Here is a 72,089-nt window from a genome sequence, read left to right as displayed (position 1 = left end):
AGAAAGTCCAGCAGAGTTTATTTCTGTCTCCTTGGTGGAGGCTGAGAGAAAGGTTCCCAACATATTTATCACTTCACCTGATTAAGATGGCTTTTAATACAGCATTGAAGAATTGGAGAAACTCTCAGAAATTTTATGTTGACTACTCAAAGTCTGAATTTTGAGAGTAAAATAAAGCCAGAGCCACTGAGAAGTCATGAAATGTTCCCAATGTTTTCTCTTTCTCTGTTTGACCTTGTCAATGTAGAAGGCCTTCAATAAACCACAGAACTCAAAACATGAGCTTTTGGGGACTAATTCTTAATTACTTAGCACTTAGAGCCTGAATTATTGTCTTTCTTGAAAAACCTCAAAAATGTCAAGTTTTAAAAAGGAGAGTACATGGTGAACATTTGAGGGTGATACCGCATGCTTTGCATGTTAAACAACATGATAAAACATAATGCAGATTAGCTATGGCACAGCAACAGGTCTTCCAAAAATAACTGTGCTGGTTGCAGATGAGTATCACCAATTTGTTCCAAACTAGGCTGGGACACCAAAGTATTTTAAACAAAGTCTAGAGAAGAAAACAATCCTTGGATGAGTTAGAAATATACAAGAAAAATACAGGATGATAGGAGGGGTTGGTTTTAGTTAAACTTTTTCAGAATATTTCTTCTCTCAAGCTATTAACAACAGTGTGATTGGTTAGATGCAGATTTAATCATCCTAGAGGTCTTTTCCAACCTCAGTGATAGTATGATTGTATGATTCTGTGACTTGGTCTTGTCAGAGGCATCTTCCCTGTCACAAATGCCATTTCATAAGCAGTGCCAAAGAGCTGCAGAGCACTGCCATTATTCAAATGCCCATGAAAACAACCTGGTTGTGGAAGTGAATATAGAGAATCCTGGAGATGAAAAATGAATTGGAGAGTGACTAAGCAAATTCAAAGTCAAATGGATCTTTTTGGTGCAGAACCATCTTGTTAATGTCTCTTATTTAGATAAAATCTTCTGCACTTATGGATCAATGCTGTGTGTTTGTAGGGCTGCAATAGCAATGGTGCTGCCACAGGGATGAGCAGCACAGGCAGCCCCAAGCATTTCATGGTACCAGTGTTTCCTATAAATTAAGTGTGCTGCATTATATTTTATTGACAGGAAACGGCTAATTTGTCTCAAGGCATCTGTCTCTTGATTTCATTAATCTGCAGGATGCCTAAACAAAGAAGCATATATATAACATTATGTCAAAAGGATAATTATTTCTGGAAGGGTATTGCTTGCATATGAGACACACTGGTGCTTCATATAACAAGCATTGGAATAATTGTCAAGGCTGTACATAATCAGAAAGTATTTCAGAAGGGGAAAAAAAGTCAATAACTTTTTATTGGCTTCTTGAGAAAAAACATAATGCATATATATATATATATATATATAATTGTTACATATCTGTACATGTGCACTTCATCTTATCTTTAGTTATTTCTGTGCATTTAATAATAGCATTTCATATTCTGTCAAATTCCATCCAAGCAGTTAACAGACATTAATTGAGATCCATGGTCTCACACCTGTCACTTTGATGAGAGATGGTGGAGTGGAAATGGAAGAGAAACACAGGGTGTGACAGCCAGAGAGGAGGGTGTCCCTGTGTAAGCTGAGTCTGCCTTCCTGGTGCTGCCAGCTCTGAGAGCTCTGCTGCAGCTTTTGGAGTTTTCCTTGAAGCTTCCCTGTCTGAAGTCACATTACTGATCTGCATTATGAGGAGGCTTTCATTGTCAAAGAGACCAGCCTGGATAAGGGCACTCCAAAGGCTCAGAGTGTAAAAGAAATATCCTTTCTATTTAAAATTTAGAAGGATATTTCATAGATTTCATAGAATCACAGAAAGGCTTGAGCTGGAAGGGACCTTAAAGATCATCTAATTCCCATCCCCAGTGATTTTTGCAAGTGCAGGGCTGTTGGGATGTTTCCCAGAGCCAGTCAGTCATGAACCTTAGGAAAGCATGAACAATTTGGTCCCCTGAATCCAGGAACAGGCTCCAGACCCCACCTTTTCTTTCCCAAGACTTTCAGTCCAAGCCTGTGGTTCTCAGCTGGATGATGATGCCTTCAAGCTCTTGCTGGATCAGTTCTGCTGGTGACACACAGGGAGCTTGGAATTGGTCCTTTAAATCTGTGCCTGTGGTGCTGGGGCACTGAGTGCCTGGGGTGAAGCTGCCCAGGGCACTGAGTGCCCGTGTGAAGCTGCCCAGGGCACTGAGTGCCCATGTGAAGCTGCCCAGGGCAGTGAGTGCCCATGTGAAGCTGCCCAGGGCACTGAGTGCCCATGTGAAGCTGCCCAGGGCAGTGAGTGCCAGGGTGAAGCAGCCCAGGGCAGTGAGTGCCAGTGTGAAACAGCCCAGAGCACTGAGTGCCCGTGTGAAGCTGCCCAGGGCACTGAGTGCCAGGGTGAAGCTGCCCAGGGCACTGAGTGCCCATGTGAAGCTGCCCAGGGCACTGAGTGCCAGGGTGAAGCTGCCCAGGGCACTGAGTGCCCATGTGAAGCTGCCCAGGGCACTGGCACTGGCCCTAGGAAGAGCTCAGAGCTGTTTAAGGAGTTTGAGCTCCTTCAGCAGAGGTTGTGGCACCAGCTCAGTGACAGTGAGCTCCCTGCTGAGACAGCAGCTCCTCAAACTTCTTGCACATTACTTTGCAAATGAATGTATGTTCCACTTGAACCGTGTTCCAAAGTTCCCCTTGTCCTCTTGGAGCAACCTGGAGCTACAGGTGAGAGGGGTCCAGCCAGAGCACCACGGTGCTCTGTATTTCAGGTGTTTTCTGATGGGTTTGTCACAGTGGTGAGGCCGGCTGGGAGCCTTGCCAGGCTGGATTCTCATCCCAGAGCTCAGGGTTAGGCCTAAATGGCAAGACAGATGTGTCATGGAAAGCCAGGCCTTTGGCATTTTCTGGGGTCCCTCGTGGCAGGAAGGAATGAATCTGACTCCATGTTCTTAGAAGGCTAATTTATTATTTTATGGTATTATATTATATTAAAGAATGCTATACTAAAATTATACTAAAGAATAGAGAAAAGGGTACTTACAGAAGGTTAGAAAGATAATAATGAAAACTTGCGACTCCTTCCAGAGTCCTGACACAGCTGATGGTAATTAGTCATTAAGTCAAAACAATTCACATGAAACCAATCAAACAAGCACCTGTTGGATAAACAGTGCCCAAACCACATTCCAAAGCAGCAAAACACAGGAGAAACAAATGAGATAATATTGTTTTCCTTTTTCTCTGTGGCTTCTAGCTTCTCAGGAGAGAAATCCTGGCAAAGGGATTTTTCCAGAAAATATGACAGTGACACAGGCCTGTGTGTGTTTGGAAGGTGATGCTGCCACCCAGCTGGTGTGGGACACTGAGCTGTGAGCAGGCACTTTGACCACCCAGCATCTTGCATCCAGCTGCAGTGATGGGATCACTTGGAATCAGTATAACATCCTTTCTTCTTTGACAGATTTGAGAAAACTCCTAAAAATACACACAGCACTCTCACAGGAGCCTCCTCCCCCTGCTAAGGCTGTCCATGATCTCTGTACCCACTACATGTGGCAGATGACTCCAGAGAGCCTATAGCTGTCCCAAACTTCTATCTGCACCTAAAGATGTATTTGGGCTAACAGATTATAAATTAGTTATCTGAACAAAACAAACAAACAATTGTGTAATTTATAATTGCATTATATTATTCTAATATATAATTTATTAATAGTAATAAATAAACACATACCTATAAAACAGACTATATAAATGAATACTATCCAGCTGGGCTAATGTCACAAGAGTAATGCTTGGCAGACAGCCAAAAGCACTTTTAGGTGTGGATAGCAGGTATGATGTTTGCAGAGCAGATGCTGCTTATGTTGAGTGAAGCTGTCTCCAAGTGCCTCTACAGTACAGACAGGCACAATCATCTGATTCACTTGGGATTAGGACTGTGTAATTTAGTACTGTAGAGAGATCAAAAGATTTTTAAGAGGATGCTGCCTGTTAGTGGAAGGGATAAATTGGAAGTTCTGCTAAAAAGCTTTGGATTTTGCTTCCAGATATAAAGAAAGGACTCTACAGAGAGAATTCACTTCCTAATCTCTGAGTAGTAGAGACCTGGTCACCTGACAGAGAGAATTAAACTGAGTCCTGTGGTCATTTAGTTACTGTTTTGTCAGCTGAGGTTGATTATCCAGAGATCACATGCACATTCTTTCTGTTTGAAAAAGCTGTCCTTAAAAAATGCAGGCAGGTAATCAAGCCTCGCTCCAGGCTACAAAAATATTTATAATTGTTTTTCTATGTTTCATAACTTTGCTACAATTTAAGAGTTTATTTTTAAAACTTTCACTGCCAAAACATGTGCACAATTTCTGTTCTCTGAAACAATTTTCCTGTTTGCAAGAAAGAGGGGACAGCCTTGCCCAGGCAGAGCTTTAGGGCAGGGCTGGAAAGCTGGGTGAGCAGCAGGGCTGGTGTCAGGATCTGTCCCTTACTCTCTCCATGAAAACACCCCTGAAAGAGGGAAGTTTCTGCTGACTGATTTCATTCTGTGTGCAGAATGGTCCCTCTGTGTGTGTGTGTGTGCTGTAGAGGGACATGGGAGTGGGAGGTTGGGAAGGTTGGGGATGAGGAAGGGGGGCAGGATGGGGCCCTGTGGGATGAGGTGGGGCTCAGGTGGCACCAACCCGAGGCATTGGGAGTCACAAGGGGTCAGGAGGGCTGAACCTGGCCTGAGGGATAGAACAGCTCAGGTGCAAGGGCAAAAATTCTCTCACTGCCATTGTGGAGTGCAGTTCCTTTTGCTGAGGAGCCAGAGTGGCCATTGCCATCATCATCTTTGTGACGCCTCTGCAGAGGATTATTCCTGCCTCAGAGTTGCTTCATGCAAGCAGGAAACCTGGGAACTTCCTGGCCCCTTCTGCACTTGTCCTAAGGGCTTTCTTACAGCACCAGAAGAGGGCATGGAACTAGAAAAAAGATCAGTTTTCAAGTTGCCTGTGCAAAGCTGACTTTACAATCTTGAATGGTAATAAGTGCAATTTTGGGTTACTTGCTCACCCTTCACACCACACACAGAGCTTTCCCCAGTGCTGTAAATAGTTCAGGGTACATGGGCTGGGGATGTGTCACAGCCATGGGAGAAATTGTCACCTCCAGGACCTCTGCATCATCTGCTGTGGGAACTGGGAGTCTGTGCAGTGAATAAGATGGAACAAGAGGAATTCTTCTGGGATGGGCTGTTAAATGCTGCCCTGGAGAACTTACTTTTCTTCCCGACTTGCCAGAATTCCACTGGGATTTAAATCACATCACTTCACTGATATTTCTCACAGGTGATGCCTGTGTGTTCTTCAGTTTCTGGATTTCTTATCTGAGCCCTTCTGTCTGACTTGTTGAATTGAAATGAGGAATGCTTGGAGTTTCTAATGGAAACTGCATTGCTGTGGAGAAACCCAGTGCAATAAAATGCCTGGTTCCCCAAGAAAGCCAAACTATAAACTTTCAAAGTGACTTAGCCCTGTTGACATTAATATCTCTGTGCCTCAAGCCTCTATTTGTAAAATGGGAGTTTCCTTATTTCACAGGACATTTGGGAGAACAAAGTCTTTGTTCTTGGGAAAATGCTCCTATGCTGAGAAGTGGTAGGCAGGTGAATAATTCTGTCTTACAATGGAATTTGAGTGACTTGTAATAAGGGTGGCATTGGTGGAGAACTGAACAAAGATGGAAATAATACAGGGACTTAACAATGAACTTTGTCATTTCCCCAGTGGGGAGTATCAGGGGAGCAGTGCTGCCCTGTCTATTCTGTGTAGAAGGACAGGAGCACGGTAGGGAGGATGGTTTGTGCAGTTAAAAGATACCACAGCACACGTGATGGATCCAAGCCAGGTTTGCAGGAGCACAGCCCTGCCTCAGCAGCTCCGTGCTTGGACTGTCCCTGGGCTCTGGATGTGCTGCACAGCACAGCTCCCACTAAAAGGCACCAAAAGGAAGTGCAAGGAGGGTGACAACAAGACCTTGTGCAGCAAAGCCAAGTGTCCCCACGCTGGGTGCTCTCTGCACTGAAATGCTGCTGCCCAAAGGGGCTCCTGCACTCAGAGCCTGCGGCTGTGGGAGCTCAGGTACCAGTGGAGACACTCACATGAGGCCGGGCTGAGGTGGAGAATTAATTTGCAATTCAAATATAGCTACTGAGGTAGATAAATTTAATTATTTAGAGACATCCAAGCCAGATTTCTGAGTGCCACACTCATGTGTATTTGTCAAAAACGAACATTTGCTTCATTTACTCTGCAATGATTTTCATATTTTGAATTGTCACCTCAGCTCTTAAAGTTGTGATGTATGGCTGGCACTGAAATATCTGAGGAACTCCAGACAAAGAGTGAGTGCTTGGGAACGTGGCCGAGGCTGTTCCTGCTCCAGAGTGGTGATGAGCAGGCTGCATTGCTGAGAGCAGAGCTAACACACAGCACCATCTGCCAGGTGTGCACGGGCAGAAAGCCACGTCACCATCGTGCCTGGGTGCCCAACTGTGTGCAGGGGGCCAGGAACAAAAGCCATACATTACAGAAAGTGAAGCCTGGGCAGATGAATTCCCTGTGAGGTAGTGGGAAAACCTTGCTGGCCTTATTTACCTCGGTGATTTCATTGAGGTGGACTCAATTGCATGAGAAAGGCAGGAGGAAGCTCTGTTGGTCTGATGAAAGACAGAAGGAGCATGCTTAAGACAGAGATGGAAATTGGGCAGAAATGGGAAGAAATTGGGAATAGATGTGCAGCAAGTTTTCTGAGAGCATACATTTAATTTTACTCCTTTCAGATGCATCATTGTGAGCAGTACACAGCTTTCAGCCCAGGCAGATCTGGCACTAGCATGTTTTAGAGGCTTTTCAAGTGGAGTGGCACACTGCAGCTTCAGGCCCTCTGTTCCTCATGATTAATGCATCCTGCTTGCTGTGTACGAGGAACCTGGAGCTGCACAGGTACATCACATAAATGGCAAGGATTCAGACAGGATTTTTCTCACAACCCTGCTGGCTGAAAAATACAGAAAATTTTCCTTCTTTTCACATGACCTCATATCTTTGGTGAGCTCCATTTGTCCCAAAATAAGAAACCTGCTTGTTTTGCATTTTGATGGATGATTCTGCTTTACAACATGACATTTTACAACTAATAGTGAGTATTTCTGGAAAGAATCTTATTGTGCAAATCAAAAATATGCTTTTGCATCATAACCAAAAATATTGTGTGACACTGTCCTTAAAAATAATATTTTTTCCTGTATTTTTATTTTATCAAATTTGTTTTCTACCTTCTGTAAACATTGTGACACATTCTTTTGTTAAAAGACCTCTTGAGGTAAATACTAAGTTTTCTTTCCTTCTATATTATGTACTTAGATACCTCGACTTTTAAAAGGGAGACAAATCCTCTCCCTGTTTTAGGGCCTAGATATAGATATTTTTTATTATATAGGCCACTCAGGAATATATCTGAATTTGTTCTGTTGCTTAGGTGTACAAAGCACTCAGTACACGAAGCTGTAAGTCACTCCCTCTGGCTAATCAACCTGATTGTCTATTATCTGTCTTCCCATCCCAAATGAGACACATAGAGAGATCTAGAGGCCTGACAGCTCCCCCTGGATCACCATGGCTCTGCTTTCTAGACTGGTGCCCAAATGAAGAATCATTAGGTTTTTGCACAGGCAAAATGGTCTTGAGGACCTGAGCCTGTTGGATTTTAGGATGTGCTTTCCAGCATTAGTGCTCCTGACTCAGGCTGAGGCACGGGGCCATGTGCTCCTCCTGTGTCCCAGCAGGCAGGCAGGGGGCTGGCACTGCTGGGAGCTGTGCCTGCACTGTCCCTGCTGTCCCCTGCAGGTGTGATTCCTGCGGGGAATCACCTGTCTGGGAACTGGGGAGGGTCCCCTGGGGCGGGACAGGGCAGGGACAGCCTGGCAGCCTGACCGGAGGGCATGGGCTGGGTCTGGTGCTGTGCTGTGCCCCTGTTACAGACCAAAGCCCACCAGAGAGAAAAGAAATAAACTGGGAGATCTATGGAAAGGTAGGAAAGAGGCATCCCCAAAAACTCCAGAAACCCTCTGACCACCTGCCACCCCTTCTGGATTGTCATGGCCCCTGTGAAAAATGCCAATCAACTTGTTTTTAAAAGTTTAATAGTAATAAAATGGTTATAAAAATAGTAATACAATTAGAGTAATAATAATTTGGACAATAATTTGAATTAGGACAATATGAGTTAGGACGATCTAAGACAATAGAAACAGAGTTATGGACGTCCAGGTACCTTTTTCTGGGTGGCATAAGCCCAAAAAAGGACTCATGTTTACAGAGGATTAACCCTTAAAAATAATAGCCTGTTGCATATTCATACACATCATACATGATGCATAAATTCCATTCAAATACAGGATTCTGTCTGATCAGTGTTAACTTCTTCCTCATAATCCTAACAGCATCACCCTGCCCAAGTGAGGTGGGAAGAAGTTCATTTCTCCTGATAAGGGAGCAATAAATTCCCTTTCTCTGAAAGATTTAGGTGTCCTGTGGCTGCTATCTCAGTGTAAGTCCTTTCTTTAGAAAAAAGTATCCTACATAGCATAGTTTCTATTTTAACATTTTGTTATAACCTAAAACTATATTTAACACACTACTTAAGAGAATTAATACAGCATTACTTTCTTACACAACACATACAATATTCATTTTAATATCTGCGAAAAGCCAATCATAAAATACACATTTTTCACAGCCCCCATCAGCTCCCTGCCCCTCCTGGTGACACTGTGTGCCCTGTGCTCATCCACAGCTCTCCACCACCACGGTCACCTGAGCTTCAGGTCTGAAAGGAGACCTACTCACTCATTTGCTCCTGTGCTTACAACATTCAGGATTTGTCTAAACTGCCAAGAAATCTTTGAACTGCTTCCACTAGTGAAGCATTTATCTAACTCTTATGTGACACTATTACTTCCTTGTCTGGCCCCTGTTTGCAGGAGTCTCATCAGACCCAGCGGGTGGATGGATGGAAACAACACTGGTCCAAGAAACGTGGCCTCAGTGTGATGATTTAAGCATTTGAGCATTCACTTTATGTGATAGGTTGTAAGTCTGAGATATTGAAATGATTGAGGAAGTTTGGGCTGCTCATAAATTTTTCAGTGTCGTTTGCAGAGGATGGGTGAGAGGCCAGGCAGGCCTGAGTTGCAGTTAAAGGAAACAGAAAATACCACTATTAATAGGTAGTGGAGAGATGCTGGTTTACTAATTTATTTGGTTTTCCTGTACCTCCAGTTCGCATTAGGTCCAATGAATTAATGAAATTTGAATGAATTTACAATATTTTTCAGATAAGACCAGTCCTTGCACAGATAAAAAAAAAAAGAAATGTAAGATGTAGTATTCAATTATTCAAGAATAGGGAGAAAGTACAGAGCAGCTGACTCAAGGCAAATAGATTCTGAGTGTTGGACAATGCTGTGGTGCTGCCAATCTATCCTTTAATGATTGATTATTTATTAAGAACAGACAATATATGAGCTCTCCCTCACTGGCTTCTCTTCAGCTGGATGCCATCAATTCAGGAAGGCTAACAACAGTGGCTTTGGGATAGACATGTTAGGAAGTGTATTAGAGGCTACAAAAGATGGAGAAATGGTGCAGGTATGGAAAGAATATTGTATTTACCTTTTCTACAATGAAAACAGTATGGATTTGAATGCTGCAGTTGCTATTGATTCCTGTTGACTTCATTGAGAAATACATGCAGTCAGGGATGTGGAGTTTGATTTTATGTGGCTAAACATTTAAGCAAAGCTGTCAGTGGCTTTTCAAGGCAAAAATTCAATTACTGGGGTTTTGACATTACTGTTTTCTTATAATTATTTTAAGAGCTGGTATAACCCCTGCCTTTTCCCAATATCCTTGTTTTTCTTCACTGTTTCTTCCTTTGTACTGATGGCATCTCTATATTTTGCCTTCCTTTTCTGCTTCTGTCCCATTCCACTTATTTCTTTGACTTTTCCCCCCTCTTCTTTTAATCTTTTTTTTCTCCCTGCCTGCTTTCTGTTCTTTCCTTTGCCCCTTTTTATCTCCTCCATGCATGCTCTCTCACTTTTACATTGATAGGCTAGCCACAAGCAGTCAGCAGTTTAAGCTGGCTTTTTATGGCAGTAAAGAGAATGAGCCTTTCCATTTGTGAACAAAAATATTCTTGATAACTTTGAATGACTTCTTCTGGCAGTCTGAGATGGTGAAAGAGGAGGTCTGAGGTGAGCTTCTGAGGAAGACGAAACTTCAAAGGCAAATGCTGCAGTGTAGTTGGCATTCTGCATTCTGAAAGCATTAAAGAAGGAATTTGAAGGAGCTGGACACACTGGACTTCTAATAGAGTGTGTCCCCTTGTCAAGTGCCTCTAGCAACACAAATATTTCATTGTGTTCCGTTACCAAACCCCTTAACTGTCTGCACTGAAGTCATGAGAAAATTTATAGAAATGTGATTATCAAAAGATCTGACTGCATCTGGAAAAACAACTGCAGTTCAAGTTTTTCTTCCTATTCAAAATTTGCTTGCTGAAGGACCTTGCCAGTTCTTGGTCACATTTGGCATTCTCAGTGTTTTACAGGACAGGATCAATGCCTGTTGTGTTAGCTGCCCTGTCTGGCATCCCTAAGCTTCATGACAGAGGGGAATTGAAAGTTCTCCACACAAGCATTTAATTCTCTGTTCCAAGGAGCAGAAGGAGTTTCATGGACTGTACCCAAAAGGGTGAAGGCTTCAAGTACGGTGGCAATTTCCTTCACATAGGAATTATTAAAGTGAGATCCAAAACTAAGGTCATAATCCTTTGCCTACCTCTTGTGGGCAAACCATACATCTAAAACACAGTTGGACTGATTGCCCCTAAAGTATTTTACAACTTAAAATATTCCATGATTCTATGATGTTGTTGACTGAGATCAGCCAATGGAAGAGATAGGGAGGAGCATTAATGGCAGAAATGGGATGCCTGGAAGAGTGCTGCTTTTCTTTTCCTGGGTAATCTTGCTTCTCTTCAGCCAGTTATTTTAGAAAGTGGGAGCTCAAAAGGGTCCTTAATTTAGCACTGGTAGTGATTCCGGATCCTTAATTTAGCACTGGCAGTAGTTCCCACCAGCCAGCCTAATCCAGATGCCCACATGAGATCCAGATGCTCAGATTAAGAGGTTAACCCCTTCCATGGCATCAGTGGACAGAGACATCCTGCAGAGCCTGGTGAGAGTGGGACCTTAACACATCTTGAAGAAATCTTTCCCCTGAGGACAAGATAAATTTGGTGGGACCCTCGCCACCAAATAGGTGGTATGAAAACTGAATTGTGGAGCAAAGCAACTGCAGTGAAAACACATTCACCCAAGGCTGTATTAATATAATTTTGAATAATGAATATGTGAGAGGAAACCAATTTGCTTTTAAATATCCCACAAACAGAAAAAATATCAGATAAATTATTCATTGTGAATTATTTGCATAGACCGATAGGAACTCATTAAACACCCAAAGACTGATTTGCAAGAAAGAAATGGGGAAAGTATTTAATCTGGTATTTCTTGTCTCCTAAGCTTCCAATAATTGTTGATTGAAAAAATTAATTTGTCTCTTTCTTCTGCTGTTATTCTGTACTTCATGGACCCTTCTGACTGTATGTTTTACAGCAGAGATTTTCTGTGGGCTCAAGAGCTTGAATTTCACAGATACATATTAAAGTGCATCAGGAAACAGTAGAAGACACCACATTTTCTCCACTTATTGTGGCTGAATTGCTACAAATTTTAAATTGCCGTACTTAAAAGTATTAGTTACAGACACATAAATCTCCTGTTTTTTTGAACACATCCCAGCCTCTACAGGCCACGAATCCAGCTTTTATGCTAAGAGACATGACAAGCAATTCAAGGTGCCTCTGTTTCTGAGTACATAATTTGAGCCAATTTAAGGGACGTAGCTTGGGGCAACCTAAATTGCTATACCATACTTGAGATGGAAAACACTGGATTTTTGTTAAAAAGGGGACTGAATCAGTATCTAGGTTGTTTCAAGCAGTTTTTTGTGTAACCTCTTCTTTAAACCCTGCTAAACATGGTCCCACAGCCAGCCTAGGCATATTCCCAGTGCATGCCTATTCTTGGAATTAGGATATACAAATTGACTTATATTTGCTGCAAATTAAAATGATTGTATCTGGTCCCACCTTCAGGGGACACAAGAAACATTTGATACCAGTTCTTATATATCCTTTTCATACATAAAAGGATATGTGGTTTTCAAATTCATCTCTCATAGAGTAAGCAGACTCTCCTGAAGAAAGTGCATTTTTCTGATTCCTCATTCTCATTTAATTCCATACTCTTTCCAAGGGTCATGCCCACAGTGTTCCGTTGAAGATTCATCTCCTCTAAGGAGAACAGAAAAAAAATGTTTTCCATGTCTTCTGTATGTGATTCTTTTAATAAATTGGATAAGGATTAGATGTGGTGGCTTTGTAGCATTGCCACAGTTTTTATTCACTGTGAAGCAGTGACCAAGTGCAATCTCTGATACTCTTCTGCAAAACTGCTGGGTAATCAGTTTTTCCATACTTTGTGTTTGCACTACGCTTTCCCCCATGGACTTCGCTTTTCTGAATTTCTTACAGTGGATTTCACATCATTCTTTCTTTCGATGGTCTGAGTGTGTTTTGACTCTGTTCTTGGCCTTCAGAATTATGCAGTTCTTCCCAACTTAGGCAGACAATGCTTTATTAATATCTTATATTGTGCACTATCCACGCTGGTAGTAGTGAAAGCATTAAATGGAGCTGGCCCTGAAGGGCCCATGTGGGATCTCCCCCTTGTGTGTCTGCTAAGGGTACCACTGAGTACACCAAATGTGAGCATGGAATCATACAAATGTAGAGATAGATTTGAAATTTGACCTGGTAATTCCCATTGTACCACAATTACTCTGGGATTTGAACACAATTAAATTTCAGAAACACTTCTCTTTTTTCAAAATGGTGCCATTTGACATTGTAATTGCTTTGTATTCAAAGCACAGACCAAAACTGCTACCACAAAACTGCTTCTGTAACCGTTGTAGAAAATAATGATATTCCCTCTCCATTCTTTGTACTTAAACTAAACTCACAGCACATATTTTGTAAAAATTAGTAGCATTCTTGGCTTTTGTTCCCTCTGCATTATTTTGAATATCCATCATTAGATCATTCTCTGTTTCTTGTGGTGTATTGAGGAAAGGAGAAAAACGATGATTTTGCCAAAATTGTGGATTGCTTTCCTTTGCCAATAGCTAAGGCCATAGGGGCATGGACTGAGATCAGCCTTTTGCATAGCAATCTCTTATGTGTGTGTCTGTGAGATAAATGAGGATGAGAGCAAGCAAGGAGAGAGAAGGAGGATGGCATTGCAGGAGGGCAAGGTGCCAGAGAGCCTTCCTCTGAAGAAAGACAGAGATCTTGAAATGTGCATTGTCACTCCTAGAGGAGAGGGGCAGTGCTGCTGGAGGTCTGCAAAGCAGAGTCTTTGTGTGTTACAGAGACTTGGTGGTGGCATAAACCATGGGTCCTTGGGCAAACTGGCAGGACCTGGCTCCCTGGCGTCACCTCCCTGCTTTGAGTGCATGCCAGAGATTTATCAGTTCTCCAGCTGTAAGTGGAAGACCTTTTTCCCTTTCCTTTTTCCCCTTTCCTTTTTCCTCCAGATTTTGTAGCCAAGGGAGGAGCCCAGGAATTAGAAACCCTTTGGTGTTTCATTACTGGCACACTGCTGGAAAAATGCAGTCCTTTAGGCAGTGACCTAGTTAAGGCTACTACTTCTGCAGAAATTTGGTGTTCCCACCTAGGCAGCTCCTAGCAAATGCCTGGTGAGCCGTTCCTTTTCTCTCCCACACTCTCTGGAAGGCTGTCTCCCTCTCTTTGCAGGTATAATTCAATTCAAACAAGAGCTGCACATTCCTTGCTAGTCACTCCTGCCTAGTTCCCCAGGCACTGGCCGAGTCATTGCCTTCCCATCAGCCTCAACGGGAAGCTGCATAATGCTGCAGAGACACAATGGAGAAAGGGATATTTTTAAATGTGTGCTTTATTTTTTATTTTTTGTTAAACCTGTATAAATAAATACAAAATGACAAAGAGGTTCATGTTTACTAAACATTGCATTTGATTGTATGAGGTTACACAGTGTGTGTCACAATAGTTCACTTTTAATTGTGTCCTTTTAGCTGTTGGTGCATAATTCTATAACTCATAGGATACAATTAGTCCTGAAGCTGCATCCAGACACCCCTTTAGTGGAACCCCTGAGTACTTACAATTGCAAGAGTGCATTAGGGGAGCTCTTGGGTCAACTGGCCAAAATTGGGGAATTTCATCAGAGAGGTTTGGCATAGCAAAAGGAGATGGTAATGGGAAGTGTAGGATACATTCTTGAGAAAAGAAATAGCAATAGAGATTTGGAGGATTTTTGTTTCTGTGTTTTGTCCCCTTAGTGGTTAACAGAAACACACTGGAATTAACCAAAGCCAGCAGAAACCACAGGCTCATTTAGGAATATGATTTTTTTCATGCTCACTGAGAGCAGGCAAATGGACAAACCTTGCATGACCAGTTTTTACCTGATGAGCTGGTTCATATTTGAAAAGGGTAAAAATATACTCAACCACTTGATGAAATGCTGATTCTCCAAACCACTTACCATCCTCACCCATTGAAGGTCAACTGCCAAGGTTTTATAGACATTCTCTGGTCATGATTCGCTTGCTTGCTTCTTCAAATTGCACTCCATGTGCTTTTTCACATTCATTCTCTCATTCATTCTCTTCAAAAGGTTTGAATAGAGCTACTTTACCTTCACATTTTGAGCTTTTAAAAGTATTTGCTGCAAACAATTTTTAAATTCTGTTTGGCTTGTTTAAAGCAAATTGCTTCCAGGTAGGTTAGAATTTTGTATAGTTTTTCCCATTATTCTGTGAAATACACACACTTGATATGTATTTTAGGAGTGGGGGTAGCTGTAAAGGATGACCTTTGATTATTTGAGATCTATGGCTGGCCAGCTAAGTATGGTTTATATTTGGTCAATGGCTGAATGTATATTAATGATAACTATGTTTAAAGAAACTGATTACAGATTTCAATGGAGTGTAAAAGACCCAGATGATCCATAACAAGAAGTTAAAAACCATGGAAAGTTTTTTGACAATCTTTCCCTGACTTTATTTTTCCTGCATCAGGAGATTTTTGGTAACATTCAGCCAATTATGCATTCAAATCTGTGTTTCCATAGAAGTGCAATGTTTGCTATTGTTTGCATTTGCTACTGCCTTGATATCTTTGCTCAGCTCACATCTGGACTCTCCTCTCCTGAACAGAAGGTTTTGTATATGAATTAATGTGCTTTGAGTTTATCAGACTTAAAGACTTCTCCTTTCAGAACAAAGGTAGAAATGTGAACTTTCTTTAAAAAGAAGAAAACCCAGTCTTTTCTGCAGAAAATTTCAAATCCAGCAACTCTATTAATCTCTCCTCTCCTTCCCAATGCTTTATTTCCACTGGACAAAATGGTTTCAATAGAGCAGTTATATTCTGCTTCGAGTATTCTGAAAATCTGTAGTTCTTCCTGGCTTGGGAGTGGAATAGTGAGCACCTTTTAAAAATTTGGTACTGGAAAATGAGGGTCACAAAATTTCTGGTAATTGGGCCTCACAAAACTAGCTGCCACTGAACTGAAATGATGGGACTTTTATTTGCTTTCCAGCTCTCTCCTTCCCACCGTGGCCACCTTCATTTCCAGATGTACTGACAGAGAATAGAGATGGCAGGTGTGGGAGCCTGGGGCAAATAGAAGAGTTCATATTTAAACAGATTTGTTTGTTGTGAAAGAAGTAATTTTCACCAAAAAGGTATCTCAATGAAACCTGCAATATGAGTGTCAGAGGGACTGTGTGGCATGGAGCCAAGCTGAGGGCTGCTAAGATTTGGGAAAGCACAAGCATAAGGATGCCTGGACAGCATCCACAGCACATCTACTGCCTAGGGAAACCACAGTGATCCACAGAGGCCAATTTTTCTTATAAGCTTTTAAAGCACATTAGAAATTGGAATGCCCTCTTTTGCACAGCTGTCTGATAAAGGAGGAACAAGGCTTTGCCTTGCCATGGCTCTGGTGTTTCCTGTGCTGCTCTGTGCTCACCTCTGTGTCTCAGGTCCTTTGTCACTCAGACACTGTCAGAGGGATCATCTGCCTTGGAAGCAGACTCACAAAATGAAACTCAGCCTCAGGCTTCCAGGGGAAGGGGAGAGCTGGGGTCTGGGATGTGCTGGGTAGTGCTTTAAACAAAAGCTATTAGCTGTAACTCCTGAGAAATCTGCGGAGAGGTGCTGATGAACACAAGGAGTAAGAAATTCAGTATTTTTCCCATAATTTTTCCATTTCTCCCTTACCCAAGTTCTACGCTTTAAAGCTCTGTTGGTTTTAGTTGTCAATAATTTAAAACTTACCTTATTTTTGATCTGGTGCTGGAACAGACCACCTGAAGAGCTCTCCAGGACTGTGAGTACATTTAGGAGGTTTTCTGTCCAGGTTTTCATGGAGTTCTCTACAATAAATCTAAGCATTTCTCATCTGAGTTGATTTTTTTGTCTCCCTTGACTTTATAGTTTCTAATATGTATTTGTCATTTCTACCTGTGAAATGTTCTCCATGAATTTATTATTTGCTTCTTACTTCAAATATTTTGTATTCTGAGATTCTGGCTTTGAGGGATATACTTGGCAAAAAAAAAAAAAAAAAGAAAAAAAGAAAATAAAAGAAAGAACTCACTGATGTTAGCAATCTTATCCATAATTCTGGTCACATATCTCTGCTCCACATTTCCCCTTTCTAAGCCAAATCCTTTTAATATTTTTCTGTAAAATAGATTCTTAATGTTTGGTATCACCACTGACTGTGAGGCAAGAACTCTTCCTTTGATGGAGACATATGGAAAGTGCTGAATAAGGAGTTTAATTGATGTTCTATCTCTCTTTTCCCTATTTCTGCAAATTCCATATAGTAAGTCTGCTGTGTAAACATCCTCACAGGTGATATTAAATATCCTGGTGTCCTGATAGTGAGCTTTGGACACTTCTCCTTGCTAGATCTGAAACTGCTGTGTCACTTGCATATATCAGAGGCATGGCAGGTCAGCAAATTGCTGTTGGTTGTCCTGTGACAGCCATTGTAGCCACCCTTCCAGCAAGATCCAAGATATTGACAGAAAGGCTCCCATGAGGGGGGCTAGAATAATCCTGAAATATAATGTGGCCACAGCCTCTGGAGCCAGCATCAGGGGATGCTTGGCCGAACCCCACCTCTCTCGCAAAGAAGGGTACCATGCACTGATTGGTCAGACTGTCAATAAACAGGTGTGGAACTGCCTGCAATAGTATGCAGAGAGGAGAGAAAAGAGAAATGCAATTGCAGATGGATGTCCTTGAATCAGGAATCACCTTAAGAGAGGAATTTCCCACCTCTTGCTGTGGGTTTTGTGCCTGAGGACTCACTTTGTCCAGAGAGAAAATTGATCACATCTTCAAAAGAAAAGAAAGCAATCCTTCCAGCGCACAAGTCTTTTGTCAGGAAGGCATGACTGTTTCAGAACATTAAAGTCAGCTGCTCTTCTCTAAATAAGAGCTGCAGTAAAATAGTGAGGGTCAATTTGTCATTTTTAAGTAAGTTATGAGCCAGAATCCACGACCAATCTCTTTTTCTGTATGATACCGTTTATAGATCATGTCAAATCCTTCAGCTCTGGGCCCAGATTAGATTAGGAATGATATCCTCCTTTTATTCCAAAACAATGAGGTACTGAATCTATATTTGAAATCATATAATTAGGCAGCTGTGATTTTTTTATTTTCCTTGTATAGACAGATCCTGTCTTTTGTTAAACAGCCTTAATATACCTTACAGCTGCTAGTCTTACATATGTTCATATGATTTTTCTCAGTCTCATACTAGCTTAGACCTTCCTTCCCTTTGCAACTCAGAGGGTTTTTATATAATTTCTTTCTCATCCTCCTGACACAATAAAACCTGAGTTCCAAACTTCTCTGTTGCTCCTCCCCTGCTGATCCATTACTAATCTCAGTGCAGATAAACTATTCTTCCTACCAGCTTTCAACTACATCTCTAGGTTGGCTTTTCCTCCTCTTTATACAGAGCCAACTTGTGCTGGGCGTATAAGAAATACATAATTGCTATGGGGGTGTATGCACTATATATACATTAGTGGGGCATCTCATTTTCCTGAATATAGCTGACAAATAAAAAATCAGTTTTTACTTGTAGCATCAGGGAACAGATTGCTTATTATGAAATATAATCAGTATGTGAAGGCATAATTTTTACAAATTGTGTTTTCTGGCATCAGTTTGTTTGTATACATTTAAAATTTTGTTTCCAGCAAACTTCACCTGTGCAAATTGGTAATTTCTAAGAAGATAAATGTCAGTTTTGCTCAAAAGTATGCCTCCTCACAGAACAGAGGATATTTCAAAGGATTCAATGTGGCCAAAAAGAATAGAGTATTCTGCATTCATATATAACATATGCTATGTATAGTCTGGATATCCAGCTAAGGCCTTTAACATGATTCATACATTTCTCATATGTATAAATTTTCAAGTGGATGATTGGATGGACTTTTGGATGTCTTATTCCCTGGTTCTTTCTAGCTAGTGCTTGGCTAGTGCTTATATTTGTTATTTTTGGCCAGTAAACTGGAGTCAGCAAAAAAATCATGTTCTTCTCAATGAGTTGTATATAGCCACTAACCTTTAAAAGTTTAAGTGATGTATACAGGATGAATGTAAACATGAGCATGCTTCACTGTTTTGGGTCCACAATCCTGCCTAGTTTCTGTGTGCACATTAGTTGTATAAATAAGGAGATGTGGCATTTGGGAGTGAAAATATTCTGACTTGTATGCAGCAATGTAAGAATTGCATGTGGGATTCAGACATGCTGCTCATGAACATTTGTTGGGCTGAACTATATCCCTTGATAAGTTAAAAATCAGATTTAACATGCTTTTATTTTGAAGGTACAGGTACAGATGAACTTTCAGAATGAAACGTGCTGATTATACATTTGGAAAGGCTGAATTTTGTAAATTAGATCAGTGGAGATTTGCACGAAGGAGCTCCTGCTAATACAAATGAGGAACACCAGCCTGGTATGGGGGTTTTGCTTTTGAGTTCCTGTGTGATGCTTAGACATAGCCTCTCTTACATCACACTAGCAATTAGAAAAATTGATATCATTTGAGTTTCAGTTTCAGACAGAATTTTTGGCAACAGTGCTTCTGGATTCTGAATTTAAGGCAATGAGAGAAAGAATGACTGAAAGGGACAAGGCCCAGAGCCATAACAGGTGACAGGAATCACCTTTAAATTGCAGACCCAAACTTCCCATTAAACTAAAGTGCCTGAAAGCCCTTGGTAGCCAAAACACCAAACTCCTGCTATTTGTTGCAGTGACTTGGGATTGGATCTGGCTCACCTGCTTTTTACAGTAAAGTGATGCACATCTCATTTCTGCAGTCACATGTGACATAGCACCTATAGCTGTCACCTGCATCCCCTGGTGGAGTGGTTTGCTTCTGCTTTGAAGCAGTTGGTCCAAATGGGCCTTATGGATGCTGATCCCCTTCTCCAAAACATTAGGAAAGAAGGGTAAATGGGTTATCTGCTTGGGCATGGGAAGAAGATGATTGAGCACAGTCATCAGAAGATCCTAGAGCAGGCAGCTGTGGTTGTGCTGGTGAGAGAGGTGGTCTCTCAGTGATGATGGGGCTTCTGAGTTTGTGAATGGTAAGGTCTTGGTAAGAAAAATTTTAATAGCAATAAGTCTGTTCAATCACAATACTTCTGTTAAACAGTAATACTTCAGGCCTACCTACCAGATCTCAGAAGGTCCAGGTCTTGTTTGAGGAAATAAAATGTAGTTTTTGATCAAATCAGTTTCAGATTTTTGCCTTAGCTGTTGGTTTGCCAGCTGAGGCTGGAGTTCTGCTGGTGGATTATATAAAACACTCCCAAAAAGCACTTAGATCCCAATAACATGGGAATGAATGGATGTGGTTTTCCCTGTGCTTGCAGTGTGCAGCCTGGAACAAGAGGCGCTCCTGCAGAAGCAGCATGCCCATCATCCTGGGGACGTTGCTGGCTCTGTGCTGAGCAGGTGCCCCTGAACTCCTCCACCACCCCTCTCTGTGGGGACTTGGAGACCACGCTCACCCTGATTATTTGGGTTAGGCCAGGAAAATCAGCTTGTTGCATTGGTGATGGCATGGGATTTCTGTAGCAGTTTGGGAGCACAGGAAGCAAAGAGAGAGACAGCCATTTTATTTTAGGCTTATGCTATACATTGAGATTCATTATACAATTTTCCCCCTAAATTAATACAAAAATAGTAAAAATAGGTTAAAAAAAGCCTAAAGGAAAACCCCTGACATCTTGCAAGCCATTTATTTGATGCACAGATTAAGACTTCTTGGAGCTTAAATAATCTAGAATTGTTTCTGCCGATCTTTTTTTGTTTTGTTTTTCCCCAAAAATTAAAAAAAGGTAATGACTTGCAGAATGCCAACGACATCAGAACAATTTGTGCCTGAGAAGCGGCTGCCCCAGGCAGGCGCACGTGATGCTGAGGTGCCCTCTCTCCAGGCAGAAAGCTGTGCCAGGACAACAGGGCAAGGGGTGGCATGGCAGGGCATGCCATTCTGCTCCAACCCACGCACCATGGACAGGAATTCGTGTTCAAATGCCCTCCTGGGATCCTTTTGCCATCTCTTTCTCAAAAAACCCAACCAAACAAGAAGTTTCCCACTGCGCTTTTCTGGCAGTGGAAGAGTTGCACAAGGGCTTCCTTGGGGCCCATCTCCCCCCAAAATTTGGAGTTAAAGGTTCTCCCTGCTCTCTAATAAAATTAGGCAGGGGGGATAAGGTTGTCCTCCCCACTGCACTGAGCTGGGGTCACTGGAGTGCCCTGCAGTAGTGCCTGGCATGGGTGGAAGATGCTTCCTACCTTTGGGAAAGGGAAGGGGCTCTCCCCCCTCCCCACCTCCTTCTCATCAGACTTGTGTGTTCCCCAGAAAGGCTTAGTTATTTCACAATGTTGATAAGAAAATAAATGACAGGTACTTTTAGTGATAAATGTAGGGATAAAGCCATGGAAGAAATACTTTGTCCCTACAGAGCTAAATTGTACAATCTGATTTTTATGGATCAGGATTTTAACGTGTGCAAAGGCAGGAGAGGAAAAGGCTCTGGGTAATTCTTTCCAACCAAGAGCTTCTAGAAAGTGGTTTCCTACAGGGTTTGTGCCTTACCATGACAGCACTGGTTCAGCAAAACCCCCCAGCAGTGCTGCCACAGGGTGAGAATGGTGAGGAGCTGTTCCTGCAGGGCAGCTGATGCTCTCTGCAGGCTGCACACCCCGGGAACCCCTGGCAGGGCTGTGGGATGGGGACAAGGGAAATGGCACCACCACAGCCCTGGTCTGGCATCCCCAGTGCCCACAGCAGTGCCAGCCCTGCCCTGCCCAATTCCCATCCTGCTGACAGCTCCCAACCATGCCAGAGGAGCTGCTGTAACTGGAGAGCACAGCAAACCCAGAGCTGATGCCCACTAACTCAGCTTCCCTTCCCGTGTCACCCTGAAGATGATATTTGCTTTCTGAGTTAACAAAGTAGGAAAAACCACCACTTTGCTAAGTTTTGAAGTCACCAGGTCTTCTCCCACAACCCATTTGCTTTGCTGGCTCTCTCTGTTTTTCAGAGAAGCCAGTCTTCCTTCTGGACTCCCCTGATCTCTGCCCAGTTGTGCCACCACTTAGTTTTGCTTTCCCTTTGAATAAAAATAAAGGTGTTGGCTGATGTGGGATTTCATGGCTCACAGGAGGACAGTCAGCCTAGAAATAAACATTTAAAAGTACACCTTTCAATTTCCAGTACATGTTTTACCTGAATTCAGCGCTGGCTCAGCAAACTTCTGAGAGCAGATGTGAATCCTCTTGTGACTCAACATAACCTCAGGCCACTTTGGTACTGAATTCCCTCCAGGTCCATGCAGTTGACCATAATAAGTGTATTTGCTTGTCTTTGGAAAAGAAGCTATTTTTCTTTCACAGACAGGTTTTTCTCAACAATTCCAGCTCTAATTTTAATCTAACTAGAACACTTCCACATTTCTGCTTTGGGCAGAAAATTCTGTCTTCATCAATTAATGTTTATGGCATAGTTATTCCAGCTATAACAAATTTTCTTTATTTTTTTTTTCTCCATTTAGAGTAATTGTAAATTGAAAGTGGACTTGTGCTAACACAATATCAGAAGTTATATTACAAGAAAACTGGATTGATCTTGAGGGCCATATGCAGGTAGGTTGGCTCTTTTCCCCCATGCTTACCCTGTAATAAAAATATCCTGTACACCATACCTTACTGTATGGGAATTTTCATGTTTGTAGAAGATATATGTGCTCAGTGAGCCATAGTCCTACATAGTCTTGTTAGCCTTAGCTAAAATTTTCAGTTAGATTTTAGTCAGTGCCTGACAGTGTATAATACTCTGCTCTACTCACTGCATTTATAAAAAATTGGATCATCTATATTGCAAACAAAACCACAGTGATACCTGGGCTGAAAAGCCACTTAAGAGTATGACAAAAATCTGCTTAAGCCTAGGTAGTCTTCCAAACTGGAGGTTCACCAGTAAGGGTAAAATCTCATGCACAGTTAGCCACTGGGAGTGCTTTGGACTGAGAACAGAGCACTGCATCTGCACCTAATAATCAATCAGTGCAGGGAGGTCCATTGACTTTGGTGAAGATAATTGCTCCAGAGGAAAAGGTTGAAGGGGAGGAAGGCCAAAGTGGCTTAGCATAGTCTGAAACCTTGAGAATGTGGTTCACGTTGAGGTATTCAAGCTACCTGCAGAGAAGGAGCATTTGGTGCATCCCTCAGACGCATCAGGATTCAGGCCGAGTCTCGCGGACCTGGGCTGAGTGCACCTTGGACACTTCCATGGCTGTACCCTGCTAGTGCTGGGGAACAGAATGGCAGCTTGATGTGAAACACAGTGAAAAATGTATGCAAGTTGGTTCTGGCTCTGTTCTGGGTTTTCTCTCTTTTGGGGATGCTCCAGTCTCCTGCCTGTCCTATCCCTGTGTAGAAAGGGGCACAGCTCCTCTTCTCCATCCCAGTCTTGGGTGGCTAGCAGGAGTTAATGGTTACTAGAGAGGGTAACATGGCACTGGGGGGAACTACTGGGAAAGGAATATGCCCTTAAAAAGACTTTTAGGAATGGGCTGGACAAACATGCTTCAGAAATTATTTAAATTTCTGTTCTGTAAATTTACATTGCTGGCTCTGCCCTGGGGGCAAGGACGTAGACCGTAGACTCCATGACTTCTCACCCTGCCTTCTGTGGACACTCAAGCCTCTTCTGCAGCACTTTGTCACAGGAATGCCTCCTCATCCTTTTTCTGACAGGTTTGGAGATAGAGAAGTAATTTTGTCCCTGGTTTTATCACCTTTCTTGAAGATCTCTGAAGGCCTCACATGGTGAGATTTAATAAGAGATCTGTGAAACTGCAAGCTTGTCTTTGGACATCTCTTTAAAGATGCTCCTGGTCTATGCACTGCAATTAGATGTGAGGAGGTTTATGGTAACTATCTTGGCATCTGGTGTTTGCAAGGGAATAGCATGAGGGATAGCAGAGGTGTAAAATCAGTGTTTGCCATGTATTCCTCTCGGCAGTGCACAAACAGCCTCTCTGATACGTGTCCCATTTCTAAGTGTCACACAAGTCAGTGGATCACTGCAGAGGAATTGCAGTTCCTCTGTAACTCTTAGCTAATTTGCTAATGCCCTCAGAAGTTTAAATGCCACTGCAGTTGCCTGTTGAACAGCCAGGGGACAGGGTGACTGGTATTTAAACAACATACTGATGATCACAGAAAATTACAGTGAAGTACATTTAAGGAATATTTTTTGGCCAGAAAACATAGCCCCAAGCCTGAGTTTAAAAAAACAGGGGAAACAGATCTTTTTCCTAGCCTTACATTCATTTGGCTGTCTTCAAGGTGTCTGCCTGTGTTCTGCCAAGGCCGAAGTTGTTGTTACAGCTTCCCAGCTGCTACTGAAGCAACTGTTGTTTACTTAAGCAAAGAGCCTGTGCATTCCTGGACACAGCTTCCTTTCTTCTGGTCAGGGAAGGGACTTATCCAGGGGAAAGTAAATGTTGCCAGCTGCTCTTCTGATTTGTTTTGCTAGTGAGAATGTAATATTTTGCTTCAGGGCAAAATATCTGGTTATCTTATTTTCTGCTAGGAAGGATGCTTCAGAAATATCTCTTTGCTGGAAAATTAATATTCAGTAGGTGGCATTTGCAGGTTTTGGACAGGGCATTTGGGGGTCACTGGGATTTGGATGCTAAAGAGATGTTTCAAGCAATGAAGCACATCCTGGTTTTGTGACCACAGACGTCCTAGTGGCTGTACAGGTACCACAGCAGCCTCCCAAGGCATGGTGCTCCCAGTGCTCCAAGCCCCAAGGCTCTTGCAATATCCCTCCCCCTCCAGATACTGACATTGAAGCAAACTTTGTGCCAAATGCTGAAAACCTTTCAAGTGCTCTTAGTTTCCAGATGAGCTGCAGAAGGGAGTCTGATTGGAATACATTCATGTTGCACCACAAAGCAACAGTCCATATGAACCCACCCGACACACACCAACCAGCTCCTGCCACTGGGGCATCACAGGCAATGTATGGTCAGAATACTCTCAGCAAAACCTACAGAATTGGCTTACATATCCCCACTGGGGTTCAACCACACGATAAAACCTTACAGCAATGAGCCTGTCGCTCTTAAGGGTGGAGGGGGTGGAGGAGGGAAGAGATGCTGCTTTATCTGTTTTACTCCACATCACAGATGCTGACAGAATTATTGATTTAGAACTCCTGGCTCCAAAAAGACTTGGTATGTAATCTTTTTAAGTTGGTTTTTTTGGGTGTTTTTTATTCCCTCTTACATGTGATGTTTTCAATAGGCCCCTAAGACATGGGCTCTTTGGGGACGTTGTTGAATTTGCTGTTGCTAAACCACAGACCCAACCTTCAGTTTGTTCCACTCAAATCTTACTGTCTACTGTCTCCTGGAAGAGCCCATAGCTGCAAGGTCTATTGCTTTACAGGTACTCTAGGAAGATTGAGGGATTAAGTTATACATTATGTAAAACTACCCACTAATCCTCTTAGTGTGCATTACCAGTGAATGGCCTGAAATAGGCTCTCACTAAAAGAGCCCTAACATTCACTTTCTCGATGACATTTTAGTATTTGAGGTTTGTATCATGGATTTTGGTGCTGAAATATTCAGTACACCATCTTCTGTCTGCTGCTAGATCCACTCACATGTCTTAGTAGAGTGCTAACAAAATTACAGTTGGTAAAGCAGATTACATGTTTAACTAGTAGCGAGATATGTATAAAATAGAATTATATATTTTCTAGAGTGACAGAGTCACATGGATTTTTTGTTCCTTTTTTTTTTGTTCTTTTTTGTTTTTATAAGAAAAAGAAACAGCTATAAAACCATGATTAAAAATGTTACAAGGGATGATTTCAATTTTAAAATAATGATACTTTTAGAAAAAAAAAACTGATTCATAACATAAAGGTGTTTGGAAAGCACTTGGTTGCTGTGTACTGCCTTCTTTCCCAGTACAGTTTGCTATTTTTTATATAGTCTTGCATAAATGTTTAGATTAGGGGAGAAAAGAAATATTAAATGTGATGGCAAAGACTTATAAGAGCTGACTCACTGACTTGAGTTATTGCTGTGCAGAAAGTTTGTAAAGCCTTTACATCCAGCGAACATTTAGTGCTACTTCAGCCTTGACAGTTGACCTTTCAACATGATTTGGTTTAGCCACAATAATTGCAGCATCTGCAGTACAGGCGATGCAGACGACTGCTTAAGAACCCAACTTCTTCCATTAGATCTTACTTCATGCATCTAAAATTTAACCTCTCTTTGCATGGGTGTGCAAATTCTCCCATATTACCTGTTATAGGAACTGAGCAAGGTACAATACCCCGGCTCTTGCTTTTTTTTTTTTAAATTTATTTTTAATTTCTCCCATAATTTTGAATATTCCTGGATTTAGCTTAGAGGAGGGAGGGGAAAACCTCCAATCTTCCTGTCCCCACACATTTAGTCAGTACTGGTTTCTTTTTTTTTCTCAGTAAGACCTAGTGTAAAAAAGCAACCAACAAATCAAGTTAGACTGTTGTAATTTGGTCAACCACTCGGGTGCTATCCATATCCACCATTTCAACACACTCTATTTCCTCACGGTTTTCAGGATTCTTCTTCTCTTTCCTCTTCTTCTTGGAGGGTGGCAGGAAAGTCAGTATCACAGGTAAAATGGCAAAGCAGTGAAAGAAGGTGACTAATGCTATTAAAAACAAGCACCTGAACAGTGTACGGGTCAGATTTGAAGGCACAGCTGCAAGAGGAATCAGACCAACAATATAGCAGAGGTAGCTCTGCAAAATAGCTACCCCATGCACTTCCAGGGCATTTTTCACCCATTTAGTTCTTGTGAACTCTTTGCCCAGGACAAAGGTTGATAACAGTGGAGCACAGTTGTCAATTGTATAATTAATTCCGTAAATTAAGCACAACACAGAAATACAATCTAGTTCCACTTTCCACAAGGTCATAAAACCTATAACTCCAAATTCAACCGAGGCAACAGTTAGAGTGAGCCAGACATTGATCAGAGAGTCTGCCACCAGGAATGCAGAGAAGAAGAGCAGAAATAAAGCACTAATGCAGGAGTTTTGTAAGGGGGCTCCCACTGAAGAGGCATAACGATCCATGTACACAAATGATGGATTGAAAACGATGAATTTCACCTTGGAGGTGAGAGAGAGCTTCCTCAGGGTCTCCAGGAGGTCATAAAGTTCTTCCCTCTTGGTTTCCATTGTCTTGGCCACCAAGAACATCCTGGAGGCCACAACATCAACTTCATTGTTGTACTTCTTGGAAAAGATGATATCCTCTGAAAAATGGGCAAACTGAGGGGTCTTCAGGAAGGAGTTCCTCAACATATCAGTGAAATTCTTCTTCGGCAATCCAGTAGATATGTTGAGTTTCCTAAGGTAATTTAAGTAGCTCTCAAACCAAGATATCCTCACGAAGCCCTTGGTGTACTCCAGCACATCCTCCTGGACACTGGTGTTCCAGTACTCGATGGACTCGTAGATGTAGAACCCAATGACCGGGCTGTAGTTACTGAAGTACTTCTGCTGGGCAGTCGTGTACTCGATGGTCCGAGTCGCGGTCGCTACGATGTTGCTCAGGTCTGACCCCTCACTGACCTGCAGGTAGCCCATTAAGGCAAAGGAAATATAAACAAGGTAAAAGAGAACTACAAAAGGCTTGACATAAGTGTTTGTTATCCAGTCACAATAATAGCGTTTCAGGAACCACACCAAAAGATGACTCTCGTAAGTGTTCGTTTCCTCTGAATCATCCGTGTCCTCACTGAATCTGGCTGTCAGAAGAAACCTATACCATGCAGGCTTCTCTTGCAATACCTCTGGCTTTGGTACCTTTCTGCAGAAGATACTATGCTGGTAGTTGTTTTCTATGTAGCCAGTAAACACCAGGCTGGAACCATAAAAGGAGAGTACATAGAGGTAGTTGAAGAAAATTGCAATACAGGAATTGCAGCAGAAAATCCTGGCTGCTTCAATGTTAGTGAAGGGACTGGCACCTATTCCAAAAGTGACCAGGTACATGGCAGTGGTGAGAGAAAACGAGAGCATGGAGTCTGCAAATACAGCTGCAGTCCTCTCTTTAACGTGTTGGTCTTCTCTAGTTTTTCTCCAGGAGGACAACATTTCAAAAGTCCCATACAACCCATGACCTACAATAGAGAACAAAGGTAGTGTTCAATGTATTCAAATACCAAATTACACAGAAGAAAGTAATGTCAACATGCTAAAAGGCTCAAAGGAGACACAGCTGGATGCTGCCAGTGCTTGAAGGAAATGTCCTGTAGAAGAGAGAAATGCTTAGGGAGGTGTAAACCACAGGAGCACATTTGCTACCTGCATAGCAAACCTTACTGTGAGAGCTTGAGGAGAGTTCTGCACTGCTGGCCCAGGATCCATGGGTAAAAGAAACAGGATTTTTTTACTCTGCTTGGCTGTTTCGTTTCGTTATTTCCGAGTGCCTGTGATGGAAGATGCTTTCAAATTAGTTTTTCCTGGTGATGGTATCTGACCTGTGGTGAAAACAAAGAAATACGACCTTGAAGTGCCTGTGCTGGAAGCAGAACATTAGTTGGTTGCATTGTAGAAAACCTGTAAAAAATGAAAATTCCACACAAACTGAAAATGATCAATTAAATCAGTTACTGATTTCTCCACCTCCCATACAAATTTTCCACCAGGACAAAGAAATCCTAGAAATGAAACAAACAAATAAAAGCACAAATAAATTTTAGAGAAGGAGAGTGGTAAAACTGATATGGAGCTGCTTAAGGCATTGGTCTTCTTTGTATATCTGAGAGCTTATAAAACAAATACAGCCCTATATTTCTTGGCAATGCCTACATTTTGTAATGTATTTAATTGACTCTTAAAATGGATATACCATTCACAAAAGGAATGACCTAAAATCCTGTGTTTAACCCCCAAGTGCAGGTAAATCAGGAAAAGTACATGCTTTTATTTTAATCCCTGGTTAGTCATCTTCCTCTTACAGTTTCTATGTTGTGAAGATGCATTTGGAGGACACAGACCTCTGCTCTCTGGTAGTGATCCTGGGCTGGGAATGCAGCCATTGACCATCTACCAGGTGAGAGGAGCTGAAGTAAATGTAGTTTGACAATTTACACAGAGATAAACAGAATATAGTCTTTGTATCACACCTAAAAGGTTAAATGGTAATATTTTCTCATAATAATTTATTATAACGTTTATCTTTAGTTAAGAGATCTTCTCCATATAATCCCAGCCCCTTTGCTGCCTTTTAATTCCTCCTCCTCCTCCTCATTCTTTTGCTGATTTTGCTGTCACTTGTCTGCTTCTCTGGTCTGCTCTTGGATTATCTCCAGAAATTCCCAAAAGTCAGTCCACTGTGTTTTGCTCTTATGCATCTTCTCTGATAGTAGTAGATAAAATGATCAGTGCTAAATTAGTTGCTGATAACACTGAAGTGCAATCACTGAACTTTTGAAGCTGATGCTCCAGTCAGGAAGGTCAAGGTAATTCACAGATCTCTCAGAATTTCAGGCTGTCTGCAGAGTACCAAGATTGCTGTATCAGCTCTGTTCTCTTCCCCTGTAGACAATTATCACTTTTGCTACCAGAGATATAAATACCAGCCCATAAACCCAAGGCAAATGAGGTATTTTGAAGAAGTGGAACACCACAAGATCTATTAGGCATGTTGGAACTAGATGATCTTGAAGGTCCCTTCCAGCCCAAACCATTTTGTGATGCTGTGAGTCTATAACCATGTTAATTCTTAAATGCCTCATACAGGCTAAATATTTAGTTAACTTGACTAAACAACCCTTTTGTGGTCAGCACCTTTTACTGTAGGGGAAGTTGTTGCTGATTCACTCCACCCTTCTTGAAATCTGTATTTTGACAGATGGCAGAGCTGGTCACTCCGTTATGCTGGAAAGAATAGGTATGGAGTATTTCATAAAGAAGTCACAATACAGAGCTCATAAGATGAGACAATAGGACAACTGGTATATCTCCTTATCACCTGATGTTTAGTGTAATGAAGTCCACACTCTCATGCAAATCAGATATTTTACCAATTTTGTTATTTAGAGTGGTGGCATGGACCTCAAATGTCCAATTTGTAGCAGTATTACAGACCTGGCTTTGGCATTCATCTTAATTTTCCCCAACAGTGTTTTACAGCTGCTTTCAGAGGCCAGGTCAAGACTGTCAATTTGATAACTAGCACTGTGCCCCCTCTCAGAGCTAATGGGGAATACTGGAACTCCCCAGACATAAAATCAAGCAAAAAGCACAATCAGTGACTGGCACCCCGTTGCTAATTATGCTTCAAATAGTTATGTTCTAGGCTCAGTAGGGAAAGCTATTAAGCTTGCTTTCAGTGTGTTCTTTGTAAAGACAGACTGACCTTTATTTAAATGTAACTGATCACTTGCCAAAGTAGGGAGTGAGAGGTTTAATCCATTTATGGCTCCCATGAGTCCTGCAGACAGGCTCGTCTGCGAATTTCACATGGCATCATACGCATTAGCATTGAGTGAGCAAAACAGAATAAAATGAGGTCATTGAATATTACAAATTACTTCCATCATGAGCTTTAGCTATAGCATGTTTTTGTAAAAAAAAAAACCACCCCAGCATTAATAGGCTCTTGCCTAAAAATACTCAAATAGCCATATTAATTTGGGGAACCTTTGAATGTGCAATGAGAGAAGGAAATTAGAGCTAGTTAAATATGATGCTGAACATGACATTTTAACAGGTATAAGGCTTTGGATAATGCCTGATAACATGACTTCTGATACCACATTCCTTCTTTAGGCAGGAAAGATAAAACCACAATTTGCTCTTACATAATCTTCAGGACTACCCTAAAATGGAATCTGATTTAGAGAACTGCTCAAGTAAATGCATGAAGAGGCGTCACCACATGTGCTCCACAAAGCCAAGAGAAAAATATTTGGATACTTTCCTATTTTAGGATAGGTTCCTTTTGTTGTTTGCTACACAATCTATGTACTAGGAGCTGGTATTTTCCTTCAATTGTACAGTTTGTGATTTCTCTGTCCATTTATATGACAGGTACAGAATTATCATTGAGAAGGACATGCCTAAAGTTGCAGACTTTTGCACCAGTGCCATTCCTGACCTTATCCAGTTTCTTCAGAAAAAAATTAGGCCCAAACTCAAGTACAAATTAGGCAGTCCAAAGATTAGCTGTATTTAGCTAGGATGGGATTTACCTAACCTAATTTACCTCTAAATACTGACTGCAAACCACTTGGAGAACAATCTCCATCACTCTAACTCGCTGATGTTCATATAAGTCTAGTCCACAGAGACTAGGGTAGATATCTCCATGGAAGCATTTTGAGAGAATTTCTTTCACTTCTCTGTCATTTCAGAGTTTTCATTTTTTGCACCCCTAATCAATTTGCACCAATTACCTCTATTTCTCTCACTGTTGCTACATCTTCTCCATGTAATATTAATGAGACAAAGGGAATTTTTTTCCTTGTAAGTAAATTCTGTAATTGCTTCAACTGATTTTCCCTTTTTAATAGAGATTTAGGCGCAAATCTGCAATAATTTAGAGCAACTTGTTCATTATTCACGGTCATTCAGTAAATAATAAATATGAACTCAAACAGCTAATGGGCTACTGGAGATCTTTTCCTGCTGACATTTGCTGCTATGATTCACTGGTCGTGCCCTACAGCCAGGCTGTACAATCACGAGCTAACAAGAAGTACACAGAAAGATGGGAGTTTTTTAAGGAAAAGAAGTTCAGGGTCAAAGGAAAATGTTAAAGGGAGAGGAGAAAGGTATTTTGGACAAAATGGGAATCAAACTTTTTTTCTTATTCTCTTTTTCTGCTGCTTTGTATTTAGGAGATACTCCTACCTTATGCTGGAGGACTGAGAGCAGACATTCTGAGTTATGTAGTCAAAGAAAATGAAGAAGAAAACTACTGCTAATGCTGAGGATCTCCACAGGTTTTTTAGCCTGAGGTGGGCTACCTTTAATTTTAGAGCCTGATGATAATAGTAATAATACCAGTAAACCTGATAAATTAGTCCTAGCTTAAATACAGCACTTTTATGAGTAGCCTGAAAAAGCTATAAAAAGTTTCATTTGCCTCCTTCAGAAACAAGTCTTGCAATTACACATGCTCTGCAAAATCAATGCAGAGCCTACATCAGAAAAAAAAGCATTCATAGGAAGTTGTGAAAATGAAAGAAAATTTTTATCTTCCTTAAAATTATCAAATAATTTACCTCATTTTAAAATACTACTTATGTGCAGGCACTGAAATAATTCTTTTTAGTACCATTTTCAAACCTCAAAAAAGAAATGCATCCTTTCCCCTGTTAAGTGGTTGTTCAAGCAAGGGGCCCTCATGGGTTGGCACAGGCAGCCTGGGCTTAGTGCTGGCTCTGCTCCTGACTGCAAATAGTGAGACCAAAGCAGAGGGAGGAGAAGGGATTTCACCACCCTTAGAGCCTGTGAGAGGGCAGCAAAGTGACCTGCTGGTCTCTGGAGTCACAAACCTGTTCTCTACTTGCTTGGTTTAATTGCTTACCTGAAACAATGCTGGCTGCCTGCTTTTGTAAAACAAGTGAGGGGTATCAATTTTGCACTAAAATCATGTGAAGTTTTGATCTTATTGTGGTAATATGAGGCTTGGATATCCAAATAGACTTCTTCCATCAGAGAAATTGAGAGGAATGACTGAGAAAGAGGTTTTTGGTACTTCTTTTTGCACTTTTACCCATCTATGAAAGTAGAGAACAATAGTACACTGTGGGTCTCATCTTTTTTGTCCTTACTGTTTTGAAGGTTGTATGTCTCTGTATGTGTTTGATACTTGAGTAAAATTCCCTTTACAAGTTGTGAAGTTCCAACCTTCTGTGTGGAAGGTGGCATTTCAGGGCAAATAGATTTTATTAATCCCATTTTAATGCAGAGGCACACAAAACACTAACAACACCAGATCTGCCCCTCAGGGAGGCTGAGTACTGCACCAGGGTATATGGTGCCCATTCACTGCCACAATTAACACCAATAAAGCATCAAAGTCTTCCAGAAGGAGCAGACTTCCCTAGCGGCAAAGTTGGGCTATGGGTGTTTCTCACTTTTCTCTCTTCTCAGGCCTTACTTCTGCTCTCCTACTGAAGTTTTCTGCTCCCACATGGCTACTGATTCACCTGTTTTAGTCCACACTGGACTAAAGGAATGGTGGGGATCAGAAAGTAGCTTTTTTTTTTTTTTTTTTTGAAGGCCACTTTTGAAACAAAATTTTTTCCTGATGCTGATGGCACAAAAGACTGTCTGAAATGGGTAATGACTCATGGTAGGATATATGGGGGCCTTGTAAACTGGGTGGCTGAAAATTTGATGTGGAAGCATGCTCTGATGGAATATCTGAGGTTAAGTGTGGATTTTGATTTAAGGTTTTTGCTTGCACTGCAATGGCTGCATCCCTGTAATCAGCTCAGCTGGACCAGTGTTGTCCCACTCAGGTTGACTTAAGCCTGAAATCACTCCTCTAAATTGGAGCACTTGTCTGCAAGAGGAATTTAGTGTCCTGTGAAAAAGGGTGTGAATGTACAGAGGGCAAACTATGTTGCACCAGCTTTCTTTGTGGGTCTCTGTGAAGCACAGCTTGATTCACATTCAAAGTGGAGTGAAATATCATCTGCAGAGACAAACACCAGATGAATTAACATCAAATAACTAGGATGCTGTAAATGCATATCCTAGCTTGCTGCCAATGCAGGCAAGGTCTCAAGAACTGCTCTTGTGCAAAAATAGTACATAGGAGATCAGAATCCCATCACAGGAATTGCCCTTTCCAAAATGGTACCTGCAATAACATATGATATAATGAAGGTGCAATGAATTTTCCTAGCTGACAGTATTAAAAATAACAATGGACACTGCTCAGCTCTAGAACTGCTTTCTACAGTAACGTCAACAAAGAGGCTGAGATAATTTCCCCCTGCTGACATATTTTTTTCCAGCTAGATCAGTGATCTCATCAGCTCCCATCTTCTGACAAGCCAAGTGAAACCACTAATCCAGACTCCCTTTGTCACAGGAGTTGCAATGAACCAGTTGTTGACTGAAGACCTGGCCTGCTTCACGTGGCCTCTCCCAGCAGGCAGGATTTCAGCCCAGAACATACAGCAGGCTCAAACTGCTACTGAAGGTGACAGGCAGAGCAAGAATACTTGCATCCAGCTGAAGCAAACATCTGGCTCCACAGCCTGTTCTCACTGAAATAATGCAATACTGCAGCTAAACGAGATCCTTCAGCATGCAGACAGAATCAGCCTAATTTATACAACACTTTTTCACTGAGTGGATAACGATTTACTGGCAAGGGTTGAGCTGACCAGCTATACCATCATTAGCATGCTGCTGTAACAAACCCCAAGCAATGTCCAACCTTGTGGTCCATAAATGGTGCAACACTCAGTTTTGCTGCATGAATGTCAGACGTGAAGGAGGGTGTGTATTGCTGAACATCCCACAGTGCAGACTTGTCTGTCCCAAACATTTGTGCTGAGCTGAGAAATGCACTGTGAATCCTACTTGCTTTTCCTACACTTGCCTGTTTGTGGGAGCCCAGTTCACAGTGTAGAGTAAAATCCTGGAGGATACTAACATCCTGTAAGGTATCATCTAAACAACTGTGTTTCCAGGCAGCAGTGTTTGTTTCAGGGAAATTGTGACTAGGGGACTGCAGGCTGTGGACAGTTGAGAAGCATTAAATGCATCCTCTTTGGCAAAGTCATCGAAGTCACACAAGCCACACAAGCTCAGCTGAACTCATTCATGCCTCCAAGCACAGGTTCAAAGGCCAAGTAAACCCAAATGCTATGAGTAGGCATGGTACAGGAATTCGGGACACATGAAGAGCAACATGGGATGGGATGTACTGGTATAAGCATAGGCTGTGCATATTGCAGGGCTTTATCCACCTGCTGTCCCACAGACTCCACATGTCAGGATTGTAACTGCATTCCAGGCATGACAACACACCTCAGAAAGATGGTAACAGCACTGTTGGGTAGGTTCTGTATTTGCAACTATTGTTTTAAAGGGTACTAAATTTAACACATATTATCACCTGAGATGTACTATGGCTGGTACTAACATCTGACTTGGGATCTTCCCAAGAGAGACACATACTGAAATTAGGTAGGTGAGCCTGTTAGGTATCTAGGCATGAAACCATTTGATCAATCTCTGGTTTTCTTTGCATTTGATTATTAGCCATTCATCCTCAAGTGTCAGGCTGATCTCTCCAACTGTGTTTACAACAGCACTGGTCATCCCAGTCACAAAGCCCCATGCATGCCCAAGTATTCCTCAACTTACTACCAGCATCAAAACCACAGTATCTTGGTGCATGTACATCAGATAAAAATCTGCCTCAGTCTCTGCAGAGAGAGCTGTGTTTTGTGCAGTATCTTCTTGGCAACAAAGTAAGAGAAACCAAAATGTTTAATAATATGCTCTCAGAATCTGCTGTGTTTCACAGCTGTGGGTGGCTGTGCCCACAGAAATGCACTGTGAAGAGAAAGTGTCCCCGTGCAGCACACGCTGCCTCGGTTGGTGCCTGCAGAGAAGATGTCTTCAACTGGTGCTCAGTGCTTCACACTGGGAGACCACAATGATGTTCTCAGTCATAGATCCTGCTGAAAGACTCTCCGGGCCATTAAGCCTGCACTGAAATTGCTTAATGCACAGTCAGGAAAATGGAGTGTGTCTGGAAACCCAGCACAAGGCTGAGGCCTCATTTAAGTCTTGTGTAGCACTCCCAGTCACAAAAGGGGAGTAGGTTCCTCCTAAGACTCGTAGGGATCTGCTGCACCATAGTAATTTAGATCCCAACCTTCTGGCAATGAGGGTCTGCCATAATATCCTAAATTTTTAAACTGAGCTTTTGCAAATGGAGCACCCAGTCAATTCTCTGTTGTCCTGTGAAACAGTCTGTTTGGGTCAGGTGTAGCCCTTTCTGACCTGTACTAAAAAGTACACATGGGCACAAAGCAGGCACAGACAATATGAAATCACCCCCTCGCTCTCACCTGAACTGTGGGGACACAGTCAGCAATGCTTGGGGTGCCTGGAGCACACACACTATAAACTCCTCAGTACAATTTTTTATCATGGCAAACAAATTAAAATGAGCCAATATTTATGAAAATGGTACAAGTCACAAGCTAATTTTAAAACTATGATCACATATTACATATATATAAACCATGATGACATATAAGTACTGAAATGAAAAATCATTCTACATATAAATCCCTATCTTTGAAGAAATACATGCACATACACAAGACACAGATAAACATTCTGTAATTTTTCTATCTATTTAAGGGGGAAAGAAACAAAGAGAATGAAATATTTTAATTAAGTAGAATTAAACAATGTCTTGATATTCATAGTCCCTAGATCTCACCACAATCCCTAATCAGTGATGGTGGTAACATGGTTCACTACTTTTTATTTTTGGAGTATTTTAGAGCTATTTACTACTAAAAAAAATCTTACTATTTAATATTGCATTTTCAAAATAATTTTTTAAAGTATACCAAATTCTGTTTAAATTAACAACCTCCTACTATAATGATTATACATGCAATTCAGCACTTACATGGTAAATCCTGAACAGACCCATTGATTTCAGTTAAATAAAATTATTGATTAGGTTTTGGGAGAAAGATGGATGTTTTTCTTGTATTTTTTACTTTTGAAACAATGTAATATTTGAGATTTTGTTGTTACAGTGATAGCAAGAATGCCATATAAACACATTTTAAAAACAGAGATACATTTGAGACAAAACTTGAGCAGATCTTGTATTTTGATAAGCAAACTATGTTATAGTTCAAAATCCACTTTTATTCCACTTAAAAATCAGTAAAGGGTTGTTTTGGCATTTAAATAGCAGGCTGTCAGCTCTATTTAAACGTGTCACTTGCTTTCCTATGTCTTCACAAAAGACATGGCAAAAGTTAAAAGTCATATTTCTTTCAGTGCAACAGAAGGAGATGTGTGTTAGCAAAATCTGGTTTTAGCTGCTGGAATATTTGTGTCTGCATGGCTTGCTCCTCTACTGACCCCCAGACCTGTTGTAGATGTGAACCAAAAGCATTTGAGCCAAACCTGTGCCGTACATGCAAGTCTGTGCTCTGGAGCAAGCACCTGACTCTGTCTGGCCTCCAAAGGATCTGCCTGTCCCAAAGTCCTCCCAGGAATGCCTCTTCATGCTCTTTAGCTCAGAAACACCAGGAAATCTCCCAGGAAGCAGAGTGCCCTGGGTGAGCTGTTTTTTGAAGAGAGAAGGAGAAAACTGCAAGGAGGAAAACAAGGGAGGAGGGCAGGGTCTGCTCACCACTGCTGCTGGCATGGGTGCAGACCCCAGGGTGTGTGAGCTCGCCCTGTGCACCAGGGGAGCCGTACATGGTGGGAGAGTGCCAGGACAGGACAGGTACAGCTGGCAGGATGAATTTCCCCATGGTGCACAAAGCTCGAGCCTCACTAGCGGAGGATGTGGTCACACGTGGAGTTAGTCTGTTAAGAAACCCGGGCTTGTCTCATGTATGACATGCTGTGACTCATATCAGCAGACAGAACTGAAAACTGATTTCCATCACTAGGTAATTTTTGGACAGATTTTATGCATGCTGTGGAAAAGAAGCACTTACAAGTGAGAGCCTCCTGCAATCACCCGTGCTAGGTTAATATCTACCATGTTACAGAGCAGCCAAGTGACACACGGCAAACCTCCTGAAGATGGAGTAAGGCATACTGGGTACACTTGGGGCAACCAGGTTTTCAATCTGCTTTAAATTTCTAAGGCTACAAGCTAAAATATCATTTGCTTCTAGGAGTGCTGTCCCAGTGGAACATGGGCCAATGGAATATGAATTTGTTTACCACTCTTCAAGTTTCTCCTTTTCTGGCGAGAAAGCTACAACTGCAACATCTCAGGCATACACTTAAATTCTCCTGTTTTAGTGATGTTTGTCACTACTCTTACTCATAATATATAGATCAACCATATGTGAAACACAATGTTCAGAAAGTTGCAAAAATTCAGTTAAAGCACATCCAACTCACTATTTTTACTGATTAAAAAAAAAAAAATTACAAGTTTGGAACTCAACTTGGGCTTTTCACAAAGCATCCAGACTTACTCCAATTTAGTTAATTCACCTCTGGATTCTCTGCCAGAGGTTTCATGACCTGAAAATGACTGGTCCCCTCCCTGCATACCTCTAGGCTACTGTCTATTTGGGGAATGTCATTTATTTGAAGCTCACAATGTGCACCATCTCTCTTGCAGCCAGACCTAAAATGAAGTCATATCAGTTCTTGCTGATGTTCCCCAGGTCTTCATTGACCACCCAGGCCCAGTATATAAAGTGTACCACAAACAAATATATATATATATATATATATATACATACACACATTCTACATGTAGATGTAGATATAGAGACAAGATTCCTTTCTTTAACCTCTGAACTTCCAGTATATTCTCATATATGTGAAAGTTTCTCTTGAGGGACTTCACTGCTTGAAGAAAATCAGGATGTCAGTGCCAAACTCTCAGTACTTCTGACTGTTTGGGACACCTCTGACAAAGGCTCCACTGAGCCCCTGCATGCACTGAGTTCCTCACAGTTAAAAGAATGCGGACAGTGAAAGTGGAACAGCTTTCTGTTCCTCTTTGCATAAATAAATGTTCACTGAACATGCTGCATCACCTGTAACATACTTTTCACAAGTGGATATTGGGGCACCAAAAATGAAGAGGAAATGGCTGTACAGCACCTGGTTTCAACATTAAGATGTTCTCTGGACTGACTTCCTATGGATACAGCTCCTCTCTTCCAAAAAACATTGTAAATTATCTGAGTCATCAGCAGTGTTCTGAAGCCAAGAAGCACGACCGTGTGCAGGGATTTCTCTGGGCTTTGTGCTGGTGAAGGGGGAGCCTGGGCACCATGTTGGCTGTGTGTCTGTCCTGTGTGCCAGCTGCAAGCTCTGCCTGCTGCTTTCCAACTGCTCAGGAAAGGGCTGCTGTCTAAAACAGTCTGCACCATTTGTTTTTCAAGTCTATTTGTTTCCCATGCAATAGTGGCTTCTGTGCTTGGGTTCCTTAAGTGGTTGGAGACATCATCCTTCAGGAGAGCTGGAGTGGGGAAGACCAGCAGGTGAAGGAGGTGATTAATCAGCTCCACCTTGGGTGGACAGTGCTGACTTTGGTGAGAAGACTAATTGGAACATTGAATGAGGAGGGGTGGCTTGGGAACCTACTTCTGCTCTTACTCCCTCTTCCACATGAGAAACAAAAATACCATGTGATGCTTGAAGGACTGCAAAAGATGCATGGCTGCTTAGAGATGTCATAAAATGTAAGAATCCACAATAAAAGACTGAGGGACTGAGAACAGAAAAGGGAGAAGAAAAAAGCATCATGTGGAAAGTGACAACCCTGGGATTCTGTCTGTTCAGGGTAGATAAAACCAGATAATTTTATTCATTTCTTAGAAGAGGGATGAAAGGAACAAACCACAAAATGCTTTAGGACTGTAACTGAGCTGTGCAGGGTTGAACTGGGAAAGCTGAGCAGATGGAGTGACAAAAAACCAAGTGTACTTGGAGTGCTTTGGCAGCATGAAAAAAGGAAAGGATGAATGGTGGAAACCACAAGCAGCTGAGATACAATTGCAGGGCACAGTGGGGACCTAGCTGAGTGCCAAGGAAGTTGTGAAGAATATAGGGAAAATGGTGGGAGCAATGGGCCCAGCTGTGGCTGAGGAGAGGGGAGGATGAGAGAGGAGAAATTTAAAGAAAACCCAACCAAAATGGCAGAGGGGAAACACTGACAGGAATGTGAAAAACAGCAGAAAAGATGAAGGAAGCTTAGGGAGACCAAAAGATGCTGAGAGTTGTGCAGGCATTAGGAAGGAGATGCCCTGCCTGGAGCAGGAAGATGGGTGAGTCCTGCTGGAGGAGGCCGCCAGATATTGCTAAAGAGATGGATGAGATGGGAGAAAGAGACATGGGGGCAGCAGCTGAGCCAGCTGAAAGAGGTCATGCTTCCTCACAGCATGAAAGGACAGCAGAGGGACAGTTGGACAGGTAGAACGAGAAAGCTTAGCTGGGGAATAAAAAAACAGACTCAGTAAGTGTCACATTTTTATTAGCTGACAGCAGGAAAATTGGTGGAAAAATACTACACGAAGTCAAACATTTGGGGGTGTGTGTTACTCCTGTGTGTGGACTGAAGGGCACTGGGGGGGCCTGTGGAGGGGCTGCTTCACTGTTTTTGACTCTCTATATGTAACCAATGTTGACTTTTCAATTTTATTGAATATAGCAAACACTTGGATGCTTGATAGGGAGGATAATGGATACTTTTTGGATGTATGAATTTGGCATATGTTGCAACTCCCTACCAGCATGTTCTTCCAGAGAACTAAGCAGCAGCCAGGCCAGGTGCCTAACTGGACTGAGGCACAGCACCAGTGAGCCCCATGTACTGCTGTGTGCTGGCCTCAACACCCTCAGGTTTTTGTGCTGCTTGCCAGCTGCCCTGCTGGGTTTAGTTGCCTGTTGCCTTCATGGTCTCTAACCTTCAGCAGTCCTCTCACTTGCCCTCCTGTGATTTTCACTCCTATCATCAAACACATTGATCTCCCCTCTTCTTCTGTTGCCTTTTTCCTTCCAACTTTATTTCCCAACCGTCTCTGACCTCATATCCCATCTATGGTGCTCCAACTTTTTGCATTTGTAAAGCTCCCGTACAGGTATCTGAGCTCACTTCTCCATCAGCACAGCTCTCCCCAAGGCAAGCCATGAGGAAGGAGTGCCCCCAACAAATCTGTGTTTCTAAGAAGTGACTGGAACTCCTCTGCATCTGTAAGGTGCCACTATGAGCCCTGGTTCCTCCAGGTACCTTCCAAAGTGCTCCATACCTCACCTGCTCCTGAGCCTCCTCCGCAGCCCTGCAAGGGTGTCTCCTTCTCCCCCTGACTTTCCTCCACTTGAGACTGAACCTCAGGGGAACTCTGCCTGGGTCCTGCCTTCATTTCCACCTGCTCCTTCCCACCCATCCCTCCCTGGATCTCTCTGCTGACTGCTTTTCCTTTCTCTCATCCCAGAAGGGGCATGCTGCAGGGCGGGATGCCATGGGGGTTGTAAGAAGGGGTTTTCATTTACCCGTTTTTGCTGAGTTTCACACACGGCTGCCTATAATTTCCTTTCACAGTGTGCTACATGCTGAAGCCACTCTCATAACTTCTACCTGGCTTTCCCCTGCCAGCACTGGAGGCTAAATATAAGCTCAGGGAGTTGGCCCTGTGTCCCTGCCCATATCTGGCAGCGCCCGGCGTTCCAGCGCGGTTTCACAGAGCCGATGCTTTTCACGAACTTGGCAGCTGCAGAGAGCCACTTCTCCCCGAGTAAGCTGTATCCATTTCTGAAGGAACAGCAAACACATTGCTAGCTTGCAGTGCAAAGGCTATGTTGCAATTTTCTTTTGAGTGCCTAGGTTTCCACTCTGCCTCTGGGAAGGGAAAAAAAGTCACGCCAAAAACTTGTTCAGACAGCGCTGGTTGTTGTCCAATGATTTGTTTGGTAACGCTGTGATGTTTTTGAGGAAAACATAATTTTTAAAGGTTTGGCAGTTTTTAAACAGCATTAAATGTCTAAGGGAAACTTATGATGGATATATTAGCATCTGTGCCAGACCAAACATCTGTAGTTTTTAATGAAGAAGGCAATAGGAAATCAGAATTTGAATTCTGTTTTTCAGCTGACACTATAAATCAGCTATTTTAAACACAACCTAACTGTAGAATTTTTTTTTTTTTTGTTCTTGTGGTCAAAAATGAACATCCCTAATTCGGCAAAGTATTCACAAGATCTAGACATGTCAGCAAACTTGTACTTAAATTACTTGTTTGCACACTGATAGATGTGGATGGCAATTTGAAAAAACTACAGAGACATAAGCTAATTCATACTATGTCCAGACAAATGGTGGGAGCCTGCTAATTTTTCCAGGTTTTAGGCTTCACTTTCAGGTTAGAAGTACCTGTGTTAACCTATAACTGGAGAAGAGCAGCTCCCAGTTGACTTGACAAGACATCCCAGAGAAAAGAGTGGCTGCAGCCAGCCTGGACTCTGTTGCCTCACCCCACAGCCATCAGTGGGATTCAGGCCAGCCCCAGCCACAGCCTCTCACAGCTGGACCTCCAGGCACCAGAGAGAACCTTCACTCTTTAGTATCTGCTGGGCAAGGGGGTCTCTGGCAATATTTCTCCCAGCTTCAGTTTTTGCCGTTGAGTTAGAAATCAGGGACAACAAGAAAGAAACCTGCCTCCCCATTAAAGTCATCACAGTAGTGACAAACTCAGGCTATGCAGACTCATCTTTTGTAAGATGGCTTACAATTATCTGCCTTAATGAAAAGTAAAATAAATTAGAATAAACTACCAAGATTAAAACCAGAGTATGACGTGTTTAAACTGGCATGTCATATTTAACAGGTGGAGCAGGCAAAAGATATTCCTGCTGCCTACACTTACACAGCCTAAGACTGTAATTTGGTAAGTTGTGGTAATTTAGTAACTTTTTAAATTCCCTATTGATGCAAAAGCTGAGGATTCAACATCTACAGAGGCTGGTACTCCTCACTGTAGCTTGTTTGTTCTTGGAAATGGCTGATGAATAAGGGATGTCAAAGAAAACAGGATGAATGGAAGAAGTATTACAAAGCACTTTGATCAGACTATTTTCCAGACATACTGCCTATATTTTTAGACTGGACTTGTGACTGGACAACCTATTCAGAAAGTAATTCTTGAAAATATGAAAAGGTTGATAATTGCAAAACATTGCTGACCAGCTAATACATCTTGGAGACAGTGATGGTCTCCAGATAAACTTATTGAGGAGAAATGGTGAGAGATAAACGAGCTATAATTAAGCAAGGACAGGGGCAAACTTCTGCATGTTGTTTGGAATAAATGGCTGTGAAAACAGGGTAGAAAATGACATGAAGAATCTGTGAATTACCATGTACCACCAACCAAATGCCAACCATTTCATACTGCTGAGAAAAAAATGAATGACATATGGCGATGTATGAACAGCAGTGCCATATGCAAGATGTGAAAAATCCTCCTCCTACTCTATGTGCTGCTGAAAGCCTCAGTCTGAATCCTGTGCCTGGATTTAGGCACCACACTCCATGGAAGATGTGGAATGGTCAAAAGTAAGAAGATTGCTGGAAGTCTGGTAAACACAGTCTGCGTGAGTCTGAGGAAAGCTGGGATGAAAAGGAAGAAGACCGAGCAAGTGAGAGTGGTACCAAATATGCAAAGACAAAGAAAATAAATTATTTTCCAGATGCAATGGATAAATAAGGAGGACAGCTAAGTCACAAAAGGGGAACTCAGGTTAGACATGATGCAAATGCTGTAGTGGTTGTGCAGTGAAACACAGGAGGAAGTGGTCCAAGGAGGAGACAGAGTGCATGATGAAAACTATTTGTTATGAAAGATGTAATCTCATCCTGTGTCAAATGATGTCTGGAGAGTGTCCCCCCGCCTCCGCAACGCTGATGAAAAGTTAAAAATCCTCAGCTGCTGTAAACCAGGGAAACTTCATTAATGATGTATACCAGTAAAGGGGCTGTGCCTGAAATGTGTCCGGTGTAATCATTTTTTCTATCTCATTTCTGCTTTTAGCCATGAGATTATGAGTAATAGATACAGGGCTATGTCGTTAGCCAGAAATCCTTTGGCTTTCTAAAGGTCAGGTAATCTATGATCTAATCTGACGGTCACTGGAATTAAGTGGAAGCAGTTCAGCAGGCTGTAATGGAGGCTCTGGGTGTCTCCAGCCTTCAGTTGCCTTGCCTTAAAACATCCTTTATAAGCAAAACAACATCTAGGTATGAAATACATCTCAAAACACATGAATCTTGCCTTTGTACTTAAAGAAGAAGAAAAAAAAGGCCAACCTGCCTTTCTAGCTATCTGCCAGCTTAAAACAGTTCCCATTAAAAACTCCAAAATGCTCTCAGAGCCTTCTGTTCACCTGTTGATATTCCCATCCCTGGGGAGATTTTATGCAGCTGGGGAAGCGGGCAAGATTTACACGAACTTGGCTGCTCTACCTTGACTCATTCACAGTGGGACCTGAGCTGCCCTTTTAAGAGTGGAATACTTCAACCAAGCAAGAGCAAAAAAAAATCAGGAAAAAGAAAAAAAACCTAAAAGAAAAGCAGAATTGACTATACAGCTTGGCACTTAAAGGAGCACTAAAATAGACATATGAAACTTTTCATAGTTATCTGTAAGTCTTTGAGGATTTCAAGTCTCAGCATTGTCACTACTAGTAAATTAAAGATCTGAAAGGTTGTCCCAGTGAGCAGATATTTGATCCCTAAACAAAGCTAATATTTCATATTTTTGAGTCAGTTTTCTCACGTACTTTCACTTCATATGTCTGGACTTTAGACTGCTTTTCTGCTACTCTTGTAACACACCAGAAAATCCCCTCCTATCTAAAGTTACACTTAATATACCCTACTTAGTTTGAGGAATTGAATTTCATAATACATGAATAGGCATAAAAACCCACCAAAAAACCCCAGAGACTCAGGTTAGAAAGATACCCTTCTTTTGACTCTGACTTTCTGGCACTGCATTTCCTCTAGATTACAATGTAGTTTAATTTTCACGGATGTCATCTGGAAATGAGAGCCGATGTAATGTAGCTGGATTCTGTTTGTCACTGAATATATTCTGTATGTTAACTGGTAGTGTGATGCACTGAAGCATAGTCCTTAATTAAAGTGAAACAATACCACAGTGCAGCAGCACCACAGTACCAGCACAGCACAGGAACCTGGTGCTGGATATAAAAATAGCTGTGCTCAAAACGTGTCATATCACTACATGATGTGACTAAGTCAGTGGAGACACTCTTACACTTGAAACCTGAAGGATTACTGAACACTGATTTTCAGCTGGGGAAGCTGTGATCAAATCAATGCATGTATTATTCTCCACAGATGAATAATGGCGTGAACAAGGACATATTAAACACCTACAGTGCACAAAGCTTTTCACACTGGTTATGAACCAAAAACAAACAAAGAGGCTGTGAACTCTCCAGAGCTCTCGTTTTGTCTCCTGGGAAGTCCTCCTGCCTCTTTGGGTACAATATGCAGAATTCCCACAAATGCCCTGGTGCCAGCAGGAGAGGGCTCTGACTTTGGTTTGGGAACAAGATGGCCAGACTGCTGTCCTCCCCTTTCCTACCCTCAATGAAAATAAAACAAACTGAAACCACTCCATACTCCACAGTGAGTGAAGGTGGAACAAACCCCAGGGAGATAAGGATATCTCTGCTGGCACAGGAGCCAGGGAGCAGCCAGTGCCCCTTCCCTCCATAACCCTCTGCCGTGGGATGTGCTGGTACTGAGCTTGCAGGTCCATCCCTGACCAGGGCTGCCAAAGTTCTCACCCCAGGGCTGTGAAACTCTCCCTACACTTGCTCAGCCAACACAAGGACTGCTGGAGAAATGCAACCCAGAAACAACTACCACTCTTATCCCACAGGGAGAGACCTGCCAAGCCAGGACAGCATCACTCTGGTCTCCAAAGGAGCCAGCACTCCCTAAATGCCCAACATGGGCAGCCCTTTGATTTGCCAGCACAGCTGATGCTGCCAGTGGTGCATGGGGACCACTGCAAAGGTCTCCCTCCAAAACCAGAATCAAACATCCACAGAGAAGGAGCAGCTGGGCTCCCTCACTGCAAAAGGCAAAGCATTTGCCTTGCAGTAGCAGTTCCTTGCTACTGCACAGGCTCCACATCCCACAGCATTGTGCTGTGCCATACTAGAGCCCCAGACATGATTTTAATGTCCAGGCACCATAAAAACTGTTTAGGAAAAGAGGCAGTGTGGATTTGGCATGGGGCAGTGCTGCAGGAATGAGACAACAGGAACCATGCAGTGATGCTTGTCTGCTTGCTGGGAAATGCATCAGGGAGGCACAAACACACAAAAGAGAGAGAGGAGATAGTTACCTAACATGACGAAGGGGATTCCCAGGAAGGTGGAATTGTATTTCCCACCAGTGAGATTGATGATCCCAGCAGCAGTCAGGGTGGCAAGGGTCACTGTCAGCAATCCCAGCAGGCCAAGCCAGGGTTTGCTGCGGACACAATCCTGCATGGAGCAGCAGAGAATGGCCAAGGTGACCACAAGGACCAAGCTTGTGATCAGGTAGCGTTCTGACACCCTGCTCGTCTTCTGGAAATCCTCCTTCAGCGAAGAGGAAGTGAAAGGGTACATTTTGACTTTCCTGTTGGATTTCTGGAAAAGTTCAACAGTGTCACAAAAAATGGACTCCCACTTCTCTGCCACCATGTCATTCAGGGAGTTGATTGCCTGCAAGTAGTAGGTGAGCTGAATGGCTTCTGCAGACTTCACCCGGTCCTTGCTGTGCACAGTAACCCCACCGAGCTGATGCCCATTGTACACTTCCCTGCCATCCTTTAAGTGAGTAATCGGGTAAGTGATTGCAAAATTAGTTCGATTAGAAGAACGAGCAGCCTTTAATTCCTCCAGTACATGCACTATGTCGTCCACTATGCATGTCTTGTCATTGTTCAGGATACATATATGGGCAAACGTGTAATTGAAACCAGGTCTTTGAACTTGGATCCTGGTCACTGCAGAGTGCAACTACAAGGGAAAGAGAAATCACACACGTTATTCACCAGTTCATCTCGTGCAGCAGCAGCCAGAACCACAGCAGCTCCTCACCGCCGTCCCTTTGCTATTGATCTAAGCAACAACAACAAAAGTTCTGGTGACTGCAGTATTAATAGCACACTCATTGCAAAAAAAAAAAAAAAAAGGAAACATGCATCAAATCAGCAGTATTATTCCCCAGTGTCCTTTGCTGGTAACTCTGACATAATGTGATGTGCATATGGGCCACATGCAGCTGCTGTTTGGCCTCTCTAAATAAGTAAACTCAACAGGTCCAGCTAAAGCCCAACCATGTCCAGGGACACTGTTGTGCTCAGAATTGCCCAATTACCCTCTCAAGAGATCAACCTGAAGTACAGAAGGCAGAAGAGCACCGTGACCAGGTGTGCCACCCGTGCAGGATGTGCTGGCAGCCTGGCAGTGCAGGGGACCAGCACAGACCACAGCTGCATGTCCTACCTATAGAGACTATTGGCATAGCAGGGAAAAGAGATCTGGCAAAAACTAATTTGCCCTCTTTTCTCCTCTCTCTTTCCCCCATCAAATCCTCAGCAGTCTGAGAGCAGGAAGCAATGGCAGAGACAGACACTGGTTTTCCCTTGCTCTCTCTGAGAGGTTCTGGTAATTAGTGAGGGTCCCCTAACTTTAGGGTTTGTAGGTTATTTAGGTGTAGCAGGTCTTAGTGTACCTTCCTTTTTGTTTCTCATCCTTCTCAAGTTTGCCATGCCTGAGCTCTGATCCCCAAAATATTCAGTTTTTTGAGCATGAGAAAGGCAGAAAAAATTACCACCTCTTCTTGAAAAATACAGAAAACTCTTGTAACCCTTTCTGAATCCATTTTAGTCAACATAGAAGAAACAAGAAATATAAAATATGGCAAAAGAATAGCCCAAATAGGCTAGAGTTACAGTGTTTAAAAAAAAAATATTGAATTTGCTATTGTGTATCATTCTGTCTGATGATAAACACTGTTTAAAAAATAGAAGATAGTGTACAGGAGAGCAATAAAGCTTATACACTCTTCTGAGGGCAAAGGAAAAAATGCCTAATAATCCTGGCTAACCCCCTGTATCATAGTGACTTTTGTGTGGTATTTGAGACTTATTTGCAGCAGCCCACCCAGCCACCCTTCCCCCTCCTAATTTATATGGTACCATCAACCTCATTGTTTTGTGATTCCATTGCACACTCTGTGATGGGTATAAATTTAGTTATGTTGCCTCCATTCCACAGGATAAAGCGACATCATACAGACAAAGATTACAACATTCCTATATTCTCATCTTGTTTCTCTAGCAGCTTGGGGGTGTATTTTTCCACCTTTGAGTAGTTTTAATTTTTTTGACAGAAATAACAGTTCAATACTGACATTAGGAACATAAGTTTGAGAAATGAACTGAACTAACAAATTTTTTCATAGTTCTGTGAGAACATGATACCTGGCCATGGTGAGAAGGAAAATTTTCCATTGTGGTGGGAGAAAAAATGTAATTGTTTGTGCAACAGTTTAGAGTCTTTTGCACAACTTCTTCTAAAGCAAAACAAAATAAAATATTTGCAGAAACATGACAAAGAAATGGGGGAATACTTCCCATCTTTTCAGTTTGGAGTTGCAAAGTTCTGCTGTTTTGGGGTACAAATTCTATTGTATGTGACTACAGTTTGGGGAAAATGCCCTGATTTACCAAATCAAAGACAGATATCTGATTTTAATTTTTTTGCAGTGGGAGCTACTGAATTGTTTTCATTGACAACAGCTATAAAACAAGGCATGACATAAAGGATCACAGCTGAGGGAAACCAGGAGGAATAGAAGGAATTTCCTGCCTTTATTAGATTCACAATACAACTCCTTCAGAGAGGATCTATGGAGTGACACAAAGCAGAAGAAACTAAACTGACATGCAACTTTTATCAAACAGTGTGTGTTACTATTTACCCACCCTGCCTCACTGCAGCATTTGCTTCCTTCCACATCTGAAGCACTTTCTTCTAATATTCAGCTTATAAAATAACCTCATCTATTACTTCATCTTTAGTGATATTACTTCATCTTTAGTGAAAGGCTAGAAACGAAATGTCATACCTAAAATACTCCTTCCCTCTTGCAAATGATCATTCCAGGCAGAGGAGCTTGTTCTGCAGCAGTGGCCTGGTGCTCCTGAGACCGCGCTGGGCTGGAGCAGGTGCTGCCCATCCCACCTCTCAGAAACGGGGCTTTGGGGAGCACAGGGAAGCAGGCAGACAGCTCTGTGTCCTGGCACATCCTGGCAGCTGAGCAGCTCCTGGAGCTGGCTGCAAGCTTGTGCAGTTTAGAGTAGCTATGAGATATATTCTGAGCTTTGCCAATGGCCACAATGTTTGGTCTCAAATTGGCGGCAAACAGCCAAAGAAGAGGAAAGCTTGCCATTCCCTCCATCCCAGCAAAGGGTGCTGAGAACTGCACCAGCATGCCCAGGGATTCAGCACTGGGAATTCTGACCCAGACTTCCCTTCTCAAGACAAACACTTTATCTGCACTTTTTTTCAGACCTGATGCTAGGAAAGCCCTCTGCTGCCTCAGCGCAGGGCAGGGTGTGCTGCAGCATGGTGCAGCCTCTCTCTCCTTTCTGCCTTTGCTTGCCTGTGGCAGCCCGAGAGCCACAGGGTGCTGCCTCCTCCCTGAGGAGAGCTGCAGTCCCATGGCACTCTTCTCTCTGCTGCCATGCTGGGAATTCAGCTGTGCCACAGCCATAACCCTGGGTGAATGGCATCCACAGAAAACAGAAGCTCCAAGAGCTTACAAGGGCACATCCTGTGAGTTCACAGGATTGCACAGTCTGCAGTTTGGCTTACCTATGGTACACCAGGAGGTCCCCCACGAAACTTCAGTCTGATGGTAAGGGTTGTTGTGTGATGGGGACAACATCAGCAATATGCTAATGCATAATGCATATTGCACTACTCAGTGCAGAGGTTTCTAATAGCAAGTAACCATTTAACTTGGAATAAACCTGGCACCTAATCCTGGGACAAATGACTGGCTACCAGATCCTCACTGAGCCAGCTGTTCTCCTTACTGATCCTATTAGGAGAAAGGGAAATTTAAAGGAATAACGAAATCTGAATGAATGGTTCTTCTTGAAGGGAGACATGCACTGCTTGCTCATCACTCCCAGCTTTTTCAGCTAGCTAACAGTGCAAGGAACCAAAAAGCAGCTCACTGCTGAGATGCCAGAGCACTGCAGCATGAGAACTGCACAGCACCACCTAAGCTCCCTCACCACAGTGGCACACAGTCCCTGAAAGTGTTCAGACATGAAATAATAACACTGAAAGTGTTCAGACACGAAATAATAACATCCACTTCTTCCTTCTGCCATTGTTTAAACAGTGATCATTCCTTGGACTTCCCCTCTCCCTTCTGAAAATGGTATTTCTGTGTCCTGCACCACCTTAGAGATTTCTAGAACAGTGTTTTCCCTTAGTCTTTAGTCATTTGCATTTGGTAACATCTTGGTCTTGGTCTTTGCTTACTTTAAGTCCCATGCTCCCTTGGTTATTTATTTTAGACAGAGAAGAATGATGGTTTCAACCCGGAGACAAATCCCTTGCAGCAAATATCTCCAGGTGAGGGCTGTACTGGTCTCACACCTCCCCACCAAGCCATGTCTAAGCCTGTGGCACAGCTGACAGATGAGAGGTGGTGAATTTGCACTTCCCTGCCAGCTGGTTCTGTCCATGGGCCCAGGAGGACGCCAGGAAGCAAAAATCCTTCCACTTATCCTGGGCTATGCCATTTGCACCAGGCCCTGAGAGCCATGGCTGGAAGTTCTTCCAACTGTTTTATTTTTGGTGGTCCTCCTATCTCTGCCACCAGCACAGGAAGACAGGTGCTGGGAGCCAGAGCCCCTCAGTAGGGTCAGTTTGGGGGCCCTGGGATAGCCAAGCCCCACACTGGGCTCTATGAGCCAGCTCTCCTCTGAACTGAGCTTGGCACAACTTTCAGCAGTGCCATCAAAGCTGAGCCTGAAGGCAAAAGGTTGTACTTGGAGATGTATGGTCAGGACAGAAAGGAAAGCTTGTTTTTATTCTTAAGTCCCTGCAAAAGGTGCAGGAAGCTACAAGAAGGGGTGAGAAAAACCTGTACCCCTTTGCTTTGTCGAAAAATCCTTTAATTCAAAAGTGAGAAGGTATTTCCAGAATTTTGTTAATTTAATCAGGTAACAAAGAAGTCTGCAGCCTCCCTGTGAAGGAAACAGATCCCTTCCCAGCAGGGATGGGTTAGAAACTGCTGATTCATCTGCACAATGGTCCAATCCCAGAAATCCTTTAAACTCATATTACATAATTTTCTACCCCGATCAAATCTGTGGGCAAAGGGGATGAGGACCCAACCACCAGTGTCCCAGTTGGATCTCATCTTGCTGGTGGCACAGCTTTGCTCCCAGGGAAACTCCACAGTGACAGCCACAGCAAAATGCAGTGGGACCATTCAGTCTTTAACAAGCTCCCATGCCTAGCTCATGAAAACACATCCTGACTCTCCTGGAAGCTGGGTCAGCCACAGACACCATTTCTAATCATAAGGATGTGTACAGCTACCTCCTGCTTATCATATATACCTCAAAGATATGTTTGGTTTTGCTGCTGAGCAGTGATATGTGGTGTTTATTGAGGACATAACTCATTGTAAGGACTTGACTATACTTTGTGCTTGACATACAGTCAATGAATGGCCAATGAGACAAAACTAGCTAGATATATGAATGTCCTCCTGCACTGCCAGTGATCTGGCAGGCAGACTGTTTAACTCTCAGGAGCACGTATGCAAAGCCGTATTACCTTGGTGTTGCTGCTATTATTTGACTTATTTAGTCTTGCAGTCTCCATCTGATGGTTCAAATCCAATATTAGCTTTGCTTTTCAGTGTTGCCACTCTTAGAATATTTTTGCTGTCATTTTCACCACCAAGTCTGTTGTTTCTGAGTCCTGGAGCCTGAAGTATTGCCTTTTTTTTTTTTTTTTTTTTAATCACAGCTTTCATTAAAAAAAAAAAAAAAGAAAAAAATTGTCTAAACTCATGATTATGGTGGAAAGACTGGGAAGGCTCTGAACTCATTACCTATTACTGTTTAAAATTTTATTACTGTTTGGATTCAAGACTGAAAAACTAGAAAGCAGGATGAAGACAATAATTTAAAATATACACTTCATTTTTATGAGATGCTGGTTTACTCTTTTAGTAATTTTTACAGGTAACTTGTGCCAAGGAAAATGAAGAGGAGAAAATGCCTTTAATGGATAGCTATAAATTTCTCCACTTCTTCTATGATCTCAGTAATCTCTGGCATTTCATACCTTTGCAGTGTACTTTTTTATTCACATCAAGAGGTGGCCTCAGTCAAAACGTAAAAAGGTTATGAGAGGGAAAAGACTTGCACAGCTTCCAGCTTAATTTACAAAAAATCTCCACTGTGGGTTCTGCAGATAGGGGCAGAATTAAACCTTCAAGAGTGCATTTTCATCAGAAGGTGCAGAGAGGGAGGGCAAGGGAGCCCCTGGCCAGGCTGTGCCCTGCTGTCAGTCCGAGACTGTGGGTCCAGGGCAGGGGTTCAGAGAGGGTGGTGGCAGTGGCCTGCTGGCCATGCCAGCCTAGTAAGGGATGAGGAGCCTGCACACAGCCAGCAGAGGAAGCCAACAGATCCTAATGGCTCGGGATAAGCATTAGAAGTCACAGCTGGAGAGCAAGCAGCAAGGATTGCTCTGAGTAGTTTGGCTCTTTTTCTCAGTCCTACAATCAGGTTTCCTGAAGAGACGCTAAGATACTAATTATGCACGGGATTTATTTTTGCAACTAATTTTTTCAGCTGTCTAAACCACAAGGATTTATCTTTTCTCCGAACAATTTTCAGAAAAATAAAATCTAAAAATGGTTCAACTACAAGTCATCAACTGAGGGACAACTATTAGTGCTCGGAGCAGCAGATGTGCGTACATTTACATTTCCATCTGTCTTCTTGGTAGCTACAGAAAATCGCTAGATATGATTTTTCTTTTCTAATCTGAAGTGGAGAAGCTTTTCTAGTCAATACCATCTTAATTCTGACACCTTGTAAATCTGCCTGAATTTGTTCCACCGAGAGAAGCCCACTCTTGTTTTTTGGGCTGACTGCTGCTGGCTGACAGGACACCTGGGCAGCAGAAACCTCTCTGCGCAGCCTGGTGTGCGGCAACAAGATCAATTTTTCATGATGGGGAAAAAAGAACAAAACTTCTCTCTTCTGTCTGATCTTGCATCAGTTCCACCATGGGTGGCTTTCTCCATGCGCTTCAGATGTCTCCATGAACACCCTTCCATCTTTGTACTGCTTCTCAGGGGGCTCTTGCCAAGCAGAAGCCTGAGGAACAGCCCCTTCTGCGCTGCAGGGAAACCTTAATAGCTGCAGGTTCACAGCCCACGGTCTCACTTAACAACTCGGCTCCTCCTTCTGTCTTTCAATAAGAAAGAGGGGGTTCTCTGGCTGCAAACCCCAATTTAAAGGCAGGGCCTTGTCCCAGCTTTTAGGAAGTACAAGTGTGGTCAGTGGGGAGCCCTGGCAGCTCTCCCTCAGCCCTGTGGCACTGCCTGGGGGTGGCCTGGTCTCGGTGGCTGTGATGCACAGATGTCCCTGGCCTCCTTGTGGGCTCTCCCTGAGGGGTGATCCCCCAGCACACATAACACATCCAGCCAGCTATTGAAAACACCTGTCCTCCATGTGTTCTGCTTGATAGAGGGGAAGCAAAGTCTGACCTTCCAAGGCAGGAAAGGCAAGGCAACACGGGATGCTGGGCATTCTGAGCACGGGCTGCTTGGCTGGCAGGGAGCATCACACCATGGAGTGACGCAGGAGGGAGAGCAGAGGGGCCCTGTCCTGGCTGGTGCTACTGGAGCAGGGCCAGGGGTGGTGGGCACCAGGGGGATGTGATCATCCTCCCAGGCACAGGCAACTTTAGGACTTCTGCTCCAGGCGCTGCCCAGCGCCTGCGGGAGAGACCAAACCCTCTTGCCTGCAGGAATCACTCGGAGGAGCAGCTGCTGCTGACACTGGAGCTCAGGGGGGTTTCTGCACACACTTCCACACTGTCCTTGCAACGTGCTATTTACCTTCCCTCTTCCTTGGCTGTGCCTGGATCTTACCTGCGTATCTTAATTCTCATCTGTTTTCGCATAAGATACATTTTAGCCCTGCAGCATTGTGCTGCTATGACAACAGGCTTGCACTTCTGCTGCTTTCACACCCTTGTTTTTCTTGTATTAGGACTCTTCCCCTCATCTTACAGCCTTGCTCTAAAGACATGACTTCATCCTTTATTTTGTTTTCAGCAGAATGCACTGTGTGTTCTATTGCCTGTTTCTCAAGAAGTGTTTTTAGTGCCCGAGCTACCCTGAGAAGGTGGAGACCTACTACATCCATTGCTAGATCCACAGCTGACTGCCTGTGTCCAGGCATTCAGGAGTAGCCAAAAGTTTCTAAAAAATGGATACCTTGTGTTATTCAGGATTGGAACAGACCCAGCTTTCAATCACAACCCCCTTCCCCCGACTTTGGAAGTAATGGTTAAAGTGTGCCGTGTTTGTACAGCAAAGCAGTTGGGAATACCACAGACAAGGGAACGTGGTTATTTCTAAACAGGGTTGTTTCCTCCACGAATTTCCTCACACGTACAAAGTAAGTGAGGAAATCCGTGAGGACCACAGACAGACCGTGCCAACACACACATTAACAGGAACAGAATAATTAGGGAGCAGAGAGAGGAAATAAAACCCCAACAAGTATGAGGTCTGCGAGATTTTGGAGCTAAACTGTTTTGTTCTGCAGCAATCAGAAGTTCTGAAGTTCTTAAATAAATGTGTCCTTAAACAGAAATAACTGAGTTTACTTTATTTGTGTGTACAAATACATATTTAGTCAGTTACCTAGATCAAATAATGCCTGGTTTAGGAGAGAAGCAATCTATAAGCACTACAAATCTGTAGTTAGTAAAGGTTTCTTTAAGAAAAAAACCCCTTGTCATCTACAGATTTTTATAGAAGGAAACTGCAAATACAATCCCCTTCAGTAAGGCGTGTTACATTTCAATCCCTTTTCATCTTTATGTCTTGATATCTTAAGCGGAGTTTTTGCCAAAAAAATATTAGTACTGTGTTATTGTTATAAACACAGTAATGGAAATGGAAAGAGAATATTTTTCTGCAAAAAAGGGTAAATCTTTAATTCAAAAAAGTCTTTAGTACGGTGCAGTTAACTCACTGTAAGTATACAGGAATAAACAGAATCAGAAGGATCGGTGTGTCAAATTCTAAGTTTGAATGTATTTTCTGAGGTTCAAAAATCTGTCAAGGTCTGTATTCCCACGAGTTTGTATAACTTTAACCTAACAAGTCTCTCGCTGCAAGTGAAAATATCACCATGAAATGATAGGGGGGCTGTTGTAACACTATTTTTAGGTGGGATTCTAGGTTTTTTAGAGAATTTCTACAGACCTTATATAATCATCTGAACCTCTGCATGATGGTCCACATCAAGTATCCCAATTATTTTTGCTTTTCTAAGCGCTCATTGGAAATGCAGGGGTAAAAGCACACTTTCTTCAGTTAGGGGTTTTTATCTCCTACCTCTCTCTCTCAAAAGACAAATCTTGAGGAAGAAACGTCCTGCACAACAACAGCACAGGATGCCAGTTACCTATGCTCAGCTATAGAGCAGGTACTGCAGCAAGTAAAATTTCATTATTGTCCTCCCACAATATCTCAGTCTCAGGATGCATCTCTTCCATATCTGAGATTCTACCAAGGCTTTTTATTGGAACACCTATTCAAGACCCGAGACAGGATATGTTTAGATTTCTCCCTTCTGCAAATGACTATGGCAGCTGGAAATGCAATGTTGGGATGGCAGGCCTAGAATGGTGTAAGCACTTACAGGGAGCTATGAGAACGATGGATAGAGATTTACACAAAAATAAGAAATAAAAGAGTACTTGGCATCATGTCAAAAGCAAAACTATTCTGTAAGGGAGCCACACACCTCTCTGCTAAGGAGGAGAGCCCCTGTGTGGAGCAGCTTGTGCGTCCATCAGGACCTGGGGCTGTGCTGGGAGCAGCCAGTGTGGCGCTGGCAGATGTGCACTGACAGTGGGAGCCCTCCAGCAGCTCCTGCTCTGGGAGCTCTGCCTGAGACCTGGGCTGAGACAGTCCTGGGGCTGAGCCTGCCCAGAACCCCCTCCCAGCCAGCAGCAAGGGATCGTGCAGCACTGGCCATGGTGACTTGTCAGCCTGGTCATGTGCCCACCAGGAGCCGCACTGAGCTAACCAGAGTGTGTTAGAGATGTCACCATAACAGTAATTTCATTTAATAATGAACTGACTTGGATGTTAGACTGATGAACTTTTGACAGGACCATCTACGTTTCAGTTTCCACCGCTCAGAGCCCAAAATTTTGTATCCCTTTACTCAGGAACAGTAACAGAAGATGACTTCTTCCTCTGCCTAGATCAGGGAAAATCCCCTTTCCTTGGCACATGACTGGGGAAGCTGTAGCTGCTCAAGGCTCATTCTTCTCCCTCTCTGGCAGATGAAGTGGGATATGGCAGGTAAGGAAACCAACAAGATGTGCTGCAAGAGCATCCAGCATCTGCCTGGGGCAACCATCCTCCTGTGTCTCCCATCCTCCTGCTTGTGGGTGGAGATGCAGCAACAGCCATGTGGGAGGAGCCAGCATCCAACCTGACATTTATCCCAAAGCAAAACCTCTCCCTTGGGGAGGTCATCCTCCAGAAAAGGAAAGATATGCAAAAGCTGCCGTATTGGTTCTCTGCCCTGCCTGTGCTTCCATGGCAGCTTCAGAAACGTGAGTGGGATTTACTCTGTGGTTTCACCCAGGACACTTATTTACAAGCACAGTCCTCTGAGCTGGTTGGCTCTGGACTGCGGCTGGGGCTGCCTTTGCTCCCTTCTCCCTTTCACAGAACCAAAGGTGTATAGGAAAGCCTTGATGGCCACCTTTTCCTTTCTCCTTCCCTTGGTGGGCCCTGTTAACTCCAGATGATGTAGGCCTGGATCACCACAGACAGAACAATTTTGGGAGCTAGGAGCCCTCCCTCCTGTTTGCTGTTCTGCAGCCCATGGGATGGGCCATCCCCAAGGCTGGACAGGCAGCTGCCTGAGCCTGCCTCTGCCCACAAACAGAAGCATCATCAGGAACTTAATCCATTCTACACAAAACATACTGGAATTAACTAGATAAGTAGAGAGTTGGAAATAATGCATCAGACATGTCTGACAATGTCTAAACAATCAAACGGCAATGGTGTTCATTATCTCACTAAAAGAAAAATAATATTTTTCGTGAATTTTGTCTATTAAAAATGGGGCTGTGTTAAATACTGACAGAACTTTCTAAGTTATACCTCTCTTGCTGACATGATAAATCTCATGCAGAAGTTTGCCTGCAGAAAGATTCTGAGTACCATTTATGTGTGTCACTCTGCTATTGATAAAACTACAGATCTCCACAGAAAGCAGTACAGAGAAAAAATCCATTATCATTATTGTCCTATGACTGAGTAAATGTGCATATACTGGATGCAAATGCAATTCACAGTGCAAGAAAATGAAGGAATGAAAATAATTTCTCTGGAGTTTTCTCATTCACCAGTAACATTGCTGTTACTGTAGTTAGTGAGTTGACACTCATTAAATGTTTGCTCATTACTGTTGGGTAATATGTCAAAAAGATAACAGAAAATACTCTGTGGCTCTGTACCACAGTTCTGTATGTGCCTACAGTGGAAATTAAATATAAATAAATTCACTGTAACAGTTATTTCATTGTTTAGTAAAGAGAGAGGTCTCCCTGAAATCTCTTACAATAGGTGTTTGCATCTGTTTTTTCATTTTAGAAGAGACACTCCTTGAAGCGATAAAGAAGAATTAACATTGGCTTTTATATGGGCTGACAGTTTGACATTCAGGGAAAAAAAAACCAAACCAATGCTGAAATCTTTTGGGCTTCCACAAGGCAACAGCAAAAATGTGCAGGATTGAGCTAGCCACACCTCTGCTTATATTAAAATGTTCCTTTCCTTTCTCTTGAGTGAACTTGACCCTCTTAACACTCAAGTTTTTGCATCTATCATCCCTGTTTTTCTTTCCAGGATTGCTCAAAACTACTGGGGCATAAACTAGGCCACCAGCTTGAAGAAAGGCAGGTTTCTGACATGTTATGATCTATAGCACAGTGAGATGTCCTGTCAGACTGTGACTTGCACACTCCGTGCTGCTCAAGTGGGAGGATGCTGCCCGCTCTAACTTGAACAGGCAGCACAGGCTGCACCATGCCTGCAGTCTACAGCTGGGCTGGATTTTCTCTTCACCTAAGGAACCGGTGCTGGTGGGCTGGGAGTGGAGGGGAAAAAAACACTACCCACTAAAAATAAGCTGCTGAGTTATGTCATTTGCCTTGATGAGCAGAGAGAAGAAGGTTTTGTAGTACCCCTCTCCATGCAGAAGTGCAGTCCAGACACAGCAGCAGCCCCTTAAACCATTCTCGGCAGCCTGATAGACTGGTACCTAACTGTTTTTGAAGTTTGAGTTTATGAAAGCCCGAGATGCCCTAACTCGGGAGCACAACTGCCATGCGAGTGGAGAGACAACAAAAAATTATTTAAGCCAGCCAGACTGCCCTTCTCGCTCACCCAAAGCAAATAAAAGCAAAACAGGGAAAAAAGAAAAAGATGGGGGGTGGGGGTGAAAAAAAAAAAAAAAACCAAAAAAAAAAGGGAGGGAGAGCGCGGATCCCGCGGCGCGGGCGGGGAGCGCGGTGCCGGCTCCCGCGGCGGGCTGGCGTCCCAACTGTTGCAGGGAGGTGACCGGGGAGCTGCGGTGGCAGCGCCCGAGCCGGGCGGGCACAGCACGGCATGCGCGGCTGGGTCCGTGCCGGCGGCAGGTGCGGGGAGCGGGGCGGGATGCGGAGCGCCGGGCCGGGCCGGGGAGCGATGCTCGGGGCCGGGGGACCCGCCGGGGTTACCTTGAGGATGAGATCGGTGTGGTGCTGGTCCAGCATGTTGGCCTTGCGGAAGGAGGTGATGATCACCCGGCCGTACCTCCCAGGCGTCTGCAGGTCGGAGTAGAGCCGGTGCTTGGAGCGGTTCACCGGGAAGAGGCTGTCCACCAGGTTCCTCTCGATCTTGGCCAGGCTGTGCGTGGGGGCCAGGAGGTGCTCCACACTCTCCTCCACCTGGTAGCGGCTGAAGCTGGCGCCCAGCAGGATGGAGATGAGCACGGGTGCCGAGGCGAAGAACACCGGGTGGCTGGCGACGAAGTGGCCGAGCCGGGAGAAGGACGTCCCCAGCCCCCTGTGCAAGACCTGCCGCAACATCCTAGTGCGGAGGGCGCGCAGGAGAGCGAGCGCCGCGCCGGGGCCCCCGCAGCTCCCCCACGGCCCCCTCAAGACCATGGGGCAGCCCCGCCGGGCGCCGCCTCCCCGCCGGCCGCGGCTGCGGGGGGCCGGGGGCGGCCGCCGCGCGTGTGCGTGTGTGTGCGGTGTGTGTGCGCGCCCGCCCGCCCCTGTGCGTGCGCGGGGCGCCTCGGGCGCTCGTCCTCCCGCAACGCCGCCGTGCCCGAGAGGAGTTTCCCAGCCCCTCGGTGCCCGACTTCCCAACCCGCCGCCCCTCGCCGCGGAGCGGCGGCGCGGACGGCCGGGGGGTGTGTGTGGGGGGGCAGCCCCGCCGCCGCCCCGCCGCGGGAAGGGGAAGGGGCAAGCGCCGCTCCCCGCCCCCGCCGCGGAGTTTGCGCGGGAGCGGGGCTGCCCGCAGACTGCTGACTAATCCCCCGGCCGCGGCAGGCGAGGCGAGGCGGGGCGGGCGCGCTGAGCCCTCCGCGGCGCCCCCGCCGCCGCCGCCGCCCTCCACCCAGGGGCGCGGGGCCACGCCGGGCGGCGCCGAGCTCGGGGCGGCGGGCGCAGCGCCGCGCCTCCCGCCGGGGCCCCCGCCCGCCCGCCGGCCGCGCTCGGGACGCCGCGGCGCGCCCCGCCCCGCCCGGCCCCGCCCGCCGCCGCCGGCACCGCCGCCCCCGGGACGACGGGGCAGCAGCGCGGGCTGCCCGCGGCCCCGACGGGCGGGTGGGTGGCGGGCCGCGGAACGGCCGCCCCCGGTGGAGGGGGAGTCGCGTGTGTTTCGTGGGGGGCTTTGTTGCGGGGACCCGCCGCCAGAAACGCCCGGGCGCTTCCCCCGGCCACGGGGGCCGGCCGCGTCCCGGGGTGCCCGACGGCGCGCCCCGTTTGGTCCCGCCGCACGGCCACCGCGGCGGCGCCGGCAGCGCGGCACAGCCCGCCGGCCCCGCGCCGCCCGAGTGGGCATGTGCGAGCGCCGCACATGCCCATTAGGGAAAGCAGGTGCCGGCGGCGGGTCTGTCCCTGCCCGTCTCACGGTCCCCGGCCACCCGGCATCGTCTCCGGAGCTGCCCCGGCCGTGCCCCGCGCCGGGAGCCCCGCACCTGAGCCCCGCACCTGCCGCTCCATGCCGTGCCCGGGCAGCGCTCCCCTGCCGCTCCCCGCAGCGCGAACCGCAACCCCGGCGGCGGGTGGGTGAGCGCGCTGCCCACCTGTGTGTAGGGACAGACCGGATGCGATTCGGGGGCACGGCCTCGATTTTAAACACAAATTGTATCTAAATAACAGAAACGAGCACAAATGCTCTAGCTGTTGGCGTATTTGGGCACGCTGATTCCTAGCTGATTCCTGTTATCTGGCCCAGGCTGCTGCTTCCCAATCCAAAGGTGTTGGTAATGGGAGTCCAGTTACTCCCCAGGCCGGTGGTTGTACAAATCTGAGGCAAGGAAGTTTCTGTTTGATAGCTGTTACATGTATTGCTGCATAAAACGGCAGTGCCTCCCTGTTTTGGTTGTTGATAGGCTGACAACCTAGGGTCATCCTCCCTTTTACATTTCAGTAGTGTATGACCTAAGCTAATGTTTTGTCATGGACGCTTCATGTACAAAACCTTGACATCATTCCTGTCTCCTCACAGCTAGGTCACACAGCTTGAATGCTAAACTCTTTCCATGTTTCACTTGTAATGTGGCGAGCAAGCGAGTGGCTTGATTGAGCACGGCCAAGGTCAGAACCAACATCTCCTGGTTCTTCTGGGTTTCATGCCCAAGGCCAGGAATCCCTCCAGGAGTGATCTGCCTGTGAGGTCAGTGCAGCTGCACCCACAGTGCCCTGTGCAGGGATGCTGGGGTTTGTAACACGATCCTGCCCCTGCTGGCTCCACTCCCACAGAGGTGGGTCCCCACTGCTTGTATCAGTCCTACGTAAGTTTAAGAAAGAAAATCTAATTTGAATATATTTTAAAGAATATTTCAAAGGTGGACGTAGAAGCACAGACATGGGAGAGGACTGGACCCGAGTTTAGGTGACCATTCACTGTTAGGTCAGGCTCAGAGCCCCGGTCTCTTGTGTCCCAGTCCAGCACTTTCCCGTCGCTGCCATGACTGCGCACAGATCTGAACACAGGCTTACTCACCTCTGTGTGTCAGGGGAGCGTCAGGATGTTCCTGGTGCTCTACATCATTAGCAACAAGTAAAGAACTTTTGTCATTGCTGCAGGCAGTATCATCTGTGCTGGTTTTTTTGGGTCTCCATTAAAGATATTTTATCATTATTAAAAAGGAAGGGAGATTATTAATTGTTTCAGTAACCATCCAGTGGCCAATGCACAGTTCTCCAGGGTATCTCAGGAAAACTAGTTTGATGATCTGACATCTAACCCAGTTCTCAGCACATTAACTTTGGGTAAGCTATAGGTGACCCCAGGAAGACTCAAAGAATCACATGAACCCAACCATTAACAATATATATATATATGCATTTTTGCAGGGGCATAGAGGAAAAAACTGATGCATCAGCAATTCTGCTGGAGGTTCCCCTGTCTTCCCAGAGCAGTGTCAGTTTTACTGCCTGTTGTAACCAGCATCAGGCTGCAATGTTAGCTACAGTGGAAATGATGTCTTTCCAAAGAGAGTCACAGGATTTCACTCCACAAAATTCTTCCTCCCTTTGGCCCAAAGAATTGCCCTGCCTTTGGCTGTGGGGTTGTCTGTGGGGAGGAACATACAGGGGAATGTTGACATGTGCTACTGGAGCTCAGCTGTGTTCTGGAGCTGCACTGAGTACATTACAATGCTGCAGGCACCCTGTGCATGTTCCCAAGCCAGCAGGGAAACCTGCATACTCCTGACTTTGCAGGTGGTGAAATCACCTTGCTACTGAGCATCGTTGCTCTGGCACTCCAGAAATTGCCATCCAAATGTGTTCTGTGGGATTGTGGTTGTCAGGAGGGGAACAGCTGGACACCTCCCACAGCACTCTGTGGAGACCAAAGCCCGGTGAGCTCTTGCCTGTGTTGTAGGGGAGAGCTGGCAGCACATGCTGCACAGTGAGCACTGAGCTTCCCCTGCTCTGCATCTCCTCTGGAGCAAAGGGAAAGGTAGGATTTCTGTCACGTATGTGTGCCACTCTGCCACGGCTCTGAATGGCGCTTTACAAAATAGATAATGATGTCTCATTGCTCCAGAGAGTTCCCAAACTAAATTAAGAGAGAATGATGGGAAGAGATGGCCATACAATGAGGTGCAGATGCTGGGAATAGGGATAATGAGGGGGGAACAATATGATTATGTCCTTTCAAAGCAAACGCCTCAGGGTAGCTACTTTTGGGGACAGAGTATAAAAGGGAGATGGGGAAGATGTGACTCAAAGGCAGCATCTGCACAGGGTTCCAGTCTGCTCTCAAGAGCAGATTTGTCTGCTGGGGAGCATTTGCTGACTCTCAGATCCCTGCAAAAAGACTGCCTTGACGCACGCTCAGAGGCTCTCAAGGACAAACAGGTAATGTAAATTAGCATGAGGCCATGGTGTCATGGTCAACAGCAGCCCAGGCCAGAGGGCTTGAGAATGACTTAAACATCCAGAAATGAGCATATCTTTATGCATCTGCTCAAATCTTGTTATGATGGGAAGTTTTAGAGAGGAAGAAGTTGACAAGGTTTTATTTAAAATAACTTCTTTCTCTTAACTCCCCAAAAGTGGTCCAATGAAAGAAAAAACTGAGAGAAGTGATGGAGGAGGGCATTCCTGATGAGTAACTTCAGATGAGTGAAGAGGGCCTAGGGGAAAGGAAAGGTGTCAGGAGCAGTTGGGATGGCTGTGGGAGGTATGCAGAGAATCAGGGTTTTGCATTGTTTAGTTAGGCATGAGGAACCACAGAAGATATTTTAGGAGCATGTGCAGGGGATTTAGTGCTGCCAGTGGGGAATGTTTTTTGCAACAGGGCACTGAGCAAAATGTAATGCAGGTTCCAGCTGGAGCTTGGAGACAATGAGGTTAACCACAGTGAGGAGATGGGTAACAAAGGCTTTTTTTTTAAAGGGAACTAAGAAGAAAAATTTCAAGGAGAGTTTAATAATTATGGTTAGACTCTTAAGAGCTGCAAAACTATTTTTATTGACATTGGTTATGTCGTGCTCATTTATACTGGCTGAAAGTCTTGCTGGTGATGTGGAAAGACCCTGTGCTTTGTGCCAAGGGATCAAGACAACATGTAGCCAGTCCAGGATGACTGGGGAGAGGAGAAGTGGCTCTCATTGCATCACCCGACCAAACTCTGCTCTATATTTCTTGGCCTCAGGTCTGGGACCTGGGCCAATGCCAATTAAATTGGTGAGGGCACAGACAAGGTTAATGATAAAGTTAATCTCCCATTGCTGATTGGTGAGGGATCCTCTCAACTTGCAACTTTTGTCCATTTGCAGTTAGCAGAAGAATGAAGCAGAAGGAGGCATCTTCCTTATTTCCAGCTGGGTTCCATCACAGTAGGAATATTATACAAAAGTATCACTCTTTTTGCTCTTATGTGCTGCATTTCTCCCAGAAGGATGACAATTTTCTTATACTAAAAAGGACTTTCTAGAAGAAACCTTGGAAATTGCAAGCTGGTCTCAGTGCAGTTAGTAGTTTATATTTAATCAATGAAACTTCACTTGCCTCTTTTCCTCTCCTCAGTCCCACCTTCTTTTGGCTGGGACCAAGGAATGGGGCATCATGGGCACAAACAGCATACTCAGAGCTTAAAAACCCCAAAACTAAGGTGACTTTTTAAACTGTGCTACCAGAGAAAGAAGAAATTAAGTAGAAGAACAAAGCAGCATCACAGGCTGTGTATTCCCTCTCTACACGAGTCCTTTGGGTCCTAAAGGATGGGGCTGTCTCAAGAACAGCTGCTTTCTTAACCCAGTGTACAAACCAGAACAATACCCTGCGAGGGATGGCCACACTTTTTGCAGTCTGCATCCACAGATTTCATTGCTGGAGTTCAAGATGGCTGATTTATTACCTCCCTCAAACAGGCTGCTGACAAAATCAGTCACGTTGAAGCTTTTCTTCAGTGTGTTCAAGCCCCTAATGTTCACCAAACAGAAGGGAAGAGAGGGACAAAGATGAAGAGGAGCTGTGGAGGAGCCCTTTGCTCTCCCTGGCGCCCTGACGTGCTGCCACCCGTGACAGGACACACACCCTCCACACATTGCACTTGCTAATGCAGATCTTGGGAGAATTCACAGCAACTGAAATATCTTTTTGCATCTGCTGACAGGAAAGAAATCTTCCCTCCTGCTCCTGCATGACAACATCTCTTCTTTGCAGTCTGTCCTGTAAAATGCAAATATGTAAATGCTCCTCTCTGGCCTGTTCCTCCAAGTGGAGAGAGAGATATACAAAAATGATGTAAATCACCAAGAAATATGACAGCTGGCACCTGATTCTTTCCCAAGTGCCCTGGTGGTCACTCTCTGGCAGCTCTTTGCTGATTCATGAGGGCTGCTAAAGGAAAGCATGTGTGACATCTTCTACAGAGTGTAATAAAAGGAGGAAAGTGCCCTGTGTGGCTGGAGCTGTGGTCTGTCTCTGAGATGCTCCATTAGCCTGCTCCCGGCAGTGATGATACAAAAACTAGAAATCCCCAGTTGTGCCATTAATATGAATAGATTGAAAAAAACCTCTGGAATGTGACAGGGAGCCAGTGAGCCTGTTCTTTTTTCCTTTTCTTATTGCTTTTTTTTTTTTTCTTTTTTCTTTCCCTCTGCTTGTATGAAAGATCAGTAGAGGGGAAGGATGGATCTGTTCCCTTGCATGTTGGCATAGCCTGCACAAACCCACAGCTCTGCTTTTATTTGAGCTCCCCCATATTTTGTTAGATCCAGATTTGTTTCTTAAGCTGAAACCTTTGGGTCTCTCTCTGGCTATGTTTTTGACTCCACTCTCTGATATTTGTGATTGACCAGACTATTTATCGTGGCCTCTCCCCTGTTCATTTTAAAAGAGTGTCTGCTGACACTTCTGCCAGACCTAGGGAAAGGTCCTTCCTTCACCATAAATAATAATGGCCTGATAAAAAAGAGTCCTTCCTTGCAGGAAGATGGATTAAGTTCTTGTTTTGAATTGCAGTCTGAATGGTCCTGGTGTAGTGAAATGTTACAGCTAATATAAGCAGACGAGTCCATTTACAGCTTTCAAATTACATTTTAGGAAACAAAACAAACAGATGACAACACAATAAATCTGCTTGGTGTCTTGGTCTGGTTGATGTTAACTGAGTGGAGTTGTATTAGATAACTGGGTGATGCAGCTTTCTAAAAGAATAGGAAATGCACAAATTTTATCAAGAGCATGAATTTGTCTAAATAAGAGGACAGACTTAAACAACGTATCCTTTGGGAAAAATGTCTGTGTGCCAATGAAGAAGCATTGCTATGTATGTGTTACCCTGGGTGCACAATTCAAAGTTCTTACTGGAATAGCCCTGATTATTCTGATATTGGAATACTGCTAGAAAAGGAATTATAATATTCAGGGTTCAAGGGACCAAAATAGAAAAGAGGTTTCATTTGAGGGTAAATTATTTTAAGAAAATAGGTATTTTTCATTTAACTATCACAGTTAAGTGTATAAAATCTCTACTTTAAAGGTAAAGCACTGCTTTTAGAGACAAGTTTTAGTATAAAACAAAACATTAACTGGGAGTTTAGTAAATATGTCTGGAGATACTGGGATTTTTGGCAGAGTGCAAGTCCTAGAATAGTGTGAATGCTTCTTTTTGTTTATATGCTTTCATACAAAAATGGGCAAAAGAAGTAGGTTGCAAGTGAAAGCAGAAGAAAACACATGGAGCTATTAAAATAGGTTAGCATCTGATTTCAGATTTAGGAATGAATACATACGTATGCACACATAAATGCACATGTATATGTGAATATATACACACACTGTATTTACGGAACATATTAAATACTTGTTTATATATATTTTATATATATTTACAGAGGCTTAAGTAAAAGCAGGATATGTTTGAGTTGGACATTAAAAATGCTTTTTGATGGTGACATTTTTCTAATAGTAATGTGGAGAAGGGTGCAGCCTTTCCAGTACTAGTGGGTTTTAAGAGCAAGCTGGATAAATGTAAAAGGTTTGACATAAGTATTGCAAATTCCACTTTGGTGCAGAAGAATGGACTAGGAATCTTGGAGGACTCTGTCAGACAGCATTATTTTCTGTGACTCCAAGATATGAGCAAAGAATAGGTTAGATGTCACACTTCCACATCTGATGAAGCATAAGAAAAATAGCCTGTGATTTGTGGATGCAGAGAGACTCATTACTGAGCCCAGTGAACAGCTCCCTCTTAGCTCATCTACTCTGTATTTCAAGAGAAAATGTGGGTTTGATGGAAGTCCCTGGCAGAGCAGCCAAGTTGTGTAGACAGGCCTGATCAACCCATTTCTCCCCTGCTTTACTTCTTTATATTCTGACTTACATCCCCTTTACAGCCTTTGGCTAGGCTTTGTGTCTCTAAAGCTGTTAGTAAAAACAATTATCTAAATACATATTACAGATGTACAGCTTTGGGACAGCACACTGACTCAGAATTGTCTTCATACTGCTCTGTCACACTATTCCACCTGCATCTAGATTGCATATTGAGTCATATTGACAGTGTTGTTGGCTATAAAGTAAGAGACCTTTGGTAAAGGACATTTTAAAAAACCCTGTAATTTTTCTCCAGTCTTTCAGAATATCTTTATGGACTGGTATCAGATTGAGTAGATTTTAGACAATATCACAGGGGTTTTGCATCATTTATAGGATGCAGCAGAGATGACAGACCAAGGACTGAAAGCTGCTGGAATCAGGTTCTACAAGTGCTGTGTTGCTGTAGGAAATTCACTTTTATTCTCTCCTTGCCTCAGTTTCCCTGGTTTTAACACTGGGATGATAAAGGTTGTGTGCCTCTTACAGAGAGTGGAATGACCATAATCTGCAGTTTAACAGCATTTAGGAAACACAGTATGATAAACCAGTGCAGAGTTTTATTCAGAACCCTTACTGTAAGATCATCCTTAACATTACACTTTGTTATGTTTTATCGCTGTTTTTTTTTTATGTTGTCATGAGCCAAGAAATAGAATGAATTGTAAAGGGGAAGTGAATTTTGCCTACTCTTTAGCCAGCCCATTTTCGACTTCCCACAAACATGGATCCCAGATGGCCATTGTTACAGCCCTGCACCAGTGCTCTCTCAACAAACACCAGAAAAATGCACCAGGGATGAGTTTGTCAGCAGTTTGGATGTACCTCTGTGCTGCTGTCCTTTCTGCCTGTCACAAACTCATCTTTCCCCTGCATTGCTGTAAGTACCCATGGATGAAGACAGGAACTGGCTATCATCAGGAGAAAAATAGAAGAGGAGCTTCTTAGGACCTTCAGGAGGCAAAACAAAAGACAAAACAAAACAGCCGCATTATCATAATGCAAGGGATTTGCCATTCTTACACCCCTTATATTAACACATGTTCACTAAAAACCTACCACAACCATATTAAAATAGCTCCTAAAGTATCCCATTACTTGCTTACCCCACACTGCCATGTAAAGAATATGCAGGACAGTAGGAGAAGGTTTCTCCTTTAGGGTAAGACAACAAAAAAAACAAGCCTGTTTTTATTTTTTAGGACTAAAAGTCTCTCATGACAAAGCATGATTGTACAGTGCTGGAAGAAACCCACATTAGTAATTCACAGGTGTACCTTTTATGAGCAGGTGAAATGCATGCAATCTTTGAGAGAGATCAGTTGTTCTTAAGGCATATATTTTCAGTTCAGAACCATCAGATGATTAAGCAGATGTGTATTGAAAATAAGAAAACATTGGATTCCTTTGTGTCTTACATGCTTTTCATGGGTCTGGCTTGATTTTCCAATTGTTCCTGATGTTTCTGGGATAAAAAGAGAAGCAGGGAATTATCCTACTGTATGATGCATATTTCATCTTCATAGGGTTTTTGGGCTTGCTTTCTATGAAAGCTGCATTCCAAGCAGCTCTTTCTGCTCATGAATATAGAATTACATTACTGTAAATGTTACATGTTGCTTTACATTTTAATTGAGGAGCTGGTGTTCTACCTGGGTAAGTGCCCATCAGCATTAGATGACACACAATTAAAGCAGAGTGTCTAAACCTAATTTTCTAAGGCAAATGTTTAAAATCACATCTGTGCCTATTTTTGGATCAAAACCCCTTATCAAGCTGTACACTGGCTTTCCTTGCAAATCCGAATGTGCAGACCATGGCAGTATGAATCATCAGCCTGCCTCTGATCAGCATTCAGGGTATATTCTGGTTTGTGTATAATACTAATTGAGTTTGGCTTTGCACCTGAGAGCACACACTTTATTTTGACTGCATGGGAATATCATACAAGGAAAGACTGTTCTATATTTCAATGAAATTTACTGTACATTTGAGGAAATCATTAAGAGTATTTTTTTTTCCCTCAAGGCTGCTGCAAGCTTACATTTTGGTTCATGGCAGATGAATTCTATTTCTAAAACTAAAATCAATGTTTCATTATTCTGTAATACTTATGTCACAGTAGTACTTAGAGCCTTCTCTTGCTGTTCCTGTAAAATCCTTCCAAAATTCAGTAAATCATAATAATCTCCAAAGTCACTATTTGCACATGCTAAGCAGATGGTTCCTAAGAGATGGCTGCTTAAACCGCACTGTATTTAGCATGCTCAGTTTGGGGCTTTGCAATTGCTTTTTTTGGAAGCCAGGGGCTGCTCTGGTCCCTGGCAATTCTGAGAGGTTCAGGGAGATTGTTTTCCTGGGTTTCTTTTTCTTTTAATGCATCCTTCTCTGATATGATGGAAGGTGAATTAGCCTGACTGAAATGGAGAGGAAGAGAGGTGCATGAAGATACAGAAATCTTAGGCAGTTGATGGAGAATAATGGTGCAGAGGGGATCTGGGACCAGCAGATGGGATAAAACAGTGAGAGGATGAATCCTGGTCTTGAGGAACACATTACTTACAGGAGTGGAAAATGAACAGGGAGAAGTGTCTTTCCCCATCACCATACATCACACCTCTTTGTGCTCCTGTGTCTCTTCTGTTGCCAGAGAAGACTGGTGACAATCACAGTAAAGGGAGAGTTTTATTCTCCCTTGAAAAGTTTCCTTCTCAGCTTGTGAGGTCAAAGCCTGTATATTAAGTCTCAGATCTCTCAGTGGGTCCTCAGGCAATAATGCATTCAGGGACTCATGTAGGGGGTGGGAAACCATTTGCTATAGAGACATCTGTCCCCATCCCCAGCCCCATTCCAGAATTTATATGCAGATATGTATTAAGGAGCATTCATGCTGCAGAGTCAGGCACTGAAATGTTCCATTTGGGACCTAAATTCAGGTCCCAAAATTACATTAATTTGGCCTTAGTGTAAATATACATTTTACTTGCGTGCTGACACACTAGCTTTTTTTAGGATTAAGCCATTCATTTTCGGTGTCCAGGGTCAATTAAGGAAGGAATCAGAGCTGCATATGGAATGAGTCTGTTCCCTGGAGGCCAGGCCCTGTGTCTTTTGCTGTAGGTGCTGGAATCTTGCTGTGACTGGAACGAGAGGAAAGAAGATTTAAAGAAAAGACTCAGGAGTCACATAGCTGTACAGCCTCTTGCACATCAGACTTTGTCCTTGCCTCTCACTGCTATGTCTGGCTGCCTGAAGACTCATATTTGAGAGCAAGGAAGCAGAGTTTTGTCTGGGTAAAAGTATGGGAGGAAAGGGCTTGAGTGGAGAACAGCTGCAGTAAGGTGGGTGAACTCAGCTTTGGCTTCTGAAATTTGTTATCTATTTTCTTGTCAGGGCTGGGAGATACTCTGAGTGAAAGAGAAAATCAAGATAAGTGACACTAATGCCTGGGTCACTAATCTGTAGCCAGAGGTCCAGGTGGCATGGAATGACCTGGACAAAGGTGAAACCAGCTGCAGCTTGATAGAGAAAAGGGAATAGGATATGAAGAGTGGCCAGGCTTTAGCACAATCAAACTCACAGATGTGAGAAAAAAGGTAATGAAAAAGGGAAACCTTCAGTAAGGTGTTGTTGAGGGTCGAGAGTGGCTGCTAAGCTCCAGCGTCTCCTGGTAAAGCTTTGTAATTTCTTCCATTTGCCGAGTGTCTGCTGCTTTCAGCGTTCTTGGGGGATGCCACCAGCCCGCTGATGCATCAGCCACAGACTGTAAACAGGGGATTACCTGGGAAGGAAAGGAGTCGATTAATTCTTGTAAGGAAAACAGCGCCTTCCATTTACACTGACTGCGATGTTGTGGGGGTCCCCTTGCCTCCAGCTCTTGGAAGGAGCCTACAAGGGGCTCGCTGGCTCTGGGGAGCGCTCGGCCAAAGCTGGCCGTGGGACGGGGACACGTCCCCGCCTCTGCCGGGCACAAGGTGCACTTGTGTCCTACGCTCGTATCAGATCCCGAACATTCCGCTCTTCCTTGCTCTCCTTTCCTCCGCCCTGTTTCCCTTTTCCCCTCGCCCCAGACCCGCTGTAGGCTCCCAGCGCTCCTCCGCCGCCTTCCCCGCGGGACGAGAGGGGAGCGCGGGGAGGGAGGAGCGGGCAGCTCCCGGTGCTCCGGGCACTCCGGGTACACCGGGCAGCTCTGGGCACTCCGGGTACGCCGGGCACTCCGGGCACTCCGGGCACTCCGGGCACACCGGGGAGCTCCGGGCACTCCGGGCACTCCGGGCACTCCGGGTACACCGGGCACTCCGGGCACTCCGGGTACACCGGGCACTCCGCGCACTCTGGGCACACCGGGGAGATCCGGGCACTCCGGGCACTCCGGGCACTCCGGGTACACCGGGCACTCCGCGCACTCCGGGTACACCGGGCACTCCGCGCACTCCGGGCACACCGGGGAGCTCCGGGCACTCCGGGCAGCTCCGGGCAGCTCCGGCACTCCGGGCACTCCGCGCACTCCGGGCACACCGGGCAGCTCCCGGCGCTCCGGGCACACCGGGGAGCTCCGGGCACACCGAGCACCCCGGGCGCTCCGGGCACACCGGAGGCGGCGGGGCCGCGGGGCGGCGGTGTCGGGCAGCGCTGCCGGGCGCTCCCGCCTCGCCCCGCCGGGACCGGCACCGCGCAGGAGCTGCCGCCGGACACGGGCACAGCACTGGTGTGGCGCTTTGGGAAAACCGGCCAAAACCCCCTGAAACAGCCGCTGGTGGGGCTGGCGCGGGGCTGCGTGAAGCATATGGGTGTTACCCTGCCAGCATAGCGAGCATGAACTAATACAGTATTTCTGCCCCAAAGAAAAGGTCCGGTTCTGCTCTTTGGGGTTTTGTTCACCTTCCACAGATGGAAGAGCAAGGCAGGAGGTGCAGGCAGCCGGGGAGTGCCCAGGTGCGGCACTGGAGTGCAGGGAGTCAGAGGATTCCTGAGCAGCAGCGGCAGCAGCAGAGTCTCTGAGCAAGTGTCAGAGTGTCTTGGCAACAGTACAAGATGTCTGCAACTTTCCTTCACTTATGCAGAAAACACGTCGTGTAGGCAGTGCAGTGGTGCGTGAACACAGCAGTGTAGGCTTGGGTTTGAAATATTTGCGTTGAAAGCAAAGGCTTGTTTGGTTGGTGTAGGGAGACTGAAAATTTTGTGACAGAGGCTATGGCATTTCTCTCCCTGGCCATTAATTGGTTGTTACAAATCTGCAGTGCAGTAATTCTCTCTCTCTCTCTCTTTTTTCCCCCCTTTCCCTCTCCTTTCCTCTCCTTCCAATTATTTATTCTGATAGTAATATTAGTTTTCAGTGGTGTAGAACATGAACTAGTTTCTTTGGTAACCAAGTAAGTTACACACCCACACAAAGTTAGAATCTGCTAGGTGCAGACATTTTCTCTCTCAGAAAAGATGTGGGTTTTGAAAAGCA

General features: G+C 44.0%; 1 protein-coding gene across 1 annotated transcript; it reads right to left on the bottom strand.

Moving 5' to 3' along the window:
- Positions 1-22,392: 22,392 nt before the first annotated feature.
- PTCHD1 (patched domain containing 1) lies at positions 22,393-59,167 on the bottom strand. Its single transcript, XM_059466683.1, has 3 exons — positions 58,802-59,167; positions 46,060-46,720; positions 22,393-28,083 (listed from the first exon to the last, which is right to left on the bottom strand). The coding sequence occupies exons 1-3, from the start codon at positions 59,150-59,152 to the stop codon at positions 26,429-26,431; spliced, it is 2,667 nt and encodes an 888-aa protein (XP_059322666.1). The 5' UTR covers positions 59,153-59,167; the 3' UTR covers positions 22,393-26,428.
- Positions 59,168-72,089: the final 12,922 nt, after the last annotated feature.

Source organism: Ammospiza nelsoni, chromosome 2 (genome assembly GCF_027579445.1).
Source record: "Ammospiza nelsoni isolate bAmmNel1 chromosome 2, bAmmNel1.pri, whole genome shotgun sequence".
Taxonomy (NCBI): Eukaryota; Metazoa; Chordata; class Aves; order Passeriformes; family Passerellidae; genus Ammospiza; species Ammospiza nelsoni.
The sequence above is the reverse complement of the archived record's forward strand: the minus strand, read 5'-3'. Positions and strand labels throughout refer to the sequence as shown.

Bases quoted from the DNA above. Each gene is read 5' to 3' on its own strand.
- PTCHD1 (XM_059466683.1), bottom strand. From the start codon at position 59,152: ATGTTGCGGCAGGTCTTGCACAGGGGGCTGGGGACGTCCTTCTCCCGG. The intron at 46,721-58,801 runs GTAACCCCGGCG...TTTCCCTTGTAG, and splicing joins ACACCGATCTCATCCTCAAG to TTGCACTCTGCAGTGACCAG. The intron at 28,084-46,059 runs GTAACTATCTCC...TCTCTATTGTAG, and splicing joins AATCCCCTTCGTCATGTTAG to GTCATGGGTTGTATGGGACT.